The sequence below is a fragment of the Lygodium microphyllum genome, chromosome 24 (genome assembly GCF_053477565.2).
Source record: "Lygodium microphyllum isolate KBCC chromosome 24, Lygodium_microphyllum_v1.1.10, whole genome shotgun sequence".
Lineage (NCBI taxonomy): Eukaryota > Viridiplantae > Streptophyta > Polypodiopsida > Schizaeales > Lygodiaceae > Lygodium > Lygodium microphyllum.
Window position 1 is genome coordinate 53,801,910 of NC_141158.1, and position 72,089 is coordinate 53,873,998.

A 72,089-nucleotide genomic window follows, 5' to 3' on the forward strand; every position below is an offset into this window, starting at 1 on the left:
ACTTGTGCAACTTGGGGAAAGGGTAAAGTGGAGAAAAGAAAAGGGAAGTGTGGGCTGCATTTAGTGTAATGAAAAAAGGCACAAACTATCCATGGGGGCTGACTCAAGTTTGGAGCATCAAGGAATAGGTTGAGGCTTCTTTATTTTGAGTTGATCAATTGTCTCAACAAGGGTTGGAGTGATCTTGAATAGTTGTACTTGACAATAATACAAAGGGTTGGCTTCATATTCATTTAGTGTGTGACCTATTTCTTTTTTTTCCACTTATTCTCTTTAACCTCTACTTTGTGCACCCTTATTATTGAAACACCCATGGTTCTAGCCTTCATCTCTTTACTCCTTGGTATTTGGTGAACCTGACATGAAAGCTATCAAAAGGGTGTAAGATGGGAGACACATCAGAATTGGGTTCAAGTAATGTTATTCAATAGTTGATATAGAATATGAATATGACTTTGTAGACACAATAGCAATAGTAGCAACATATATATGCTTTTGCGAAATTAGAGTTTGTAGTGGTTAAGGCTTTGTAAGCTATGGGAGCTCATGCTCAACCACTAAGACCCATGGATTGCTTATTGTTTCAAGAATTTCAAACTAAGTGTAATGGCTACCTCTCACATAGCCATGTGCACTCTCCCACCTATGGATGTAGTGAGCTTACCTTCCTGATCAATCGAGTTGCCTCCTCCCACGAGATCTTCTGTAGCTCCACGAGCTAAGGTGTAAGCTAAAGCAAGCTCGATCCTCAAGCTTCGAGCTCTGATCTCCATTGTCATGAGACAAGAAGAGAATAAAAGAGAAGAAGAAGAGAGGAGAAGATGGAGAGCTTCTCCTCCAAGGTATCTAACCCTCCCACACTCAGTCCCTCACTCTCGCACACTCCCTCTCTTTAAGCACAAGCACAAGCAAGAAGAAGAAGAAGAAGAAGAAGAAGAACAAGAACAAGAAGAAGAAGAAGAAGAAGAAGAGAGCTAGTTTTGGCCACACACAAGAATGATATTCTTCATTCACTTTTTGCCTTTTATACATATCCTACCTCCTCCTTGGGTGCTCGCCCTTTTTTTACATGACTAGGCATTTTAGCCTAGGTCCTCTTTCCCTATTCCCTTCCTATTTACACTGTTCCTTCAACCATGTCCTACATTTACAAATTGCACAGGAGGGAACCTAGTGCTCTTTTACAAGGATTTAGGATGAGCTTTTATATTTAAGATATATCTTTCTCATTTTTCACTTGCCTTGGACTTTTAAACTTTCTCATTGCGCTTTTGGCCCTTTTCCTCTTGTTTTTCCATTGGGTTGCCTTCTTTTTCTTTTTGTGCGTCTTTTTTACTTTCTTTTTCTTTCGTTTTTTCTTTCTTTGCACATAGATTAACATTACCCCCCTCCTTAGTCGAGTGCTAGTCCCATGGCACTTGTTGGTGAGGGCTTAGGTGGTTGAAGGTTTGCCATGTGGATCAATGATGAGGCTTCAGGGAGATTGGCCATGGAGAAGAAGCATAACAAAATGGATGAGAGGTTGCACATGCCAAGGATAGATTGAGTGGGTGATGGGGGCCTCCAAGATCGGTGGTTGTACACAAGTTGTTGAATGTACCTTTGAAAAGGAAAAGGAAATGCACTACCTGGGGGTGTGTCTACCTCATTATATAGTGCATGGTGTCTATGCCAATGGAATTGGGAGTTGGGTCAAACCTCAAGCAATAAGCATGTGGTGTTATTCCACATCGGAGGACCTAGTTCGTATACAAGGGGAGAGGTTGTGGGTGTAACTTAGGGAGACAAGTCTAAACAAAGTGCAACTCCCTAGGTATATCGTACCCTCGATGTGCCCTAAGTGTGTGAAGTGGGGGAGCAGGAAGGGCTAGGGGGTTAGGCACAAAGTCACGGCGGCTAACTGAGGCCACCAAACACACATAACTTGAGAACCCCTAGGTGCAATGTTTGTGGCACTTTGATGGTACATGAGAATTCAATTTATTCCTTTTCTTGTGCTTCATCTTTTTCTTTTCTTTGCTTTCTTCATTTTTCTCTCCTTTTTTTTAAACATTAGGAGGAAGCACACTAAACATCATCCAGATGCTCTTCCGAGGCTACATCATGAGGAGGCCTAAGAGACTTGGTAAGGAAGGGTGTGCTCTACAAGTAGTCCTTTATGTAAATCCATACATTTAGGGGTACCAGTGATAGGAAGGGGCGGTTGCACTTGGTGAAGTGGCTATTGTTCATATCTTCAAGGACTGCTATACAAAAGGAAGGTAAGAGTGCGGCCCTCATCATTAGGCGAACCATAATGCAGCTATCAATTCCTACATTTATATTAAAAAAGAGTGGTAGCAGTTGGGCCTCTTCTGCTTGTGGACTTTTGCTTGAGAAAAATCCTAAGTACCCTAAGATAATTACAGGTAGTAATGAATGCGGGGTTGTCGGGCAGAATAAAAAATCATCGAGGAAGTGCATGATGGATGGGAATATGTCCTACTCATTGAAAAATAAGCACTCCTTTGAATTCCCTACATTCATATATTATAGATCCTTGAGAAATCATACATGCCTTGCACATCTAGGTTATAATCTATCCCTATTCTCCATAGATAGGGCATGTAGGTGGGATCATTGTGCTCCTATGGTATGGTGTTACAGAAGGCCATCCAAGCATCAAGGTTGGAGTCTCTCACACGTTGCCGCCATTTCGGTTGGGCTTCATATCTACTGACGGTCTTTGGGATCTCCCAAACCTTACCTTGCCAATAGTCTGCGAGCTCTCTCTGCCACCTTGTAGTGTTTCTTGCTCTTTTCTTTGTCCATGATGAAAGGTGAGAAGGATTGAAGCTTGCTTGGAAGAGCTATGGCAAGAGAGCAAGAGCAAGAAAGAGAGAGAGACCAAATGGGAACTCCAACATCACAATGTGTGATTGGGCCTTCCTTTATTCAAACTGTCACTAAAAGAATAAAGAATAAAGTGACGGTGATGGGTGCTCACCACCTGTAGTGTGCAATGGCAAGTGTTCTTAGTGTAGTAATACATTGGCAACTAGGCAGAGGTGCCTTTACCCCCAACAACCTCCCACTTAAAGGTGAATCTTCTCCAATGAGGAGTGAAAAGAAAAAGAAAAGATAGTACAATGTACACATGTACAACAGGATGAGAAAAAATGACATCTCATCCAATGCCCATCAATCTCCTAAGGAAGGCAAAGCGCTCAATAGTGAGGCTTTTCGTGAGCAGATCTGCAGCATTTTTATCAATGGAGATCTTGACAAGGTCAACAGACTTGTCCTCCACGACCCCACATATGAAGTGATACCTTAGCTCAATGTGTTTTGTCTTCGCATGGAAGATTGGATTCTTGGGTAGTTGAATAGCACTCATAGAATCCGAATGCATTGTAGGTATAGCATCAATCCCAAGGTCATGAACCAAACAGCCCAACCATATGGCCTCCTTGCAAGCCTTAGTGGATACAACATACTCGGACTCAGTGGTAGAGAGAACCGTATACTTCTGAACCCTGGACATCCAAGAGATAGCACCTCCGGCATAGGTGAATACATAGCCAGAAGTGGACTTCCTACTATCTGCATGTCCTACATAATTGGAGTCTATGTACCCCACAACTCCTGTTTCCTAGTTGCCATAGCAAATACACATATATGTGGTGCCCTTCAAGTATCTCATAATACCCTTCATGGCATCCCAATGTTTCTTACTAGGTGTAGCCATATAGTATGCCACAATACCAATTGCAAAGGCACTATATGGATGAGTAGCTATCATGGCATACATCAAATTGCCCATGGCTGATGCATAAGGGAACTTGGCCATCTCGGCCCTCTACTCATCTGTCTGTGGATAATCAACCTATGAGACCTTCATATAAGAAGGTAATGGTCAACTAATGGCTTCACATCCTGCATGTGAAAACACTCAAGGACTTTATGAATGTACCCCCTCTATGAGGTAGAGTAGTCCCTGATGCGTGTCGTGCTTAATGCGCATACCAAGAATGTGAAAGGCCTGTCCCAAATCCTTCATCTCAAAGCTCTTGTTTAGCTGAGATTTAAGAGCTCATCATGAACTTTCCCTACTATTAGCATATAATCTGTATAAAGTACCAAAATAAGTAATGAGCCATCATGAGCTTTCTTCGTGTAAAGACACTGATCCATAGCACTCCTGCTGTAGCCGTGCGACTGATAAAGGCATCAAACTTATGATACCACTCCCTAGGTGCTTACTTCAAGCCATAAAGACTTTTCTTCAATTTGCACATTAGGTGCTCCTTGCCAGGTTCTGCAAAGCCCTTAGGCTGCTCCATGTAAATCTCATCATGCAAATCCCCATGCAAAAATTGTAGTCTTGACATCCATATGATACATGTCTAAGTCAAGTTGCATGACTAAGGCCAAAACCAAGAGTAGGCTGGTCATCTTGACTACAAGGGAAAAGAATTCATCAAAATCAACTCCATGCTCCTGCTCAAATCCCTTGGCAACAAGTTTTGTCTTATAAGCCGGCTTGGGGTGTCCAGGGGTACTTTTCAGCTTGTACACCCATTTGCATGGCAAAGCCTTCTTGCTGTTAGGCAATGCAACCAAATCCCAAGTCATATTCTTATGCAGGGAGTCCATCTCAGACTACATAGCCCTCTCTTAGGAGTGACTGTCATCCCTGCACATAGCCTCATCATAGGTGAGAGGCTCTCCTGCATTTGTAACCAAGACATAATGCATTGAGGACTCAAATCGATCAAGTGGATGTCTAGCTCTAGTAGACCATCTCACTGTAGGCTCTGCTGCCTGTCCAACACCCTGGCCATGTGTACCAACTGCGGCTATAGGCTGACCATCTGGCTATGCAGGTTGTACTGGAGCATGAGGCTCCTCTTCGAATATAACCTTGCGTATCTCTACCATCTTCTCAGGTTGCCTATGCATCTTGTCTTCATGGAAAACTACATCATGGTTGCGGATGACTTTTCGTGCTCGCAGATCCCAGAGGTGGTAACCCATCTCACCTGCATCTCCATAGCCAAGGAAAATGCATTTGACACTCTTAGGATCTAGCTTACTACACTTGTCCTTGGGCACATGGCAGAATGTATCACATCCAAAGACATGTAGATACACATAAGACGGAGGTTTCCCAATCCATATCTCATCTGCAACTTGGAAATCCAAACCATTGGAAGGTTATCTATTTATGATATGCACAACTGTATTGATTGCCTTAGCCCAAAATCTCTGTGTGGTAGGCTTGCATGGCTAAGCATACTGCATACACGCTCCTGGATAGTTCTATTCATCCACTCAGCAAAACCATTCTAGGGTGGGGTATAGGGAGCAGTCAACTGACACGTAATGCCCCTCTCGTCACATAGCTACTCAAAGGCACATGACACATATTCTCCCCCATTGTCAGGGTCCTAAGGCATTCCTATGCCCATTCTGGTTCCCAACCAATGCAAGCCATCTCTAAAACACATCCAAGACATTTGACTTAAGCTTAATGGAATAAGCCCAGACTTCACGTGAAAAATCATCAATAAACATCACAAAATACTTTGCACCACCCATAGATTAACATGGCATGGACCCATAGACATCCAAATGTACTAATGCCAAGGGCTTACCCATGCGTGTCTGACCAAACTTCTTATGTGTATTCCTAGTTTGTATGCCATAAAGACAATGCTCACATGGATCAAAACATGAATAGTCAAGGGGCGGTAAGTACTGCAAACCAAAAAGTATTTTCATTCCCTTCGAAGACATATGGCCCAAATGGGCATGCCAAAGAGATACATGTGGGATGGAACTTGTTGACAAAACATGGTCAATAGAGGACCCATCAACTTCAAGAAGATAGAGACTACCAACCTTGGCACCTCTAGTAAGCACAAGTCTACCATGGGTGATCTTCCAAGTAAAATCCCCAAATGAAACATGAAATCCAGCATCATCAAGCTGCCCTGCAGACATAAGACTGCATGCGCAAGTACATGATGTACATCCTGTAACAAAAAAGTACTGCCAATAGAGAACTATAGTCATACATCCCCAATGCCAAAAAAGTACTACCAGTAGAGAACTACAGTCATACATCCCCAATGCCAACAATAGCAAGTGACATGTCATCACCCAAGCAAACTGAACCAAAGATAGTGCGATAGGAGTGAAACCATTCACAGCATGGTGTAACATGAAATGAAGCACTAGAATCCAAAAGGCAACACCGCGCATACGTAGAGTGAACCTCAGTCAATGACATAGCATCACAAGAACTAGCTACAAGTATGTACTCCCCATCAGAGTCATTAGTCTACATGACATTGATTTCCTCTATTTTCACACTGGATTTCACAGGTACCATGCTGCAATGAAAGGACTTTTCTTGTACTTTGTCTTTCCCCTTCTCTTTGTGCTTCTGATTGCGCAACTCATGACACTGTGGGTGTATGTGACCCTTCTTGCCGCAATGATGACATGTCGCATTAGCGTTTCTCCCACAAGACTTCCTGCGCGACTTAGACCTAGACTTTTGCGAGTCTCTGCACATTCATATCCATGGTCATTCTTTCCATTACAATGTCTGCCTCTCTAATAGTCAAAGCATGCGACACACGAGAGGCATCCAAGTTCTTACGGTTGATCTCTTCCTACAAAAGAGCACTCTCTACATCAGGCAAGTTCAGAGTAGTAGCAGGAGCACATAAGGTAGTGCGGAATACATCTCATGACTCACTCAAAGTCCCAAGCAAAAACAATGGAGTAACCTCATCATTAAAGGTAATGCCTTGCGAAGTCAAGTTCTTGAGAATAGCATGGAACCGGCTCAAATGAGCACATATTGTTATATTCTCCTTCATGTGCAGGTCCATAAGCTACTTCAATCAATACATCTGACTTGCCGGACTTTTCTTGTCATAGAGGTTCTTAATTTTATCCCAAAGCTGCCAAGCACTCTGTGCTTCCTCAACTACATTGTAATGCACCTATTCAGTGAGAGACAAGATGAGAGTGGACTTGCATAACTCATCAAGCTCATCCCATTCGCCATTAGTCATAGTTTTAGGCTGCTCGCCATGCATCCTAAGTGGCTTGATCTGAGATTTCTGCACCAATATCTATCAAACTTGGCTCTTCCAATAGGCATAATTTGTACCATCAAGCTTAATGATGTTGAAGATAGCACTGTTAGTGGAAGAAGATGCCATATTGCAGTTCAAAATGGTGCAAATACTTCAAAATTGCTTGCTATTTTCTGTTGTAAACAACCAAAATACCACTAGAACCAAGACAAAATGACCACGAACTGATAGCTAATGATGCTTCCCACCAAGTATCATCAAAAGTACATAAAAGCAAGATGATTTAGCATGAAAATTCTACGTCAGTCCATGCATAATTGCTTGCTATAATAAATTACAGCCAGGTACAATGAGAGCAAACTGTAGGCAAAATGAATGCACCAAGTCAACCACTAACTATCAAAGCATAACCAGCATCAAGCAGGCATAAATTAGCATGTGATAGTCGTACGGACACCAAGCAAACACCCAAGCATATCAAATGAATCCGTTAGTAAACTGGCACACCCCCTATATAGTAGGGCAAAATATACACAGTACTGGCAAGACCTGACACAAATAGGTGTAAGCTCAGGGAGTGCAAAGCCAAAATCAGCCCAAGTACATATGTGAGGACCACTCCGTATCAACTATGCAACATCCAAGTGAAGACCCCAGTCTCAAGTATCAGAATGCTCAAGTAGCACAAACCACCTGCTCAATGTCTGTCAAGCATCCAAAGATGCTCCCACTAGCACAAAAACCATAAATGTCAAGCAAGAAAGCTCAAACAAAGTATGTAAGAGTGCACCAGTGGCAAGTGTCCAAGATCAAGCATCAATGAGACATCCCGAGCATATAAACTCCGTAGCATCCATACATAGCATCCATAGACATCAAGTACATCCAAATTGTAACTTTAGCAAGCTAAGAAATGGCCAAAGTAAGCTCCTAGCAATCAAATGTCAAGCCAAAGCAAGGCTCAATAGCATCCAACTCCAGACAATGTAACGGGCATGTAGTAGTGGCATAGGCCAAGCATGTCAAGACCGGTCAGACATAAGTAAAGTACATGCCATAAGTACATTAAAGATGGAGATCCAAATTCTATGTGAATCAAGCTCAAGATCAATTAATGATTCGAGATCAAATCCAAGCTCTATGTTGATCCACGAGAGTCACTACATCAATGTGTATCTCCAAAGCATGTCCCGATTCCAAGAGGCATAAGCAAACATGAAGTAATAGGCTTCAGCCTACTGTTGTATAGCAATGATTTACTATTCAAAAGTAAGATTTTTTAGCCCAAAAATCAGTCCAAGATCATGGCAATACATATGTCTTGCATCCCCCAACAATCAGTCATCAATAGATATCAAACCGCTTAACTAGGAAGCACCAAACAAGCATAGGCATCAACTGCTAGTGTAGCATTGGCATTTAATGTTTGTGAGTTGCTGTAAATTGTTTCAAAACAGTGCTAGAAGACCTCAAATCAATGTCCAAGGCTTGGGAGGTGTTAAAACATGTCAAACATCAATGCCAAGGGTGCCATAATGATCTAGGAGCAAGGCATGACCTTCAACAAGCGAGGGAGATGAGCTATCCAAGGGGCCTGTAGATCATGCACAAATCACGTTGATCTACTGATGGCTTCTACTCTACTTTTGTTGTGCTGGTCAGGATAGTAAGGAAGCTCCAAGGGATGCCAAAGAAGGCACACAACAAGCCTCAAATAGCCCCAAGAGGTCTACGCCAAGATATGGAGCATCGAAGCTTCAATGTGTTGCCCCCTTTCTCGTCTTAGACCTGTAGACCTATAACCAGCATGAAACCCTAAAGAAAATGAAGAAATACCTCTAATGCAATGCCCTAAGGGTGCCCAAAGGGGCCGAGAAGGTGCTCGAGAAGCTGCGGAGTGACGGGAGCTCGAGAGAGTCAACTATGGCTGTCGAGAAGGAGACCCAATGAGTGTAGGTAATCAATAGGAAGTTGAAGACTCCACAAACCAAGCTCAAGTAGTCATGAATCCATGCTCTGATACTAGTTGAAGGGTGAGAAGGATCAAAGCTTTCTTGGAAGAGCTATGGCGGGAGTGCAAGAGCAAGAAAGAGAGAGAGACCAAATGGAAACTCCAACAGTCACAATGTGTGATCGGGCCTTCCTTTATTCAAACTGCCATTAAAAGAAAAAAGAATAAAGTGATGATGACGGCCGCCTGTCACCAGCAATGTGCAGTGGCGGGTACTGTTAGTGTAGTAATACATTAGCAGCTAGGCAGAGGCACCTTTACCTCCAACACAAGTTTCCTAGTCATTGGGCAAGCTTGATCACTTGCTCCACTACTCTTAGGGACAAGACCCTGTCTAAGGAGCGAAGTTAATGGAAGGAGAATTCAAAAATTCCTCCAACTCCTTTGTTGAGAGCCTAGCTTGCCTTAGTTATTGTCATTTTTTCTTTGTGCATAAGTGAGTGCTCTCTTTTGGTGCCTTTTCATAGAGACCATATCTCAAGGCTCTTCTTGTAATTTCCAACTTACTTCTTAGCCCTTCTATTATATCCTCACTCTCACATGGGTCACATGCAACAATGTATTTAAGAAGGCTTGCTGCTAAACTTCTATACCTACCTCCACTACTTTCGCCCTTGTTAGTGCTATGATTCGTTCACTTTCCACTAAGGCAAGGCATTCGACAAGGTCCTTGAGTCTTCCAGTAGTCTTTTCCTCCCAACAAGCCCTAGCCTTCTCCTCCATCCATTCTACACCCTAATTCTAGCATTGAGACAGCATCATTACCATCTATTATTGCTCCTTCCAAATCTCAGCATATTCTCTTTATGCTATTTGAGGTAGTTTATTTGCTCTTCTAGTCATTCTTGCTCTAGGAGGGCCACATGATTGGTTTTTCACCTTTGCTAGCCTTTTGGCCAACACCTCATCTTTCTGTATCTTAGCCTCGTCTAGTTCTTTAAGCAGTTGTTCCTTTTATTGTTTCACCTTACGGAACTCTGCATAGGCCTTGGTCCTTACTCTTTCTAGCTCTTCAATGCGCTCATCTCTGATTTTTCTTAATTGTTCGAGGTGCTCCTCCATATCTATTTTGTTGTAGAGGGCTGAGAAATCCATCTCCAGCCCTATCTCCTCCCCTACCTTTGCATCTTGGGGCTCTTTTGTGCTCTTTTCTCCCTTCTTCACTTTTACTCCTTCCTTAGGTCACTTATTTGCTTCTGCTAGGTAGTTATTTGTTGCTTCAGCTTCTCCAGTTGGTAAGCTAAGAACATCTCTTTCTATTTTCAACTCTGCCAACATAGATTTCCTCTCTTCTCTCACCTTTTTTAGTTGGCCTAGTAGCTCTTGGATGTATTCATCATACTTTGCCAACTGTGGCATGGCCAAGGGTATGGACATAGTTGAGGCTTCTCAACTATGGCCTTCTTCGAGTATTTTCTTGACTCTACATCTACAGCAGTAGGCCTCTTCATACCTAGCACTGGGGCTCCTCCACTTGGTGTTGGGGCCAAGTTGTTGCATCAAGCTTAGCAGGTACCACACCCACGCCACTACATTGCTTTGGTTAATCATTGCATCTGTGGTTTCTTGCGTCCGTGGTTTCTTGCGTGATGGTAGTGGTGGCAACCATGTCGAGCAATGGTGGGTCTAATGGAGCCTTCCCTTTGCCTGGCACTATAGGTCCTTGAGAGCTGCTTTTGCTACTATAGCACTCATGCCTGGTGCATCTTCTAGGATCATCCTTTCCAATTCTTCTGATCGGGAGGTTTGCTCCATTGACAATGTGAGGGAAAGAGCTATCTACTCATCATCTTCTCTCTTTAGTATTTCCTCCTCCTCTTGTTGCTTCTTTCTTCATTCTTCTTTCAACCTTCTAGACTCTTCTTCTGCCTTTTGTAGGTGTTCCTCCTCTAGCTTTCTTGATTTTTATTGTGCAACTTCTAAGGCTTTGTCCTCTTCTGTTGTAGTTTCCTTCTTCTTGCTTGGATTTTCAACATGATTTTTCCATTCTCTCCTTGGCTCGATGAGATAGAACCCTCCTCACCTCCCTCAATAATGGTCCTTTCACTTGAACCCTTCTATTGTTGCCAATTGTGCTTGGAGTTTAGCTTCTTTTTTCCTTGCAACTCACTCTACTTCTTCTTTCTATAGCTTAATAGCTTCTTCGTCTCCCAAATTTCCTATTTTTGGAGACATTGATGGGCTTTTTGTGACCAAGTAGTGCTACTCTTGAATGGGTAATCTCTTCGGTGTCTCTCCTACCGCTTCTTCCCTTTCCATCTCTCCCACAGCTTCTTGGATGATGGATGTTAGCACCCCTCCAAACCCTATCATGGATGCTTTTGATGCAAGCGTTTTTCCATCTGATTTGATTGTGGTACCTTCTACAGGTCTTTGACTTGATGACAATGCATTGGCTAACAATTCAATCATTGTACAAGTGTAGGCATTCGATACGATGCTTTCAAGCATCGGTACTTGTATTCGGTCATGAGTATGTTGTATCGATGTCTACTAAACTAATCCCATCATTGGTGTGTACCATTGTCTTTGATATCTTCAGCATGCTATAAACATCCCTCTTCGATCTCTTTCCCTGTGTGTTTGCCAAATCTAATGCCTTCTCCACTATTTCAGGGCTAAGTGCAACTTCTATCCTTTTGGGTGAGCCTCCTTGCCTGACGATTATTGTATCACTGTTATTTCTTGTATTGAAATATCTTAGGAACATAGTGCATTTGCTGTGGTCGATTTTTTGGCTAACCTTCTCCACATATTTGTGGAGATTGCATTGATCAACTATTTACTTCACCACATCTTCCTTAGTCACCAGCTCTTTCAAATTGTTGATGCTCAGATATTTTAGCTAGTTGTAGACTTGTGTCTCAGTGGTGGCCAATTGGTAGCTATTGTGCTCTTCCTCAGAGAACGGAAGTTGTCATGCCATCTTGTATTTCTATTATGGCACAACAGTTTATAATTAGTGCATTTGAGAGTATCTTTTGCATAAAGAGAAAAAGATTACAAACAAACACTATGGAATGGTGCGACGTTCTAGTATGGAATGGAGATTTTTTTAACTTCAAACAGTCCACACATTCCAAGTACAAATTCCATAAAAAATTTTCCTCAAGTATAAGTTCACTTTATCCATCCTTTTTTTGCTTTTGAAGTTTGGTTTGAAGTTCCTAAGTTCAAGTCATGTTTTCCAGTTATGTTTTCTTTTCCACCTTACCTCCTCCCCCCTGGGAATGATGAAGATCCTTCCTAGGATTGGAGGATGAACGGTTAAGGGCATTAAGCACCTACTTTTGTGCTTTATTTCCTCATGAGCCAAGCATAGAACTGTGGGTTACACTCTAAGTGGACGTGACAATCCATGTTTTGAGGCCTAATGCCTACGTGTGTAATGTAGGTCAAGACATTAGTTAGGAAGTCACCAAAGTCCATCCTGCATAGCGAAGTGTAGTTCTTCCTCAGTCATGAGTCAATCCAAATAGGGATGGGCTATAATATGCTCTTCTAAAGGTTGGATGCATGTGATGACCAATACTCTAAACAAGATAGAAGCCACATAGGTTGGATGGTACTTAGAGGTTTTGACTACATGTCTTTGCTTGGCATTGGTCATAATTTGGCAACCCTCTTGTTCCCATTGGAGACAAAGAGCATACCATTTTTGCAAAAAGGAAGAGTCAAAATCGACCAACTGTTTCAGCTCTTCCAGTTCCTAAGTTGTTGCAGAGACTTTGCTCTCACTATAGGAGGTGAGCAACTGATGATGAGAGCTTGCTCTTGAGAAATCTTGTTGGAAATCAAGTCCTCGGCCACCACAAGAATCTTGACAAACATGAATTCATATTCCTCCCAAGTGCATGGCAAGGAGGTATATCTGTTGTGCTAATGGCTCATCGAGGAGGCCTAAATCACAAACCGTTCGTAGCTTTTAGCAAACGTGGTGAAAGTGGTGTCCAAGCATCTAATGGAGATGACCAAGTCGTCCCCGTATTCACACGGCTAGGTCTAAGGCCAAAGTAAGGATATATCTCTACTCATAGGAGGGTCTAAGGCCTATGGGAGGTTGGGGTTGAATAACTTAACAACTGATGCCTACTTCATGGCCTGGTTAGTTGGGCGTCTGTTGAGGGCGTCTGTTGACCACTTGTGTGATGGGTTGGTCTTGCGGCTCAATTTATGTGCTGCTTTCTACTTATGGAGAATTTGGAACAGTAGAAGTGTTAGGTTGAGTTGGTTCAGATGCAGCCGGCTGTGGTTTTGGTTGATAGACCTATTGAGACTCTATGGATTTGGTTCCTTTTGAGTCAATTTGTTTCTCATAGCTAAATGGCTTACAGTCTCATGGAGATGGGCTGGAAGGTAGTGGCTAAGGGACACACGTGCCACTCATGGTCTTGGACAACCAAATCCAATTGTTGCCTTCATAGTAGCCTTGAGCACATAATAGGGCTTTGGGCACCCATCGCAGCTTGACTATTAGTCGGCTTCTATAGCACCAACTTTGTCTCCTAGGCCTAAGGCGTGAGGTTCTAGGATTATGACTTCATGCAGGTTGGCTCCTAAACATTGGTGATTGTCATTTGGATACCTATTTGAGTTGCAGGTTAGTAATGTTGGATGTGTTTACTGGGAGTTGTGGCTAGTTTGCTATGGTGGAGTGGAATAGATCACAACCCCCCTCCTTAGGCTTGGCACGAGGTTCTTCTATCGATGGTGCTGCAACCTTAGATGGAGCCATGTTGCCCTTACTGAAAGCCATTACTATCTAAACATTGCCAATGGTAAGGTGAATACACTATGAGTCATAGTCGACATTACAATGTGCTTATTTCTTAAATGTACGTCCTAGTAATGATTCCTTACCAGCGGCCTTGGTGTTATACAATACATAGAAGATCATTGGTAGGCTTTTAGTCTCAATAGAGACTGCTACCTTGCACTTTCCTAGCAATGAATAAGATTGCCCCCCAAATGGGCTAAGTTTATCATTAGTAGGTTGCAAGTGGGTCTGCCCAATGAGGATCTGATGATCACGTGTAAGGAAATTAAAGTCAACCCCCTCATTAATAAGCGCATCAAAGGTATGTGTCCTCTTGGCAGTGACTGATATGCACAGGTATGTAGGTGCCATTGCTTCCTCATCCTCATCCTCTATCTCAGTGATGGTGGCTACTCTTATGTTCATAGGCAGGTCTAGCATTAGAGGCTCTTGCAGTGGGTGCATCGGAGGGTAGTACTTCCTTAGGCAACTGCCATTAAAGAAGTCTATGCTCCCTCCCTCTAGAGTCTCAAGCTCTATGTTGCTAGTTTGACTAATGTTGCGGACCTTGAAAGGTCCCAATCCTCTGAACTTCATCTCTTGCTTATGGCCCTTCATAGAGTACATGAGTACTAGGTTGCCCTACTCGAAGTTGTTTGACATATTTGTCAAACTAGCTCTTGCATCTCGCCTTCTCGTAGATCAATGCATGGATTGCCAGGAGTTGGGTTTCAAAGAGGCATTCTAACTCCACCAAGCATTCCATCCATACTTCCTTTCCATCCCATCTCTCTTGTACTGCCACTCTCAAGCTTGGAACAAAGAACTCCACTGTGACAGGATTGCTTCGGTCCCATAGGTTAGCTTGAATACTGTCTACTGCCCTACCGCTATCTTACAAGTATAGGAGCACTAGGTCACCCTACTCGAAGTTGTGCTGTTTGAGACATGTTTGTCAAACCATCTCTTGCATCTCGTCTTCTTGTAGATTAGTGCATGGGTTGCCAAGAGTCGGGTTTTAGAGAGGCATTCTAACTCCACCAAGCATTTCGTCCATACTTCCTTTCCATCCCATCTTTCTTGTATTGCCACTCTCAAGCTTGGAACAGAGAACTCCATTCGCAGGATTGCTTCAATCCCATAGGTCAGCTTGAATGGTGACTGCTGCCCTATGGCCGTCTTATAAGCTCTCCTATACACACACAGCACTACCATGAGCTTATTGTCCCAATTAGTGCGCAAGGTGGAGACTATCTTAGTTATAACATTTACTAGGATCTTATTCATAGATTCTGCCTGACCATTAGCTTGAGGGTAAGAGGAGGGTAATAGGGTGAGGATTTCCTATGGATGATCAAGAAGGTGGGTAATCACTTCATTAATGAAGTGTGTGCCTTGATCACTAACTAGTTCAATGGGGCAGCCGAATCGCAAGATCACCTACTCCCAAATGAACTTAGCTATGGTCCTAGCGTCATTCTTCTTAGTGCGTGAGCTTCAACCCATTTTGTGAGATAATCCATCGTCACAATTATATACTTCACTTGTGAGTACTATGCTACAGGACTAATCAACCTAATGAAGTCGATTTTTGACTTTTCAAAAAGTTGCCATGCTATTACCAGGGTCAACTCCATCTTGTCCTTACAAACGGGAACGTTGGTTCTTTAGCACTCGTCACAATGCTTCATAAACTTAGCTGCATCGCGGAATAGGGTGGGCCACCACAGTTGAGATTATAGCACCTTGTGTAATGTAATGTTTGTGTTGAAGTGTTCTCTAGCAATTCCACCATGCGCTTCAGCAAGTACATCATGCATCTCGTGTTCACACACGCATCTTTGTAATAACCCATCATGTCCTAGTCTATAGAGTTGATAAGCTATTAACTGATAGAGCTAAGTCTTGAGGATAAGATGCTTTGGCCTAACTTTCTCTATAGGTATCTCAAGCAATCCATGCTCTAGGATTTGGAAGTCTATGTCATCTGTCCAATACAGTGTTAGATTAGCTGTGAACAAGTCTCTCTCATTGGATATGCTAAAAAGGTGTGCATCTAGTAAGTCATCTATGATGCCCTAGTTAGCAACTTCTACTATGGGTGTGTGAGACACATGGTCTACGATGTAGTGCTTGCTTACCCTTGCGTACAACCATGGAGAAGTCAAACTCTAGAAGTAGAAGTAACCATCTAGTTATGTGTCCTATAGTGCAAGGTTTGTTTGCTAAATAAAGCAAAGCCCGAGGGGCAACTAAGAAGGTGAAGGGTGTAGCTAAAAGATAATGACATAATTATTTATAGCGAACACCATAGCGAGGCCTTCCCTCTCTGTCATGGAGTAATTCATCTCCATATATGTGAGTTGTCTACTAGCAAAGCTCACAGCATAATCAATATTATATTCACCAGGATGGCACAAAATAGCTCCTACGAAAAACTTTGATGCATCAATGTGCATGTGGAATCTTATGTTCCAATATGGGGCTCATAGGATTGGTGTGGTCGTAAAAGCCTTCTTTAGTTCCTCTAAACGCATTGGCATTCCTCGGTCCACTGAAATAGAATCAACAATTTGTAAAGGGATTTAGAAATCAATGCATAGTTTAGAACAAATTGCCAATAGTACCCTATGTGTCCTAGGAACCAATGAACTCCCTTATAGTTCGTGGGTGGTGGTAAATCAACAATGCCCTTGACTTTGGAGAAGGTGGTGGCAATGCTGTTCTTAGATATCACTTGCCCTAGGATACATCCATGTTTTAGTTAGAATTGGCACTTCAGGGAGTTCAAGGAGAGATTATATAACCTACACTGCTCAAAGACCGAGTGAAGTTTATCTAGGTGTTCCCTCCAATTGGAGTGGACACGTAGATCATCAATGAATACCTCCAATTCTCACCTAAGCATGTCTTTGAAGATGGGGCACATGAGTCATTAAAAGGTAGCTGGTGCATTCATCAGTCTAAATGGCATGACTATGTAGGCAAATATGCTCCATTTGGTTGCAAATGTTGTCTTATGCATGTCATCAAGATGTACCTATTGTAGCCTGAGAAGCCATCTAGGAAATTGTAGGCTTCCTTCCCTGCTACTCTTTCAAGCATGTGCTCCATGTTGGATAGTGGATAGTTGTCTCTCTTAGTTGCAGCACTAATCTTTTTATAATTCATGCACACTTGAATCTTCCTGTTCTTCTTAAAGACAATCCCTATAGGTGACATCTAGTTCACATGCTTAATTTTATAGATGAATCCAACCTTCAACAGCTTATCGATCTCCTCCTTAACACCATGTGTATGCTCGAATTCATTGGGTATGGTTGCTTCTTAACTAGCGTTGCATTAGGAGTCATAGGGATGTTATGAGTCATGATCCTTGGATCTACTCCAAATACATCTATGTACTCTCCTCAATCGTCAGATCCTTGGCTATGAATATGGGTCAAGGCTTTCCACCTTCCCCTACTAAGTTGACCTCCTTGACCTTAGCAAGCCCTTCTATCGATTCACTTACCTGTCCTTGCCTCTTAGATCACTACCTTATCACCCTTTTTGAACTTCATGAAGCACTCCAATAGATCCTAGGGCTTCCTTTGCTCTTCGCTTCTGACCCCTTTGACTGCCTCTTCTTTTCCTCCTTCAACTGCCTACACCTTAGGTGGACTGGTAGGTCCCCTTTGGTGCATTTGGTCTTAATCTTTGGATCGTTCTGAAAGCTCACTTCCGATTCAGAGTTCAACTCACAACCCTCACTAAAAGGAGTCTTCCCTGGTGGTCGCAGCTCTGAGGCCGATTCGGTTCTAAAGAGTGGTGCAGTACTTGGTAGAACTAATCTAGCTTGCTCATAGTCTATTACACCTAGGTGGTCCAACCAAGTACGATTGCATTTCGTCTCGATGACTCCTCTCTCAATCCTAAAGACATTGGCTTTCCGTGGCTTGGAGTCTACTCATATCTGTTCGATAACTCCGTCATCCATATCATGATCTATTATATTAGTCTCTTTCTCACTTTCCTCATTCTTTGTAGAGTAGCAATCTTTGTACTCGTTATCTGAATTGTCATATTCTGACTATTCAACATCTCCTAGGCTTTTGCTCTCAGCCTTCTTTTTGTCGGTTGTTTAGTGCCCAATTATACAATAGATTCAAGTCATGCACTTTGGTTCATTGCCACTTTGGCTTGTCCATGAGGTCCTTGAGGTGTTTGAGATTGGCAACTAGGTTACCAACTAGCTCTCTTCTCAAGTATCCAAGAATCCCTTGGAGTTTGAGTCTGTTAAATGGGATGTGGAAGGGGACAATAGGTATTGGTCAATTGCTAGAGCGGGTAGCTCTCTCTCTCTCTCTCTCTCATTGTGGTGTTTTTTTCTTATGTATTAATATACTTTAATATTATAATTATATACTTATTATAATTTGGTCTCCTCTCTCTCTAATATTTATAAATATTTTAATATACTATTTTTATAAATACTTCACACACACACACACACACACTCACTCTCTCTCTCTCTCTCTATCTATCTCTCTCTCTCTCTCTCTCTCTCTCTCTCAATTGCAATGTTTAAAAAACTCAATATGCTTTAATATTAATATTGGTGTGAAGGACCTAAAACTGGTGCGACTAAGAGAATCTAGGTGTGGAATGCCTAGTCGGCAATTTATTTATAATACCCCATACACAAAGAACAAGGTGTTAGAGTTGGGTTGCATGAGTGTTAGTGGGGGGAGTTTGACACCATTCCTCCCACAAGCATTTGGTCACACCTAACATTAGTGGGGGGAAGTAGGGCTATTGAAACCTTGACCTCCTCCTCCTAGAACTAAGGAAATATGCCTTGCTATCGTAAAGTTAGCGGGGCTAACCAATTGGAAATGCAGACAAGCTTACAATGATGTTAAAGTCAACCATCCAACAAGCCCTCAATTTTGAAGGTTGCAACACCCTTCAAAGGGGGTTTTACCCTTCTCTAGAAGACTAATAACTTACTTAGCATTCAAAAGAAATGTTTTTCATAGAAATACCCTTCTACAATAGAAGTGTTAAAATTTTATTAACTTTCAAAAACAAAAATTAACCTTCACCATAGAAATGCTTAAAAATTTGTACCTTTCAAAAGAAGGGCAAAAAAAGTTTGTACCTTTCAAAAGAAAAGTTAAATAACTTTTTAGTCTAGACTCTGAGTCTCTCTTTCTTTTTTGTGGGGGAGGTGGGGGCTGCCACGTGGCACCCGCCCCCCACCTCTCCTTAACTAATAGACTTTAGACTGAAACTTCAATGACTTGCCATTGAATGCAATAAACTCCATGCTTGCACGTCTTTTGCTATCCTTGCTTGCACTGGTGCGACCCAGCCCTTAGTTCTATCACATAAAAAACCAAAAGCGCGAGATGTTATTAGAGACTCTCGTACCTCTTTATCAAAAACTTAAAGGGGCATTCCTTAAATGAGCACTAGGCGCTCCGTGCCTAGATCACTTGCCCCAGCGGGACGGGGGCGTGATTTTTGGGGGGGGGGGTGGATGCTGAACGCGTGGCACCCGCCCCTGCGTTCTCTTTTTTTTTGTGGGGAGGTGGGGGCTACCACGTGGCACCCGCCCCCCACCTCTCCTTAAGTAATAGTATAGATTTGAACGAGCAGTTAAACATCATGTTACAACGTTATCTAGTTTGGTCGCATTTGAGAGTAGGGCTACTGTGGACGTTACTCCAAGCATGGCAACATCCTTCGCCACCTTCATTTCTTCTCACAATCCATCGCCCCTCGCACAGCTTGCCTCTCCACATCCGCAAAAGTCTCTACGCCTCAACGGATTAGCGCCACCAAACTCTCAACAAAGCTTTACCGGCTTCCAAGGTTGTGCCTGTTCTACGTCAAGGCGGCAGATCACTGCCGCAGTGAAGACTGACGCCGCTGCTGATGACCTTCCTGAAACTGAAATTAGAGCAGGCTTGCCGGTCTACAAACCTTCTTCCTATGATGTCTTGATATCAGGTATTGTGAAATCTCAAACTATTACAGCTTTATGCTCATCAGCATGAGACAAAGCCACGAAATAGTCTTAGAATTTTTGTAAAACTTGGAATGCACTGCCGTTTGTATGGGACAAAGCTACCAAATACCCTTACAATCTGTTGAAATTGGAATGCATCCCCGTAACTCGTAGAATTTTGAGCCTCTGAATCAAAAAGTGACCAAGTTTACTTATGGTGTTCGGTCTTCTCTATACAAGTCTCGCTATGTGCATCGCCTTATTGTTCTGCTGACTGATGCAGATGCAACAAGGGCACTGATATCTGCACTTGATGAGAACAAGCTACGGCTGGAGATAGAGTTCCCGTATGTCTCCTGCTTGTTCTATGAGCGCATTGCCATGGAATATTTCAATTTTGTGCGAAAGTGTTTTCTGTTCGTCAATTGACATATTTATTTCACAGTAGCACTCAGTAAGGCTAATGTTTTCTTCCATGATTTCACTCACTTGGGCATATCGTGGTTGAAATGTGATATTCCTCTGATCTAGACCATTGCCTAGCAGCATCTCAGGGTATAAGGTGCGTGGCTTTCTTTTTCCCCTTCTAGGTTTAGATCATGGAAGGATCTTCATTCTTTTCCCCCTATCTCCAGGGTTCATCGGATGAATTTATTGATGCCAATATCCAACTGGTACTTGCTCTTACTCGGAGATTGTATGAGTGGCGTGGCATAACCTGTTGTGTGGTAAGACTATAGTTCAAATCTGATGCTTTCAGAGGAAAAAACTATTGTTCATTGACTTGAGTGGACAATGCAAGTGCATGCAATTGTTAGACTGTACTTGTTCCAAAGTGTCACAGAAATTCAAACTGTGCTTCAAAGCATGAACAAGTTGCGAACTCAAATGTTTATTTGTGACCTTGAAATTCGCTAAACTCTTGCTACCAGGTGTTTCCAGACAAACCGGAAAAACGAAGAGCACTGCGAGTTTTCAGGTCAGCACTTGAATTTGTAAGTGTTGTAAATAGTGGTATCTGCTCCATGCCTATTTAATTCATATTTGAGTGTGTGAATATGTTTGAGCTGTGTGATTGAGGCTATTAAGTAAAGGTATGATAAAATGTTTGCAATTGATAGATTAATATCCACCTATTTACAATAGAGTCCAAGATGGTCACAAATATGGCTGCACAAAAGTTACAGATAAGTTCTTCTCATAAGGTTGAGGGCATATGCTTATAGAAATGGATTCTAGAAAAGATGGTGTGACTGTTCAAGAGTGACCTATCATATGACTTGGTGCAGTTTTGGCTGTCCTGATCCTAGCTGCTGCAATCAGCTATAAGATTGGTCAACCTTCCAATTTCTAAAGTTTTACTCATGAACGGTGTTATATTTCCTCACATCACACTTTCTCTACAAAATTATCTGTAACAGTTTTACAAGTTTGTTACAAATTTTTGTAACAACTAGCAAGCCAAAACTATGATTGGGAAGAGAATTGACTGAAACCATTAAGATTGATAGACTACAAATATCTCTGTATCCAAGGATGGAGGAAGAAAGTATAAACAAAAGGCTGAAAATTTACTGATGTAACAAATGGCTAAAAGTCTATTATCATTTTAGAGGCAAGAAAGCCCGAGTGAAAGCTTTGCATGATAATAACAGTCAATCTCATCAGTTTTTTGCTCGTTTACACCAGAAATACGCTCGGGAAAATATTGTGCATTTGTTAGATGAGCAAGGTGTTATGGTGATTGATCCTGCTTCCATCATTCAAATGTGCATTGACTTTTATAAATATTTGTTGGGACCACAAGAGATTCTTTCTGATGCTGTTCACGTAGCTCGTCGATACATATGTGTTTTGGTTAGTAATCAAGTTAAGCCAGTATGGGTTGATTTGATAGAGGCTGATATTTCAGAGGATGAAGTGGAGGATGTGCTGTCCCATTTACCACGAAGGAAAAGCCTTGGATGGGATGGGCTTCCTAATGAGCTGTTTTTAGCCCATGTTGAGTAGCTTAAGGACCCATTAACTCGCTTGTGTTAGTAAGTGTTGAATTCTATAAGGATGCCTTTAGATTGGAAGATTGCTGTCATTTGGTTATTGCCAAGGTTCCCTTTCGACATCTTTGAAACAATGGAGACCCATTTCTGTTATGGGTTATTTGTATAAAATCTTGTCTAAAATCATTGCCAATAGATTGCAAAAAGTATTTCCGCACTTGGTTCATCCATATCAGGTTGTTATGCTTCAGCTTGATCTTGAAAAGGCATTTGATCATGTCAGCTAGTCTTTCTTACGGCAACTAATGTTCACCATAGGATTTGGTCCTCCCATGATTTCTCTTATTGATAGCATTAGTCGGGGTGTTCTGGCTTGTATTGCACTGAATGGAGGGATCACAGATGAAATTGGCTTGTCTCGGACTCTTCGGCAAGGCTACCCTCTCAACCCTTTGCTATTTGCTTTGGTCACTCACCCGATGCTCTCATTGTTGGATAAGTTGGTTGATCAAGGAGAGAATGTTGGTTTGTCTCTTCCGAGTGGTGCCCAACTTTTGGGTCAATCTTTGATTGATGATTCCTTTATGTTTCTTAAGGTTGATTGCACTAATATTAATCAGGCAATGATCCCATGGAATCTTTTTGCTTTAGCATCGGAACTTCATATTAATGCTCAGAAATCTACACTACTTTCTTGTACGGAGAATGATTTACAGGTTTTGGATTGGCATGGAGTTGTGATTTCTAAAGGAGATATAAACTGACACTTGGGTTATCCTATTGGTGTGGATGTAGCTCCCCGTGCCTTGCTTGATTGGATGTCATCCCGTATTCATGATCGGTTTATGTACTAGAAATCTCGAGGTTGGCCTCTTCATGTGAGACTTAAAGTTGCTCAATGCATCATGATTAGTATGATCTCATTTTTTATGCCATTGTTTCCTTGGACTAAGAAGTTTCTTTTGGAACTAGTTCAGCCTATCCGATTCATGTTGTGGAAAAAGAAAGGAAATCGTTTGGGCCAAGTGTGGATTTCTTGGCAACATGTGACTACTCCTAAAAGGATGGGAGGAGCAGCTTTATTGGATGTTAATTTGCATATGGCTGCTTTGAGACTAGCATTTTTGCAGACACTATGTGTAGAGAGTCATCCCTGGTCAGATATTGCAAAAATTTTCATAAAAAAGACTGGTATCTCTCATGGTAGCATGGTTATTCAAGTTTCTTGGTGACATGTGCTTAATTCCACGAGGCTTGTTAAGGTCTGCTAGTCCTTTTTTCTCTCTCATTTGATTGCATCCTGGCAGGAGATGTTACATTTTGTAGTTTGGCGCCCTCTTGATTTTCGTAAGGAGGAGAATTCACTACAAGGAGAAGTATTGGCTACCCCCAAGTTGTTGGATTGGCCTGGTAAAGATTTGCAGTGAGACAAGTTTAATCGGATGGCTCGTTTGGGGTTGCAGACAATTCATGATGGTGTCATTCCTGGGCAACTCCATTTTTATTCTTTCCGGCGTATTTGTCAATACTTTCGGGTGCCTCGAGGATATCATGACATTTGGTCATCCATTCAGGACATGCTTCTGAGGTTCTCTCCTTTGCCTGCTTTACAACCATCGTCTCCTTGGTGAGATTGGATGTTTGTGCTTCTTGATGATTTCGACAAAAGGTCAACCAACTAGATATATCATCAGATGGTTGAGGCTAAGAGATGGGTCACTGGAAAGGCTAATAAATTATAACATATTCGGGACAACAAAAAGAAGTGGCAAGAAAGATTCATCCAACTCTAGAAGTCAAAGGCTCCTTATCAGGGTAAAGTGTTTATGCAGAGGTTGCTTTTTGGGGGGTCTTCCAATTGGGGATGTGTTGCGTGCTCGCAAGATCTCTGGTTGTCGTTGTGTATTTTGCACTACATGTGATGAGACATTGCTTCATCTCTTTGTCTCTTGCCTTGTTGCTTGACAGATTTGGAGTTTTGTTTCTTGTATGTGGTCCTCGGCGACTTAGCAACGGATATTAGCTCGTTAGTGGATTATGGGAAGGATGACTTCTATGTCTAATTTGCATTCATATTATTCCTGCCTCTTCCATTTCCTTAGATGGACAGCTCTGTGGCATATTTGGCATACTCGCAATGCCTTTATTTTTTATTCAGCCTTGGGCATCCATGGTCATGTGGCCCGTGTTCGTGGTTTAGTGTTATGGCAGATCTCCTCTATGGTTTCACTTGATCTGGCTCTTCTTGACATTGCTGCTCCCTTGTTGGATATTGTTCACTCCACACTAGCTGTCCTTTCTGTGTGATATTTGTGTGTTAGAGTCTTGGTAGCCTTTCATTTGTGTTTGTTTTTTCTTAGCTGACCTGATGTTCTGATGTAAATATCGCTACTTAATTCAATTATCTTCACGAAAAAAAGAGATGGGAATCCAAGTGTGGGCATTTGCCTGCATTTCCATACCAAAGAAAATGCCCGACCAGAATGGGGCATGATTTTTTTAAAAAGCTAAGCTTGATCTATCCCTATTTACAAATACAATCAATGCATGCAACATATACCAACAATCTAAATGAGCCCATACATGATTAAAAGCATTATGATGAAAGGAAAGCTTGATTGATGCTGCCATATGTCCAAAGCATTAAAAAATGCAAGCATTTCAGCCCAATGATGCCTTTCTAGGGCCTACACATGTGAGTGTCCAGATGTGTTATTAGAGGACATCAAGGATTTTTGAGATCTCCACAAATAAAGGTATTATGCAGCCGAGGATAATGATGCAAAAGGCATGGAGGGAAGGATCATTAGACATAACTTGAGATGGAAGCTCATATACAAGGGATGAAGTTTGGTTATGTACAAGGTGCCAAATTTTAGTTGTCTTGCATGAATGAAATTAGAGACATCATGCAAAGCAAGAAATCATTGACAACATTTACAACATTAGTATATGTTGAAATTGGGCTTTGGATGAATCAAAGGGCAATGTATCTTAACTTTGCAAGCACTTAAACTTAAACAAAAAATTTTAGCAGCAGAAAAGCAAAACAAATGTTGGAGCTGGAGCTGGAATGCTTCTACATGAGAACACCAAGACAGATTGGCCCCAAAGCTTGGTGCCCCTTGCAGAGTTTCTTTATCCTCACTAAGAGATCAGTACAACAGTTTATGGATTTGCTGTGCCTTTTGCATCTATCTACAATTACTCTCATCAGCTGAGATGAAACGTGCTAGGTTTGAACCAAATTGGCTGAGGTTCAACAATGGCAAATAAAGGCCAACTTGCATGACATCGGACCTCGCTAGAAATACCTGATCTTATAAAATCTATCATGATAGATCCATCCAATAAGCTGTGAACTTTGGCAAAGTTGCTAGAAGCAGCTCAAAAAACTGCATAGACAGCTCCAGAACACCTTCACCTAGTAGTCAAGTGCCTTTACCCAGCAGCTAGATGCTTGTGTCTATCTTCACCCTGATCCAAACAACTTCACCAAGCTGGTTTCAGCTTTGTTGAGCTTGGACAGCTGTGCCCAGGCTAGCATTTATGTTACCATCATATTTCCACTAGCTGGAGCTGATGCAAATCACAAATCCATCATGTATACAAGCCTCTCAATGCGGTTTTGGGGGGATGGGAGCAAGAAGCCATGGAGGGGGGGTGTATCGCCATCTAGGGCTGCTCGCGTGCATCATGAAGAACAGGTCATGGCCACCCCAAGTGCGCAGAGACTCGCCCTGCACCTAGTCCCACCGGCCGTGGAGGGAGTGGATGATGGAGGTCCAAAGCTCTACCAAAGTCGCATATACTGAAAGGCAGTCCCTGCCAAAAACCACCTGACGGCATGCCTTTCAAATGTGCCACCCTGTAAGATTTTTTTTTTTCTCCCATACCTTTGAGCGCTCTACTGTGGGCTTCAATACTTGGCAGATGGGTAAAGCCTCCAAGCCGACCACTGCACAAGATGCAGCCTCGATGAGAAAAATATGAGAGGAAGTTAGGATCGAAGCTCAGCACAGAAATCAATAGACAGTATGACAGTGAAGCACGACTTGGCCATCTCCACGAGTGACAGATTCTTCCTCTCTACAACCCCATTCTGCTGTGGAGTATAAGTAGTAGCGTACTAATGGACAATGCCCTTTTGCTTCAAAAAAGAATTCAGCATAGAGGACATGTATTCCCCCCCTCGGGCCGAACGGAGAGTCTTAATTTTACAACTAGACTGGTTTTCAAAAAGTGCAACAAAAGCCAAGAATACATCATACACTTCTGAATTTTTGACCAAAGAGTAGAACCAACAAAATCAAGTAAAGTCATCAATAAAAGTCACAAAATAGTAGCATCCTCCCAATGACTTTGTCTGCATAGGCCCACATACATCTGAATGCACTAATTGCAACCTGGCTGTTGCTTTATTAAAAGCAACATCACGGGGAAACGAAAAACGATGCATTTTTTCCAAAATACATCCTTCGCACAAGTGTTCAGGAGGTCTCTCCAATAGTAGAGGTAATCCATCTAGCATCTGTGTACGCTGTAAGAGCATCAAGGTGCCAAAGTTCACATGTCCTATCCGAGCATGCCATAATTCTGCCTGTATCATAGCAGGAGTAAGAGTGGATGCCATGTACACTGACTGATCGTCTAAAAGAGCATCCAACTCGTATAACCCATGATATAAAGTGCCAGTCAAGACCAAAGTCATGTGTCGTTTGTCTCTCACCATGCATCTGTCATCATCAAATGTGACTTGCAATCCACAACGTGCCAAAGAAAAAATAGAGAGTAGATTCTTAATTATGTCTGGCACAAACAAAGCATCCTGTAGGCGGAGAAGAGAGCCATCAATGGGTGTGAGCACAATCTCCCCAATACCTCTAATAAGGTATGATGCATTGTTGGCACATTGTATAGACTTGCCAACTGGAGCCGCACCAACAGAAGCAAATAAATCTCTGCGAGATGTAATATGCCTAGAAGCACCACTGTCAAAAAACCAAGTGCCTGCATCCTTAGTAGAGCTAAATGCACGATCAGCCCAAGAAGTGTCGTAACTGCATTTGTAAAAGCAATAGTCCTTGTTTGCAACAAAGGACGCGGACTCAGTAGCAGTGGAAGGAGCATTAGAAACAGACATTCCTGATTGCTTCTTCTCCTTGGTGATTCACTTTTTGCATTCAGTGATGTAGTGGCCTAGCTTCTTGTAATAATGGCATTTGTCCTTTTTGGCTTGCGTGCCCCCTTGTTTTTTACTTGCTTGTGATGTGTCAGAAGTCCCAGAGCTCTGCGGAGCATTCTTTACTTGGCTGCCTTTGCCCTTCTGTCTAGCCATAAAAGCTTGCTCAGAGGCTATAGCATCTACACCACTATTTCTTCTTGTTTGCCCCTCCTCTAGGAGCAAACTGACTAACTGAAGAAAAGTAATCGACTGTGTGGCAATACTCATGGTGAGGTTTAAGGCTGTATGAAAAACCAAGTATGAAGGAGGTAATGAGTTCAATGTAGTAGATATCATCTGTGCATCCGAATAGTACTCATCAACATTCATGAGTTGCTCACGCAAGTCTTGAATTTTGTTCAAGTGATCCTGAATAGGATCACCCTCATCCATTTTCAATGTCTCTAGCTCTTTCTTGAAAGAGATGCGATCATTTTTTCCTGCAAACATTTGCTCCAAAGTTAGCCAAGCTTCTCGTGAAGAAGCTGCTAAATGAATAGGGGATGATGGACTGCTGAAGTGCCAATGCAATCAGCGACAAAGCTTGTGCATCCCGTGTATCCCATGCTTTTTGAGCTCTTGATCTTTGGGGAAGTGGCTGAAGTGAAGGAGGTTGAGGTGTCCATTGTGCACGTCCTCCTGGAGGAGTAGTTGGAGCCACAACTCCAGGTCTAGCTTCTTCTCCATTGACATAATCCCAAAGATTTTTCACCACAAGCACATTCTTCATCATGAAGGACCAAAGTGAATAGTTGTTTCCATCCAATTTGTCCTCCTTGGATACATAGGTAAAGACATCTCCTCCCTGATTTTCCATGATAATCAATTACCAAAAGAAGCAAAAGAGCAATGTCCAAGCGGGACCAAACTCAAAATCTGAAAATTTCCAAAAATTCCAAGAAGTAACTTTCTGCAATTAGTACATTGAGGTGCACTTTGTGAAAACTGTCTTTAATGCATGCAGTCCAAGGTGCATTCAGTGTTCAACAACATTGTATCAGCAAAATCCCCAAAATTTCTTGCCCAAGATTTGTTCAAAATAGTCTATCAGTGACTGAAAATGCAATACACGTGCCATTGTCCTTAAAAAACACAAAAGCCCCAAAATGTTTGATAAATGTGCCCAAAAATTTGTATCCACCGTGTTCCGGACATGTATCCACAGTTCTGTGTCTGCATGGGTAGAAACTCCCTCTTCCAGAAATTACTTTTGGAATAAAAAAGGAAAAAAGAAGAAGAAAAAATACCTCAGAAATGACGGGTTGACAAGCTAGTAGCCATGGGCACAGGTACAAGCGTAGGCACAGGTATAGGTACAGATACAGGTGAGCTGGCGAGAGGGCGCAGGACGGACAAGCGTCGCAGGGCAAGAAGTGGCGGGGCGGGGCGTGGCGGCGCTTAGCAAGCTGCACTTGAGATGGTAGAAGGCGACGCTTCAGATGGCAGCAAGCTGCGCTGTAGAGGCGGATGGGCGGGTAGCGCTTAGCTGGTGAGTTGCACTCTGACGACGGGGCATAGATGGGCGGTTCTCAGGCGATGGGCGTGCTTGGCCAGAGGCAGCGTGATTGATAGGGCGTGCAACAGTCTACCAGGTGTTCAATTTGACAGGTGGCGCTGTCAAGAAGTGGCCACAGTGGCCGAGGTGGTGCGTACAACAGACTGGCGTGACACCTGTTAGGTGCAGGACGAAGTGCTGCAGGACAGGGCCTAGATGTGGTGGTCTTGGGGCTGTGGCAATAGGGATCAGAACTGGACCTGAGCAGAAGACTCAGCTGAGCTAAACAGAGCCAATGCTCTGATACCAAATGTGAGAGAAAGTCAGGATCGAAGTTCAACACAGAAATCAGTAGACAATATGAGAGTGAAGCACGACACCCAATGGTCTAGACTGAAAGAGTATAAGCTGAAAGTACAAGGTACTTAGGGTTGTAGGGGGTGTTCACACCTGAATACGATAAGTGCCCGTAAGTGTGTGACATAAGTACATACGAAATAATACCATAAGTATAGGGGAAAAAACCTCTCCTACCGAGAGTAAAAAGTGCTCCAGTGTCCTACTGATCACTGACACTCCTATATAAGCGTAGGCATAAGTGAAATACCCAACAAAAATCACGTCTTGCATCTTGGCCTCATACAAGAGGTGACGGCCCTGGCTGACTGCCTACTAGCAAAAAGCCCCCCACGAGATACATCCAAGGCTGGGTGCCACATGGCGGAGAATACTATAGGCTCCTATCCACACGAGTTGTGCTGCCTCGCAAGACCACAGGCAGTACTTTGGAGTTTCCAAGTGCTGCTATGGGCAGTGCTTATAATCTCCATCCTGCTGCATCTAGGCCAATCAACTCCCAACAGCTAGACCCCCATGTGCTAAAAGCCAAAGGAAATATGACACCCTCCTCGACCTCCAGCTGTCCCACAAGCGACGCCAAAATGTTCGACGGAAGGCATCCGTGATGTTATGCTCCACCCAGTATCTGTTGCGCGAAGGCGCCCAATCCATGTCTTCCTGCATCAGTACATGTCTACCAATCCTAGCTGTGTACTCCAAGAACATCAAAAGCTTCTTGGTGACCGCAATGGCTGGCCATAGCCACTCTCCATGATCCCACTCCAACTCATCAAGTGGTGTGCTCTCCCATATCCAAAGGCGTCACTCTTGAAACTCCTCCCAAGGCACATAAGGGTCCAATCGTTAGGACTTCCCCTAGAGTCCGACCACACGGATCCTCCTCCAAGAAAGGACAACAATCCTCATCTTATTGTTCTGTGTAAAGAGCCAAATGCCCCCCATCCTGCACGGTAAAGAAAGTCCTGCAGGGGGCACCACCCACTAGGGATCGTTGAGTCAATCTCCCTCCTCAGCTTAGATGGAACCCTAGATATCGAACGATCTATCCCTTGCTTACCTATCTAAACCCTAGATGGACGCCCCACTTCGTGCTGGAGTCCAGATCTGTAAGAAGACCAACCAACTTTCGCAAGTTGATTTTCACTCCAGCTGCAGTGCAAAATACCTCCAAAGCTAGTCTCACTCTCTCCAACACTCCCTCACCGGAAGTTGCAGGCCACGTAGCCCACTCACTCTTGAGCAGAGGAAATAGGGCATCGCCTCCGCAAAGAGTAGGAACAGGTATGGGGCAAGAGGGCAGCCTTGTCGGTTAGATCTCTCTAGCTGAAACTCCTCCCCCCTCCTACCACCAATGAGAACCTTGCTAGTGGTCGATATGTAAAGTGCCAAAACCTTGTAGATCCATGCCTGGGGGAAACCTAGCCTCGCCATGGTGCCCTCTAAGAAGACCCAATCAACCTTGTCATAGGCCTTCTCAAAGTCTAGGAGAAGTACTGCCAACACTTGACCACTGTGTTGAGCCCACTCGGTCGCCTCGAAAAAAGTGAAGACATTGTCTAGGATGCTTCTATCCTGGACAAAACCTGATTGGGTGTCATGAATGATGTCTAGAAGCACGGGGCGGAGTCAACTCCTGATCATCTTGGCCACTACCTTATAGGCCACTGACAACAAGATGATCAGTCTCCACTAGGATAGCTCCAACCTATCTCCCCCTTTGGGAAGGAGACTAACAAGACCTGTTGATAAACTCCCTAGCATCCGTCCTGAGCTGAAAATCTCCTAAAAGGCTAGTAGTAGGGGGTCCTTCACCACCTCCTAGTAGGTAATGAAGAAGGCCTTAGAAAGACCATCCTCTCCTGGGCATTTCTACCCATCCTATGCATTGAAGGCCTCAGCTAGCTCCTTCTCTGTGAAGGGGTTTAGCAGGGAGCGTCCCATCTCCTCTGTGACCAAGGGTGGAATGCAATCCCAGACCTGCTGTCTACATCGTTGTACTCTAGCTGAGACTGCCTCTTGTTGAAAAAGCTATTTGTAGAAGTCAGTGGCAATCTCCAACACCTCATATGGGCTAGACCAAATCCTCCCGTGTTGATCACTGAGGCTGCGAATCCGGTCTCCTGAGGTGCGAGGTTGATGCACCTGAAAAAATTCCCTGCACATCGTGTCTCCCTTCCACGCTCAAAAAAGTTGCTGTGGTACGGAAGGAGAACTCAAAGCGCCTGTCCAAGGGCGGCGAGGGCTGCCGGTGCACGCACCTCTTGCGTGTGGAGAGTGGGATCCCCTGGAGCCTTCTGGAGTAGTCTTTGCATGGCTGCTAGGTCTCGTTGAAGTGCTCTCTCCTCCTCCCAACTTTGCTGCTTGACTTGGTAGGGCTGCCTCCTAGCAGATCGTGCTCGACTTGGCTAAGGCCTCTGCAACCTCCTCTGCGATTTGGTCTCCCCTGGCCTACTCTCTAGTCCAGAGCTGCTCAATTTGCCTCACCTCCTCCCTCCTGTAGATCGAGTCTGGGATCCGATAAGATTGCGTTCCATGGGCTGAAGTAGGAGCATCAAGAGTAATTAGAGTCGCGCAGTGATCAAACAAAGTGGTACCAGCCAACTAGCCTACCTGGTCTCCACGAGAGCACCCCCACTCTCCCACATAGAACCTGTCGAACCGCTCCACAAGAGCTCCGCCCAGCCGCCTGTATCCCCAAGAGAAGTCGAGCGACCTTTCCCTCCTGTGGAAAGCTAGATCTTGCCAAGCATCACATGCTCCTACTGTGAGGAGGAAGACCTCCCATGCCTCCTGCTCCTCCCCTGTCATACCTTGGTAATCTTTGCCTCTGCCATGCTAGTCCTCTAAGGCCTCTAGGTTGTTGAAGTCTCCTCCAACAATCCAAGAGTCCACCTTTGGGAGTCCTGCTGTGATCTTCACCCAGAACCTGCTGCGTGCCCTAACCTCAATAGGAGCATAAACATTGAGAAATCCAAGGCATGAGTCCCCTATATCCAGTCTGATCCATAGGATTTTCCTTGCCACAATTGTCTTGTGGTCTCGTACACAGGTGGTGAGGTTGGGGCCAATAGAGGTGCATACTCCTCCATTCCTGCCGTGGGCATCAATGGAGTACTCCTTGTAGGTGTCTGAGCTACCTAGAAGTACCTTCCCTACCCGATGGGCCTGGGAGGAGGTGAGCTTGTGCTCTTGAAGAAGTAAGATGTTGATCCATCTAGCAAGAGCAAGTTGTAGCTCCTACCGAATAATCGATTTCCTAGAACCACGTGCCTCACTGTAGTGGAGGTTGTTCACGTTCTAGGATGCTAGGTGTATACTCATGGGGGAACTTGTGACTGGCCGAACAAGCATCTGTTCTGTGTGAAAGCTGCTGATGAAGAGGAAGAGCTATGGGGCATGCGAACGCGCTTAGCCGAGGCTTGGAGGATGAACTCCATTCCCCCATGGTGGCTCTTGGGCGGACCATGGGGGTGATAGATGCTCCAAGCGGTACCACGAGAGCGTCTATTAGCCAGGCTGAGCGGCGTGACTCTGTACACTGGTAGAAGTGGGCAGCCTATGCGAGGGGCCACTCGATCACATCCATCAATGAACTCGACTGTGGATGGGCTCGAAAAATAATGCTCAGATGTGGGACCTCAGCTCCAGCCCATAGGCTCCAGCCCACCAATTAATGTCCATTGTGCACCCTGGCCACTGCTGGGAAAAGAGTGCTAGTCCTCCTTCTCCCATCCACTGGGAGATATGGTCTGCAACGTGGCCCCTCACCTCCTCCTGTATCTGTGTCATTGTCCAGTCTCGTGAATGAGAGGTCTAAAAGAAGAAAGCATAGTTTGGTCCATCCAGTGGTGCAAGTAAATGGACCTTGCCTCTCCTTGGCTTGTAAATCACGAAGATCCCCATCTCTAGAGGTAGTAGAAACTCTCTGCGCTCCGCAACTCTCAAATAAGACCACGGACCACTATGGAAAAACTCTTGGGGGGGCAATTGCGCCTATCAAGGGAAGGTGTGACGGGCGGCTGGACCAGATGAGTTGGTGGCTGTGTGGGGAGGGGGGCAGCTAGGCTGCTGGTGAGGAGAGGATGTGGGCGTGTGAAGCTAGTCACCCCCTGTGGGAAGGGGAGGAATCAATTGGGGGGGGGGGGGGGGACACATGTACTAGGTGAGGATCAGGCGGGACTGATTGGCGGGGGCGGCCTGAAAGAGTGTCTACCTGCCTTAATCTCAAGAAACTTGGGTATGTTCTTTGTCTTTTAAAACGATCCGTACCTTCGGGACTCGTGCGGCTGTCACTGCATCCGTGAAGGAGGGAGGAAGAACTGTGCCGAAAAGCCGTCCAAAGTCCTCCACTAATTGATCGTACTCTACTGCCAATTCAGGGAATAGAAGGGTGACCAGGTGTCTAGGAAACCTTTTGTGGAGCTTGAACTCCTCTACTATGAAGCCACTATACCAAGGAACCATGTAAATGACCCCCTTCGTGGAGGCATAGGTGAGCTATCCACTAGCTCGGGCTGCATCCACGGAGGTGAGTTGAACCATGAAGATCCCCTGACCCATGAGAACTTCCTCTACAATCTTCATTGTGCCAATGCGTAGCGTGGAGTGAAGCCAATCCCGAAGCTGGGCCCTGGATGGAGAGTGTCCTACGATCTGTCCATAGATTGCTGTTTCTTTCAGTTCCAGCTCTGTGGCATGGACAGAAAGAAGCTGTTCCTCAGAGAGGATGACACGCAAGGTGTTTGACTAGGGGGCACTCACAGAATGCTCCGGCGTTTGACCAAAGGTTTCCATTGCGCGTCACTACTGGGGGACTACCAATCTAGCTATTGTGATACCGGGGGGAATGTTGCTACAGGCGGAGGGAGCAACGAATGCTAGTGGTATGAACGTGCAGCATAGAATGGAGGCACCGGAGTAGGTCAACTCTGGGAGGTCTTTTGTGCGTGAGGCAGAGGGTGGAACCGCCACATCAGGTCAATAGCTACTTAGAATGGTCCCTTCTACAAGCCCAATTAGGACTGCCAATGCGTTACAAGGGCATCGATTCACATATCAATATCTTTTCTTGGAAGTCAAATGTGATGGAATGCAGAACCATCTCCCCTATGTCACTGATTCAAAATCAGGCAATTTCCCCATTCTAAAGATTGCAAACTTGGAAGAGGTGGAATATGTGTATGCCACTCCTTTGTCCTTCAAAAACTTCTCAAGTTGCTGCTGCACCGTCTCAGGATCAGTGGTCTCGCATTCAATCTCAAAATTTTCCAAAATCGAACTGCGTCTCATCGAGCTCCAACACCTAGCCTTCTCAATCGAAGATGTTCCGCTCATTCCTGAAGGCCCCCAGGCAAACAAAACTCTTCTGATAATGCAGAGCTCGGGCAGATCTGACGGACCTGGCGAGCTTGGGCTAAGGTGTTGGGTGCTGGTGGCATTCAGTAGGTGGCACCTGGGGCAGGGACAAGGAGCGTAGAGCTGGAGCGCACCTGTAGCACTGGCGGTGCCTCCAAAATAGGGCAGCGTTGGGGAGTTGATCATGCAGAGGGTGGCACAGGGGAGTTGGTTGTGCAATGGGCAGTGCTGACAGGGGTGCTGGAGGCGGAGGCGGACACGGCCAGGCGGCTGGCACATGTACGGGCGGCGGGTGACTACTCAACAGGCGCTGCTAGAGGCAGCATGGCTCTCCAAACGGGTCCTCCCACTAATAACGTCGCGCAAGAGGAAGATAAAGCACGAAACCTTTGCAACCTTGAAGATGAGGAAGAAGATGTTGGTCAGTTGCCACCTTGAAGATGAAGCACACCACCTTGAAGAGGAAGAAGATGTTGATCAGTCGCACATCGGGAAGATGAAGTACGAAACCTTGAAGACGAAGTTAGAGCCAAAACTCTTGCTGACATGAGGTTTTTATGTCTTTTGTGTTCTACGTTCAGTTGACAAATAACGTATTGTAGCTAATAAATGCTTTTTCTCATTAAAGCATTGTTTCTGGTTTTATGAGAGTTGTGTCTTCTTTAGGTGAAAGAGTTAACAAACTATCATGGTTTAAAAAATATTTCTATGCTTCTTTGTTAGATAGTTTAATTTTAAAAAGGATTGCTATCAATTCATTTCCCTTATCAAGGTTAGGTATGTTCATGTCTAGGAGAGGGTGTCAGTTAGGTATGTTTTTCAAGTTTGGATATGCTGTTCATGTATGGGGTATATTCATCATGTTTGGGGGACATGGTGTCAATTGGCTTTTGTAAAATTTCATAGGTGTGTCTCTAAGGTGGCCATGCTTTTGTTAGATTACCTGCACTTACTTTTGGCTGTTTATTGATTCCATAACACTTGAAAGGGTTGGGACTGATAAATTTTTGGTATCCGCAAAATGAACAGATGACTGGTGTTAGTTTTGGAACGTTGGATGATGTGCCAAGTGGAACAGGGGTCAGTTTCTTTAAAACTTTACGAAATGCGTTGGACTTTGATTTTGAAAATGATGATGAAGGTATGCTATCCTTTTGTCTTGAATTGTGCTGAGATGTGTAGAACCTGAGTTGAATGAGCAACACTTTGTAAAGTGATTTGATTAGTCTGTGTCAAAACTTCAGCATCAACTTTATGTTATGTTTTCAGAAGAACTTTTTCTTGAAGGCATAGTAGAACGCTCGTGTTTTGCTGCTATAGAATGAAAACCCATCCATGCTAGCTGATTTGGTCTTAAGGTTGAGTAGAAGGGCAACTTCCTTTTTCTTGGGTCATTGAGTGTACCATTGTTCTATTTCAAAAATCTGAAAATTCTTAGGTGTAAATACTGTGAGATAAAGTTGGAAAAGGTCGGCTGGTCTTGACTTTGGCTATGTTTTGGACTGGAGGTATTTAACAAAGCCCTACAAGGTAGGGTGGATGGAGTACTATATAGGCAGCCTATGAGATTTACTAAGACTTGCATCTAGGATTTTGTTGAAGTTTTCTCCCAATTTCTACCTTATTGGCCACATCTATGGGGTACATTCAAGCTTGAACTTCGTGAATTTTGGCAAGAACACATCCAATTAGTGTTGGCAATTGGCCAAGGAGCCTTTTAATGAGGCAGGTATTGCCAAGGCTGGGTAGGATGAGATGGCCTGATTAGTAAATGCCAAGAAAAAAGGAACTGGAGGGTGGAGTGATGTGAAGAAAAGCATGGTCTGGGTCTATCTAATGGAGCAGCGTTGTCCACCTTGAGCTGTACATCCAGGATAGGAACCCCTCTGAGGCCTGGAAGAACCAAACTTGGCCTCATCATCCATACATTGGTAGCAGTCTTTGTAGTGATAGCCTCTCCAACCACCATGGCTGCATGAAGGGGATTCCCTTCTGTGTGGGGACTTGGTACCCTCATCATCATCATTGTCATGACTACCAGTCTATTGCTTCTTGCTGCATCCTGGACCACAGTGTGAGGAGAAAAGGGCAAGCAATCAGAACAGACCCTGATCCTATCAGCCCCATAGTAGACCAGTAGAGAGCAACATGAAAGCAATCAACCCGGCCCAATGATACTGCCTATGTAAGCTTCCTAGGATCAAATCCCACACCTCAATTATCTCTTAACAACAAAACCAAAGAGAGAGGTCCCACAGATCTACTACAAAAGTTTATCACTTGTAGACTTTTTTGTCAGGTTTAAAACTTCATTCTCAGCATTCAACATTCAGAAGCATAATAGTGCTCACAAAGATAGGTCAGAGAAATTTAAGAAGTCTGCATTCTTCAAATAGCTAATTACATTGAAATTATTATCCGCTGACATTCTGAACTGATCTAATCATTGAAACGTGAAATTCTTGAAACAAGCATGCTTAACTGAAGGCAGGCTGCTTTGAGATGCTGTAATTAGTTCTTTCCACAATAGATGAAGACCTGGTCCTACAAAGATGGCAATCAGAGCAAGACTACAGACCATAAGATAATTTTCTTTTCATGTATTTGCTACCAATTGTCCCTGCTGTAATTCTGTTCTCATAGATCGATGATAGACCTGCAATTAGCTGAAAGACTTGGTCTGCAATTTCAGCTTTTTGCAGACTTGCTTCGTTCTAGACCATCTCAGATCTGCTATAAAAGGTCTGCATACTGCCTGCAATCTGATCTGAAAAGCCTTGAATAAAATATTGTTTGAGACATTGCTGCTGCTAGAGTTATAGACCTGCTACTATTTACAGTTCCAACACGAGTCTATTAAATTAATTTTAGAACTGAAAGTCTACCAATAACAGAGAAAGAGCAATGAATTTTTTTCTACCACAAAAAAGTCTTGCTATATATACAGAGATGAAACCTGGAGAATTGGAGTGGACGAACTGATGTATGCTCAGCATAAAGCAAATATCTCTGCTTGGAAAGTACACTTGAATTCACGGCATATACAAGAACTGATTGAGTATGGAAATTGCCCCTAGTGAATGGTTCTAATTTATGTTGGTGTGGTTGGAGAACTTTACAAGGCCATGAGGTATATTTCAAGATACAATGGACACTACTTAGACACTTGATGTTGAACATTGAGCAAATAATAATTAGGAATTTACTTTGGGTACTGCTTCAAGGCGTTGGAAATTTTGTGGAATAAAAACATACGAAATTCTAAGAAACAAATGGGACATTAAGGGCTACATGGAGAAATAAAGTTAGATATTGTTAAACCTACTAAGCCTTAGTCATATATTTTCATTAAAACAAGAGACAAAAACCTTGAATCTCTAACTGGTTTGATTTTTCACCACTCAATGGCCATAGAAGAACCAACAGCTCCTTCAAATTTCAAAGGGGTAGAAGCAACAATCTCTTTGTGCAAGATACTATGAAATTAATATAACTTGTATAATTTGTCTTGAACCTGATGGATGACTTGAATGCATGAAATGAATCAAGCAACATTTGCATCTGTACATAACATAATCATCATCCTGGAACTGTTGAAGATAGATGATACTAGGCATTCCATAGCTTACCAAGCATACTTAGGACATTGAATTGAAGTTATTTTCACAAAGCATGATTTTACATTTTACTTATTGTATACTTGAGCACAAGTTTTGAAGCTTGGAACCCTTCTAAGCTTATGGAATTTACAAACATCATATGGAGTGACAACAATGTTACGGATTTGTCTCAGTTAATCACTTGTTGTACATGCACTGTGAGATTAGGTTCTTCTAACCTTAAGTTGCCAAGCTACTCTTCCAGCTGGTAATGGCGAATGTTGTTTGTTCTCGCATACCTATACTTGCAAATAATATGAAAGAGACTGAGTGGTCTTATGTTTACTTGCTATAGCAAATACCCTTTTGGATATGAGAGAAATAAGAGCAACCAAAACCATATACCCAACTGCAATATGATCACACTCATCTGGGAGTGGAACGGTACCTTTAATGACATCCTAGAGTGAAAGCATCTTCAGGATTGACTTGATGGACCTCTTCCGTATCTCAAACTTGTTTCTAGTCATTTTGACAATGGGGAAGCCATGATAGTAGCAAAAAATGCCAAAGTCAGCAGGTGAGAAATCTGCATAAGGCAAATACTGATGGTTCCCTGGAATCAAGGCTGCAAAATGCAGCTGTAAATGCTGTCGCCAGGGGTAGAAAAGCTGAAAATGATGTCAAATTTACAATATGCAGATATGATGCTGACAATAGGAGTTGTAGGAGTGACACGTGCTGCCGCTTGGACTAATACTGCTTTTTGACTATGCTGGTTTGACTAGAGCTGCCATTTGACAGCAAATACACAGCCTCCCACTGATGGGAAGGCTGTTCAGCAGTAGAAAATTCAGGAAATGGTGAGGAAGTGCATTGAAACAGGGAAAGGCTGATGTTATCCTTTCCTGCCAGTGAAAAAGCATTTCTCTGCCTCAAACTGTGCATACACCATGTCAATTGTGCTGGGGTGGTCGTCAGCCGTGTTGAGAATGTTGCCCTGATAAGGGCGGTGTGAGAATACACATGTTCTGGGGACAAGTTGGTCAAAAAGAAAGTGAATAAAAGGCACTCGGAATTATGTGACTAGGTATCAGATAAGGTAAGTAGTATCTGTCAAAGGGGTGTGAGAATACACATGTTCTGGGGACAAGTTGGTAAAAAAGAAAGTGAATAAAAGGCACTCGGAATTATGTGACTAGGTATCAGATAAGGTAAGTAGTATCTGTCAAGAATACACATGTTCTGGGGACAAGTTGGTCAAAAGAAAGTGAATAAAAGGCACTCGGTATTATGTGACTAGGTATCAGGTAAGGTAAGTAATATCTGTCAAAGGGGTGTGAGAATACACGTCTGGGGACAAGTTGGTAAAAAAGAAAGTGAATAAAAGGCACTCAGAATTATGTGACTAGGTGTCAGATAAGGTAAGTAGTATCTGTCAAAGGGGTATCTAGCTTGTCATGCTCCATGTAGGTGTATTGTATATGGAACCAAGCTACTAGTTTTCCCTATTATGCCTGTTATTCGGTGTTTTCCTTGATCATTGTGCTGCTACAGGCAAAAAGTGTTTTCCCTATTATGCCTATTATTTGGTGTTTTCCTTGATCATTGATTGCTACAAGGCAAGGCTTGTTGCCAAAGGGTATGCCCAAAGGCATGGGATTGACTATGATGAGACCTTTGCCCCCACTTCACTTATGACAACCATTTGCAATGTCATTGCATTGGCTGCTCTCTTTGAGTGGCATGCACATCAGTTGGATTGAAGACTGCCTTTTGAAGGCAATCTACAGGAGGAGGTTTACGTCACACCACCTCTTCTCTTCTCTCTTGCTATTCATTGTTCATTGTGAGTGTGCGTGGGTGCAACTGAGCATCGATGGTACAATTGGCAGCTATGAGGATTTTGCATTTGCTCAAGAGCATACCAAATAGAGGTTTGTTCTTTAGAGTAGGTACATCTGATCCAGATCTTATGCTGCATGTCTTTAGCAATTCCAATTGGGCAGGAGATGATTGTTGGAGGTCAACTATAGGCTATTGTTTCATGTTGAGGTTGTGTACTGTTTCTTGGAGCAACAAGAAGCAACCAAAAATGGTCCTTTCCTCAACAGAAGCAGGGTGTTGAACAATATGTATTACGACATGTGAAGCACTGTGGCTGCATAAACTGCTAGGTGAGCTTGGTGGATCTCCTCAGAGCCATGTGGCAACCAGAGTTGCATAGCTTTTGCTTGGAACCTAGTGTTTCACACACACCAAGCACATAGAGATCTAGTATGATTACATCAGGGAGAAGATATTGGATGGTAGATTCATAGTGGAAGAAGTTATCAAATAGTACAGCCTTCCTCTATTGGAGCAGAGTATGGAGCAACATGTACTGCCACATGTGAAGTAGTGTTGAGTGCTAGGTGATGTTCTTAGAGCCATGCTACAACCATTCTATGTGACAATTAGAGTTGTATAGCTTATGCTTGGAATCCCGTGTTTCTCGCACATACCAAGCATGATGGATCTAGTATCATTACATTAGCAAGAAGATATTGGATGGCACAGTCAAAGTGGAGTATTGCAATATTGAAGACAATTTTGTAGACCTTATTACCAAAGCTCTTCCTCATGCCATGATAGATTTGCATTCCAGATCTCTTAGTTTCATGACCCATCCAGGATTTGAGAGGCAGAGGATCGACTCCTGCTCATGCCAGTTCATGCCCAGCTGGATAGCATTTTGGGCAGTTGGTCAGTATTCATGAGTAGTCAGCCAGTGTACAGCAGAGTAGAGAGTTTCATGCAGCATTTCTGATGATTGTTTTATTGTTTATGTCATCTATGACAGCCGGTTGGCCCATTCTCAAGTCTAACTTGGCTGTAGGATTGCTGTATATATTGCATATCTTTTTCAGTTAGCAAATCCATTAGCTTTAGGAAGTAAGCTTTAGGCATTAGAATCAACCTCAAGTTCAATGCCACATGTGGAACAATAAATATTACCATGGGAGAGAAAACATTTGGATCCACACAACGTATTTCAGCTGGCTAAAATGCAAATGCTTTCCCATGCCTAACGAAGATTTGCATAAAATAGTCTCTTTCAGTAGGCAAACGAAACCCTTCTGCACCAACTTTCGTTTCTTGTAATGTTTCAACTATAAATTGATGACCTATATCTTTAGGATCCTTTAAACTTGGCTGCCTGGACATTATCTCATTCAAATCCTCACTATTTGATGGAATTAGCAAAGCAATTGCTTTCTATCAATTGTCTTATATTTTATCTCTACAACTACCTCAGCCCATTGTAATCCTTCCTGTTGAGAAAACAATGCTATAACGTCATACATGTCCAAAGAACATACTAATAACACTTTAATTTGAGTCTCATTTTCTACATGTATGGTTGCTGAAATTTCAGCCATAGTGTCAGTAATATGCAGCCCATAAAAGAAGCCTAAAATACCTTCATTTTTATCTAACAACCCCAATGCTCTCAGTTCCTTAGCATCCCATTTCATCGATATTATAATGATAAGATAGTTTTTGTAACTAATAACAATAATCTATTGTTAGTATCCCAAGTATACAATAAACACCTTCTTTGTACATGCCATTTTGAAGGCCTTTTTAGAATCTGAGTATGTTTAATATTATAACAATAAGATAGTTTCTGTAACTAATTACAAGAATCTATTGTTAGTATCCCAAGTATACTTATAATTAGTGATAAAAAGTAGGTATGAAAAAAATGTAAGAAATGTTTTGCTACTAGTCCATCCTCATCCTGTGCTCTCCCATCTCGTAATCTATAAATTGCATCCCTAACCATTTTCCATATGAAGAAAGACCACTGTGTTGGCCTACAAGCTTGTGGGGGCTACATAGATGGCTGTCCTGGCAAGTCATACAGCTATCTCCCATAGTCAAGCCAAGCATCTGGTGATGTAATTTGTATGGGGGGCTGTCTTTCATGAAACATCTTCCATACGCTCTTGCTATCCCGCCCCAAAAATAGCTGATATATCTTTGCTTCTACTTTCGCTAAGTAGTCTCATTTCTTCTTCCGCACAAGGCATTTGAAGAATGTCTTTGCTTGGCGACCCTTCTTCGCAGGTTCAAATCGTGCCTCTCAATGCCATCTAGATGCTTTGCACTTCTTCTATAGAGATAAAGACGTCACAGTGAACCTTGGGAAGACCAAAACCATGGTTTTCAATACTTCAACAGCATGGGTGACTAGATCTATGTACTAGTTCACATTTGGGAGAGAGATACTAGAGCATGTGAGGGAATATGTCTATTTGGGAGTCACCTTCTCCGGCCCATGTTTTTCTTTGAGAGGGGCATTAGAGGCATGTTTGGCACGTGGATACGCAGCACTAGGGGCACTCGAGAGTCAATGTGCTCACATACAGTTCTAGGAGCCCCGTGTCAAACTCTGGTTGTTTGACACCCTAGTCACACCTGCATTACTATATGGAGCAGAGGTATGGGGTTGCAGTTTGTATCACATGCGTCTTATTCCACTCACTGATCAGATTGGAGTAGAGAGGGATTATTATGATGGTTGGGATAGCATGGAAAGGCCATTGACCATGATGATAGCACGCATGATTAGGAGTATGTCCTCCACTCCACATCCCATTGTCAGAGCAGAGCTAGGGACAACACCTATAGTTACGGCAACACTCTTCAGGCAGTGACCTTTTGGCACAGACTATGGGAACTTCCACGCCATAGATACTGTAGATTGGCACTAACCTCATCTAGACAACTAGCAGGAGGAGGCGAGAAGAACTGTTGGTTTTCACAGATGGCTATTTGGATGAGCCTACATGGTTTGGATATTAACCGTCTTCCACCTTTGGATTATAGCCTTGACTGCCCTACACTTTCTCTGAGCCGATCAGAGTTGAACCAGGTGATTAGAGCTAATATCTTGAGGATTGAGACAGCAAGGACATGGATCCATCCACCACTCTCTCTAGGATCGAGGATGGAGTTCTATAAGAGTCATTTCTTGTGTCTCTCTAATGATGGTTTCACTATTCGGCCAGCATATATGGACACCCATCTCTCCCATAGCGTACGGGTTGCTATCAAACAGATTTTCCCCTCCTCACATAGGCTTCAGATAGAGACATTCAAATAGACAAAAACCCTAGTAGAGGATAGGACTTGCCAACTTTGTGGTTGAGAGCTTGAGACGGAGGAACACTACATATGTAGATGCACAGTATACTATGACATACAAGGACAGTACCACTATCTCTTCTGTGATGGATTTGGACCTCTTCGCTGCGTCATGGAGTACGAGGACCAAAGATGTCTAGGTCTTTTCCTCTTGGAGCTCGAGAGGCACCGAACTGCACTACTACGAGACTGGAGGCCAACTCACCCAGAGGGACACACACAGAGAGCAGTGACAGACTTCTTCTACAGAGCCGACCCTACTGACACTCCCAGCCTAGCAAAGATAGAGCTACCCCGCCAAACACCTTACACGCCACACCATGGAGTCACATTGGATAGAGCCATTTCCCTTCGTCGAGCACGACGACCCTGTCTACCAAGACCACGTCTGAGGAGGCCAGACCACAGTCGGATTAGAGCCATTATCACGAGACACCAAAGACTCACCACCAGGCATATCAGTGAAGCAGCTAGGGACTGCATCATAGCTGAGATCATGTGTAGATCTTGAGATCAGCTACAGCCCATAGTCTCCACCACACTTTTGTACATGGTTCTATCAGATCTGGTTCTCCTTTCCTTTCCTTTTCTTTTCTATCGATGGAACAACACTACACATGGTTCAACCCTAGTATAGTCCCATCGTATAGTTATTTTCAGTATTGTTTCATAGGCCACCCACTTTTTTGTAATGTTATCTTTACCTTACTGATGAGATGACATTAGACATGGATGTACTCTGGATTTTGTCTCATAGGCCACATTGGCCTTATGTAGACGTTAATATACCATTCATTCATTCTTTCTCACACACACACAAAGCATTTGATGCACATAAACATCCACTAGTTGCTAGGTACACTCATGAGTTTAATATTTCAAAGCATTATGGCAATTGTGAAGTCCATATATAGTTGTTTCCTAGGCACAGAGAATGAGTATGGGGCAATGTCATCAAAAGCCTGTGTAGGCTGCTGTGCTTTTGTGTCAAAGATGGGAATCAAATGCTTGTGGGATATGCAGGCTGCCTGCCTTGTGTGTACGAGTGCTGTTATGTTGTGTCTGGGAGGTTATTGTGTTTCAGGTGTGTGAGGAGCTACTAAGAGGCTATAGCTTGCTCTGCGATGAAAACCTCACATTGCTGTTGAACATGCCCAAGCTGTACTATGATAGCATTCCATTCGCATCTTTCAGCTGTACTTAATGAAGGTTGTGCTTTCGTTCTCTAAACATCAGCTATATAAGACGAAAGTTATTCGGTGTATTTGTCTGACAGCATCTCCTGAGATGATGCTGTGAAGGAGTTAATTTAGAGTTCAGATTCTACTCTATAGACTCATTGAGCACAAGCAGACGATATGATTCCTACTGAAAGACATGCTTTTTTAGTGGCATTGCTTATTAGATGGTTATACAGCTTATTTGTATTCTTTGTTTGAGCTTACAATGAATTTAGAGTTAATGACCAAAATACTTTACGTGCTGGAGTACAGTTTATGTTTTCCTCCTTAATACACACTTCAAATGTACAATTTTTTACGTGAATGTGCAAAAGTTAATTGGTGAGACATTGATTCTGTAGAGATTTTTAAATCTTCAGGGAAATGGAAAAACAGTGAGGCTCCTTCTTTGTACATTTTTGTGAACTGCAGCACCAATGAGCTACCGGCGGTGGAAACTTACGTGGTAAGCTTCTGGCTCTTTTGGGATTCTGGTCTCATTCATGAGAACTGTCTGTCAATTTGACTGCAGAGGGAATGAACCTGTATGTGTGGTAAGTTCCTGGCTCCCTTGAGACTCTGGTTAGTGCATGTGCATCTTGGACTTCGTGCTAGTTTGGATCTTGCATCAAATATGTGTTATTGCTATAGTAGACCTTTTTAGGTCTTTCCCGTCCTTTGTGCTGTGGGGATGCCTCTTGTATGATGTTCAGTTTCTTTCAGAGCTCTGTTCAAACCCTCACTGTAATGTATTATTTTGGTTAAGTGATGGCTTCCAAGCTGTGTGAATTGATGCATGCAAATCCTTGAACTTAACATGGCTCCTCTCACTACAAGTTTAATTGTTTACAGTACAGTTTTCAGTCTCATCGAAATATATCATCACTAGCACCAACAGGAGTTTGTGATGCAGTTAGTCATTCTTGTTTCCTAGAGTATTTGCTGGACAGTGACTCGTGTTTGCTATTCTTCTCCTTAAAGAGATATGCATGTCAAAGACTTTGGTGGAAGCAAGTAGATTCTCTAAAGGTTCAAGACTATTTAAAGTCTCAAGGCTAATGGTGTGGTTAATTGGATAAATGGGGTTAGAGTACAAAAAGAAAATCTCACTCAAGTTTCTCTTCCTCATTTTCCAGAACACATTTGCAGGAACTACTCCAATTGTTCTATTCAATCTTGAACTCGATACATTAAGGTTGAGTTAATGCTTATTCTCACAATTCTTCTTACCATTGCATTTTCCTAGCCTCTTGAACATTAAGATGCACTTTCAATTGAAGTGTTGTTGTATAGCTAGAAGTTTGATAGTCTTATTCCATATGCAATCTCAAGTTGGTGTTGCATCTATTAGTAAAATTTAATAGAATGGATGTGTGATTACAGATTTTATTTCCTTTCATTTGTGTAGAGCTGATTTAGGACTGTTTGGCTTCCCAACAAAAGATTTGCATTACCGTTTCCTGTCCCAATTCCTTCCAGTATTCTACATCAGAACACGAGATTACTCCAAGGTGGACTTCTTGTAAATCATGGTGTTTACTTGCTTTTTGTTAGAACTGTACTTACCCTAGTCTAGCTTTTTAATCCTTTGTTCTTTGATGAACTTCATTATCCAAAGTGTTCTTTTGGGGGTGGGAGAGGTGTAATGTTTTTTTGTGATTCAAGTTATAGAAATCACAATTATATCAAAAGAACATTCATTAGCACGTGCAGGATCAATGCCTATTTCACAAGAGTAGAAGAAACTATATTGCATGAGTGGGTTTTCTACATGTTTTGGTAGAGTTTCAAATGGGTTCAGAGCGTGGACATTTTTCTAAAGAAAGAACAAACTTCTGATAAAAGAAAAGATCCAAACCAAAGAGGGACATTGTAATACCTTACCAACCTAGTGAGGAAATGAAAATAATGTGTTTGATTCCAAATCTTGTCAAAGATCTATTCCTTACTTGTGCAGCTGTAAGGTGTTCCATCTTATGTGATTGTAATACATGCAAACAAACTAATTTGACAGGATATAAAGTGCTGACAAAGGAGCACACTTGATACATATTTGCTTGAAAATTTGCAAGAAATTCTTTACCTGCCATGGTGTATTGCACTCTTCAATCATTGCAACTGCCTAATTTTATGGTGCAGATAAAGGATAATGTGTGAGCTCTGCATATGCACTAGGGTTTACTGCATATGGAATAGGGTTTGTAATACATGTTAGTACATTGATAAAAAGTCCTAACTCTACATCAGAACTAGAAACTGTAATGCGAATTATGTGGTTACAAAGAAAACAACTTGAAAGCATAATTGCAAAGAACACAAGTTGCATGGAACAGAATCCACTGCATGACAAGGTATAGTAATCATCACCTTACGAATGAGCAAAGTTAGAAGCCTCCCATCCACATTAGGTTGGCTGGTAGGCGTGTTGGTGGTGTGAGGAAGCTACCTTCTCGATCTTCATCTGGACCTTGTGAGTGGTTACGACACTTTGGGGAGCCTCTCATCACTCCCTTGACCTCGTCGGTCTATTCCAATACCTCTTGTATCCCTGCTATTGGTTATTTTTTGTGTACTTTGCTACCGCTCAACTCAGTCGTTACCGATTCCTCCTCCTCAGTATTCACCTTTCAAACAACTGCGAATTCCACCTCCACCCATAGGCATCAGCATTCAGCAAGCGTTCTGAAGAGGCAAACGCAGTAGATGCAAATTTTTGTATTTGAAGCCAGTTGAGAACTGGCATAAGCCACTTCTTTGTAGCATCGCCCATTAATGAACCTATTTTCCTTCTAGTAATGGCATTATCTTATGAAGATTCGTTGACCCTGCTCTCATCCATCTTCTATGTACACAGAAAACTTTCATCATGAGTTGTTTGCATCTTCAAGCAGTGCCCTACAAATACTGTTTCTTCCCAACTTACAAGACACTCAAAAGTTGGATGGTACCAAGTATTCTCTCTAAAAGCTGAAGGCTGAGGCCATCCTCAACATCCATGTCATGTGGGCCTTTGTCACCAAGCCTTCAATAGGGTTTGCTACCAAAACATAGTCCTACTTAGAATGTTTATGGGACCTTCAAAGCTAATATTTTCACAATGAAAAAGCTACACCTTAGTTGCAACAAGGTTTATGTATTACATGCATTTTTAAACCTTAGTACTAATATAGCTTCTTCTTTTGCAGAGTATTGCAGCTGCCCCTTTCGTGCTTGATTATAGTGGGGCACTCTTTCGGTTATATCCAGGTTCCAATACCGCCTTGCTAGTTTTAAGATAACACTTGTGTGCCTTGCTAGTTTTAAGATAACACTTGTGTTTTTTAATAGCTTTGTGTTGTGTCTTCCTGTGCTTGTCAGTCACATGGATTTGGCATACATAATAGACCCATTTGGAGGAAAGTAAGGATGTTACTAGAGTCTATTCAGCTTGTCCCTTCTCTCAGCAAAACTGACAGGCTTATGGATTGGAAACTTAAAAGTAACATTCTAGGATGTGGTGTTTTTTCTCTACAAGCAATACAATCCATAATCTTTATAGGTATGATTTATCTTTAGGTAGGATAGGTAAGCATGTTAATGCTCTTCGGCATTTGGATATACCACTCAAATGGTGGAGATCCAGTCTTGGTGAAGTTTGGCTAAACAGATTGCCAATGAAATATAGGCTATTCCTTTGGAGGTATATGATTGGATTGCTGCATGTGAGGTACAAATTGGCAAAACACTACATTTTCTCACCCCAATGTTTGATATGCTTGTGTGCCACAGACACTATCGCACATCCCTCAGCATTGCTCAACCACTAGAATTTTGGTGGATGGATTTCCTCAAGCTTTGAGAAATTTGTTTTGGTTATTTGGCAGATTACCATCATGACTATCAACATATTCAATATTAGATTTTGGGCTTTATGGACAATCTGATCTCCAAGGAACCATGCATGCTTGGGATTTTAGTCATCCCACACCTACAGCTACTCCTGACGCTTGCTGTAGCAATTAGATGATATCTGTCATGTTGGTGATTTAGACACTCATCATTTGGATGTGTTTTACCACTACTTTTCATTTTTCTTTATTAAACTTTGTCATGAAGTCTATTCTCCTTTTGCATTAATGAGATAATGAACAGTTGTTTCACAAAAAAAGAGTCTGTGTGTGGACCTTAGGATACCCCTGGTCAGCTACTGTGTGTTGCAGAGTTGTGGCTATACGGAGACCTATATCTTTCTCGTTGAGCATGCCTATCATTTGTTAGATGTAAACTTGAGATCACATAAACACCTTTTTGTTTGTCATAAGGGTTGCTTTATGTCAAAATTGTTCCAGGGTGGTAGAGTTGCATGAACTTGTTTGGTAGCCTTCCACAAAACTCAAAAGCTATTTACAGCCTTTCACCAATTCAAGAACTATTGATCGAAACTTGGGCCTGCTGTTGGTGTTGCTTGTAAGCTGTCTGCATTCTGGCACACACCACCTAACGTGAACTTCAGAAAGTATCATGTGCTTTTGATCGACAGTCTTGGTATGCAAATTCAAGAGCTTTAGAAAATGGTTAGGGTGCTTAAGTTTTATTATTTCAGCACACACCCAAGATGAAATTCGTGCGTATGATGGTGAACTTGGTCTCTCTGGATTTGCTCTTACCGCACACACTAGCTTAAGGGAATGGGTTGAGAGCCAATTTAAATTATAGGACCACCTTGCTTCTGGCAAAGATGTTTGTATGGAACCAAGTTTAAAGGCTTACAATAAATGGCTGAAAACAGGAACATCGATCACTAAGTTCTTGAATCTTCCCCTGCGTGCTGCTTGAGGCCGTGAATGCAATTGTTATTGAACATGCAAAAGTTACAAACCTCTTTATAGCTGTAGATTCATGGGTAGACTGCAGACAACAGCTACACAGCAACACAGGTTGAGACTGGTGGCCATTGACTGAGTTGCATGTTTTGAACCAGTTACAAGTTTGGCTGATGCAAAATGATTTGAACGAGTTACAAGTTTGGCTATACAATGTAAAGCATGAAAATGACAGAAATTAATACACCCTAAATCCTAAACTCAAATAATAAATGTGAATTGACACTAATGCAAGTAAGCATACTTCTCGGGCTGCTGAATCGAGAGTATGAAAACCTTCTTTTAGTCAATAAAGAAGCTCTTGTGTGACATCTCAAATTTCAATAATGTTGCTCTTAGGATGCTCTCAGTATTATCTTTAAAGGATTTCAGTTTTACCTTTAAGGGATTTCAATTTCAGCTTTAAATTGCAGCTGTTTGACATTACCTCGTTCCTGTTTGGTAATGTGATAGCCAGCTAGTGCACCAAAGAGATCTCTCTTTGAAATTTTTCTGACTTGCTTGGTGGTAATGATAGGTCCTTGGCAAGTTATGCTGAAGCAAGGTGATGGATCATATGTATGTGTGGCTGAAAGCCCTGAGAGATTCACTCTAGGCCAGGTATAGCCACAAGCTTTTGAAATCAAGGAACTTAAGTTTACAGTGTTGTAATTGAAGCTCATTGCATTTCAATCATGTTATTGTGTGCTGGTCTCTCTAACACTTCGTGAGAACTTTGGACATTAACTTCATAAATTTGTCAGACTAAGGAGGAGCTTTTGACAGCTCTTGGACTTCAAGAGCAGGAAGGAAGCACGATGGCCTTTCTAAGAAGAGGCTACAAGGTATATAGCGTATGTTGCATTAAAGGAAGAGAAATTGGGGTTTGAATTGGTCTAGATAAGAAGGTTATTACTGGTAGTTGTTTCTCAATGTTCAAGTTTCTTATGGTACCCAGAATTCAACATGGTGGGAAGATGATGTGGAGATCGAAGAGTCTGCCAGTTGGAGGAGCTGATAGAACATTTTGTGGAGGCTCATCTTTCCTTTCTCCTGCACTTTTTGTCTTTAGGTTTCTCCCTTCATGTTGATTCCAATGTAGACGTACAAGACTTGTGAAATATTGTTTTCATTTTTTGGTTCAATAGATTCTGGTAATTGGTAAGATAAATATATATATTTAAGAGCAGCACATCTTCGGAGAGGATTGCATCCACCTGACATATTGTGCCGAACTTTTTGAGTCGTTGCATTTTGGTAATTTTCAACATTTAAGTGCAATGCACATTGTAATGGAAGTTACATCCCACATAGATCTTCTGAGATTCTTTCCTAATGGGATCAACAAATTTTGATAATGGCTAACATAAACTTTGGTTAGTAAAAAGTGAACTGTGCCAGTTCATATCCAGGGATTGAAGTTGCAAAAGGTTAATCCTCACCTGGATCTATGAGAGTTCACCTAAGTGCCATTACAAAGCCTCTCAAGGCAGTCTGCAGGGAATGTGAAAGAAGCCAAAGCATGCAGTTTGAAAGTGGAGGAAGTAAGACTAGGTCTCTTAAGAAAGGTAGAAAGAGTTTGAGCGTGAGTGAACAGCCCTGCCTGAGTGATATCTCTGGTTGAGACTCCTACGCCTGCCTCCAACCAATGATCATGGAGCGATGGGCAAACTGACAAAACACAAATCAGACACTTTACTTATCTACTTCTGTGGAAAAGCCTAGTGTAGTCATGATTTGCCATAGTCCTACTTGGCTCTATTGGGGCTTTATCGAAATCTAGGAGATGGAGAAATACCCACATATCCACACTGTCTTCGGGCAGGCAAGGCCCTCAAGCATTTGATGACTTGGCAACTCACAAAGAGAGTCATATCCATGCGTCCTAAGCAAAAATGCCAGAGACACTTAGTGTTCATAGGCTCCCATGCAATGGCTAAAGCGTAGAAGCGGTGGAACTCAGAGCCCTCGGTTGTTGGCTCTTGGGTCATGTGGTACAGGCCAATAGGCTATGCTTCTCTGCGAGCAATCCCTAAACCAATGTGAGAGTCAAGGACCTCAACTATGGTTCCTATAAAGAAGATTGTTCATCCCAATTGGTAAAGTTGTTGAACAGATAACAAGTTCACTCCAAGCTAGGGGACATAGTATACATCATCTAACATAAGGAGATCTGGGTCTTGGTCAGTGGCAAAACTAACACAACTATGAGCTTGATCGAGTTGTTCTCGTGATGGACTATCTCGCCGGCTGCAGGGGCTCCGAAGATGAAAATGTCCGAGATGATGGTTATATGATGAGTAGCCCCACTATCCACAATCCAAGGAGTAGTTAAATCACTTCGTCACTCTGCATTCACCTCGTCAGGAGGTAGCTCGCAGATGTAGACAAGACTCTCGCATCCTCAAGTGTCTATAGAGATGATGTGGGCCTATGTAGATCAGTTTGACATGTCCTTTGGCATTGAGAACAATGTAGACTATGATGGCTGAATCATGGGAATGTGGGTCTAGCCTTGCCACTACCCCTGTTCGTGGTTGTCACCGCTCTGTCCCCCCTACTAGGGATTGCTCGATTGGGGAGCAAGGCTGCGAGTCTTGAAATTTGGTGTTGTGCCTCTTGCCTTCGATTGACACTCATCATCAAAGTGGCTAGCCTTTTGACAATGCTAACAATGCCCTTTTTTTAGGTACATTTTGCCACTCCAGTTTAAGAGAAGATTGGGTGTTACCTTGGGTCCCACTAGCTTGGTTTTTATTGTGATTTTGATTTCAACTTTGGCTTTGTTTGCCCTTCCCTTACTGGCGCTTTTGAGAAGAAGCAATGAGAGCTCTCTTATTAGAGGTCATACTATGAAGTTGATCAAATAGCCGAGCATAACATGGTAGCTAATTGGGCATGGTAGGCTATGAGATCACATGCTACACAAAATGGAAGTATTTCTATGGCAACTTATTAAGGAACAATGTGTCTTAATTGTACGAGAACTTAGGAGCTCCCATGGTAGAGAACTCCATGGGAAGTCATCAATACTCAACCAACTTGACTTTCAACTCATCTTAATCAATGATTTTAAAGTCTTAAAGCTCATGGTCCAGATTTATGTGACAGGTCCTATCTCAAGTCACATGGCGGTAAGTAAAGTATACACAAAGCTTGGACGTTAAATCAAAATGCTGAAGCTGAGAATAAAACCCAAGCAATAAGTTGTACATCAGCTTGACAATAGCAAAGGCATTAATAGCCTTCCATGAGTAGAAACCTCATATGAAACAAATGTGAGATCAGGTTAGGGTTCCAACCCTTGCACAATATCCCATAGGTTTTCGGAGTCAAGGGCATGTCTCATTAGATTGACCAGGTAGTGAAGTTCGACGCCTTAAAATGAGTCTTGTTATTTAAGACATATTTGATTGATGAGGAAAAAGAACCATGAGGTGTTTGATAGATGAAATAAGATGGATAATATGGATACGAAGGAGGTGGAGGGAAATAAGTAGGAGGAAGAGAAGGTGGATAGGTCGAAATAGGCTAGAAATATCCAATGGGTGCCAATTGATATAGATACATTGGAATATGAATGTTTCCATAGGGTGTTGGTGGAGGCACCAAGGCACATGAGCCTTATCCAAATGTCGGCTTGGGCACATTAAAATGACCAAAAGACCACTAGGTATGTTATGGAAGCAAACTGTGGAACCAATTAATCCACGCAGTAATGGTTAGGTGACCTTCCCAAACCATGAAAATCTCAAAAGTATGGGCCTTGAGGAAGGAAAGACGAGCCTCCATCATAGGTGCACCCTCGATTGAGGAAAAGACGAGGTTCTAAAGACTGTGCTTAAGAATGAAGAATCCACAAGTGTGATGTAAGAGGACATATAAGGTGTACTTAATGAAGACGGAAAAGGAAGGTGCAATGGAAGTAGAGGGAGGGATGGGCGGGAGATCAAATATATTGGTTGATGTAGTTGTTGGAGATGGTTTTGGTTCCTTTTGTCTAGTAAATGCATTGATAATGAAGATGGTTTACCTACTTCAAATTACCTTGAGAAGAAAACTGAATTGGCAATGACATCAATTGTTGTACTTCAATAGTTGAAGGTTGAAAGATTTTCTTTTTCTATTGGCAAGAATTGGATTTTTGGTCTCTTTTTTGTCTAGGTTAGGTAAGCAAGTCCAAAGCCCAATCGTGACAATCATGATACATAGGAGTGTAGGATAATCATGACCCAAAGGGGGTTGCACTAGATGCCTTGCATGTAGGACAATCATGATACATAGGAGTGATTTCTCACTCAATTCATCTTAGGCCAACCTTTGTGAATATTTTTGTCTCCATTTGACTTGCTAGTCTTGGATTTGGTTCTTGGCATGCTAACTTTGTCATTGTGTCAATGAGTTACTAGTCGGGAGTGCTCTTATGTCAAGTCTTGACTCTTTAGGACCTATAGACTTTGGAGTCTAGTCCATTGTGTAAGTGCATCAACAAAGTGAAAATCTTTAAATAGTTGGATGACATTCTTTGACTCTTCCTATGAGATTTAGCCCTTTGTGTCTCCTAAGTTTCCTTTTGTTCTTGCCCTTGCAAGGAGTTTCACTCTTGTTGGACTTGCTGTGCAATCTTACATGTGTGCTTTGTTTCTTAAAGCTCGTGGGTTTGTCAATTTCTCCTTGATCTGTCTCAACTTGTGCTTTTTTAATGATTGTCCCTATGAGGTTTTTCTCTGTCTAAACCTTCTTGCAATCCAAACTTCTCCATTGCATCCCACCATTGCTTCGCTACTAGTATTAGAGCATTGTTCGATGTTCATGGAAGCTCATACTTAGAGTGAGGAGTTCAAGGAATAAGGCTTTGTCACAAAGGTTGAGGATTAAAAGTTTCTTCTTCATTGATATTTACTGCTTGCACATTGATAGGGGTACTATTCTCATTGCCAAGATTTGGATCAAAATCAAGCAAGTGCTTGAGCCATGGAGGCCATTTAGGCTACAATAATCCATTTGAGCATCGATTTGGGCACTCATTAATGGCTAGATATAAAGCAAAATAGTTTGTCTTTGAATAATAAAAAAGAGATATTGATGCATCATTTTGATATATGCAAGCGTAAGGCTTGCTAAGCAAGGGGGAAACTTGTCTCTTGTAGCAAGGGGTGTGCTTATTTGCAAGCAGAGGGTTTAAGGAAAGGGCTTAAGCTGGGGCCTTAAGTAGAGGCTATGCTTATGTCTATAACACACACACACACACACACACACACACACACACACACACACACACACACACACACACAGAGAGAGAGAGAGAGAGAGAGAGAGAGAGAGAGAGAGAGAGAGAGAGAGAGAGAGAGAGAGAGAGAGAGAGAGAGAGAGAGAGAGAGAGTTGATTATTTTCCAAGATAGCCATATCTGTAGGATGTACTATTGATCCAAATACTCCAAGAGGTTATTTATGATAAAACAACATGTGTTGATGCTTTTTAGTGACTCAGAATATTCACTATAGTTTCGTGCATTTTAACATTATTTGGAAGCTACAAGGTATCCATTTAATCACAAAAGCATTTTTGTAAGGTTTAAATAATAGTGCATAGTAGTGAGTAGTTTATACTCGAAGACTCTCAGATTACTCCTAGCTTTTGATTGCACACAGATTTTGATTATTTGTCAACTTGGAGGATTTTCCATTTTGATTTATGCTTGCTTTGCAAAGATTATGTGGGTTGAAATTGATGTGTGAAGATAGTTTACATGTACTTGGTCTCCAACGGTTGTTTTATGTCAAAAGATAATCGAAATATAGTGCACTGATGGTGAAAAGAATATCAAATGCAAGGGAGAACTGTTGTGAGAGAGGCAAGTCAAGAAGCAAGTCATGTAGCAAAAAGAATGTAAAGAATGCTACTTTGTTAAGAAGTAGGGACACATTTAAAAAACTAATTTAAATGGAAGAATGAGCAAAGAGTAAAAGGCAAGTGAGGATGATAGAGAAAAAAGCAAGGTAAATATTGAGGAGATTATTTTATTCTGGTGATACATTCTTGGTTGCCATGGATAATGTTATATCTCACAATGGGCTTATGGATTTTAGCCCTATCATTATATGTTACCCAACAAAGGGAGTGGTTCTCTACTTATTATGCTAGAAAGAGAGGATGTGTTCACCATGGAAACAACTATGCATGTAGCATTGTTGGCATTGGGGATATACATTTCATTACCAAAATGGTGGAAAAGTTTAATCAATCAAGGAAACTTGATGATTATTTTTATAGAGTGATCTTTGATAATCATAAATGAAATATTTTCAAGGGATCTCTTGTTGTGGCCAAAGGACTAAGATCCAGTACTTTGTATCCTTTGCATGTTTCTAGTGTTAAATATCATGTTGTAAGTGTCATTAATAAACAACAATTTATTTCTTTATGGCATTGATCTTTGGGACATATCTCAGTCATGGGAATGAAAGCTTTGTGTCATTTGAACTATCTTCCTTGTCTAAACTTCTCTAATGGCTTTTATGAGCATTGTCTCTTTGGAAAGCAAACAAAAATGTTTCATAAGAGAGGTAGTGGGAGTAGAAGATCACAATGTCTTAATTTGGTTCATAGTGAATGATGTGGGCCAATGCCCATGGTTTCATTGAGCATCGAATTTTGTCACATTTATAGATGATGCCACAAGGAAGGTTTGGGCTTATCCTCTTTGCAAGAAGAGTGATGTATTAGATGCATTTCAAAGGTTATTGACATTTGAAGAGATTAGTCATGCAAGAGGCTTAAGTGCTTGAGAACTAATAATGGTGGAGAGTATTACCTTGCATGCCTTTATAAACGTTTTTGAAAGCCATGGTAAAAAAGAGAGTTGATAGCTCCTAAGAATCTTGCTCAAAATGGGGTGGCTGTGACAAGATGAACATGACCATTTAGGAAAGGGTCTCTAGTATGTTCTGTAATGCTAGTCTCACTAATGGATTTTGGATTGAAGCTGCAATGATAATAGTGCATTGATCAATAAGTCTCCTAGCAAGCCATTTGATGGCAAGAGACCAAAGGAGTTATAGTCTAGTAGGAGGCCTAGTTATGATTACTTATGTTTTTTGGTTGTGAGGCATTTATACATATTCCTAGGGACAAGCCTAGTAAGATTGATCTTATGTATAATAAATACTTTTTTCTTGGCTATGGAGAATTAAGTGAAATGGAATATCACTTGTGGAATCCTAAATCTAAAAGGGTAGTATGTAGCCATGATATCATATTTAATGAGAATAAGATGTATAAGCAACCTATCAAAATTGTTGAGATCCATAGGTGGTATTTTAGGAGAATGGAGAGCTAGCATCCGAGCAGATTCTACGACTTGTTCCACATAATGTAGGGCTTGGAAAACCTACTAATACTAAGCTAGGAGTGTGATGCTAGGAGTTTTGTGCACCCAATTGGTCTCTTGTTCATGTCATGCATACTTTTTACCTTGAGTTTTGTGCAAAAAGTAGAGTTCTTTTGTTCTTGGGGACCTTCCGACATTCACTACGCAAGCATACGGCATCCGACCTGCGCACCAGTGGTATCAGAGCGAAGCTGAGATCGAGAGCTTCCAATCGCTACCCATCTTGTGCGAAGGCGGAGCTCCTGGAACGATCGAGCTCTACGGTCAATCTCATCGCGAACGGTCGATACGGGTGGATTCCTGGCGGTCAAGAACCTCTGTTTCCAACCTCTGATCGCGAAGGACCGGCCTGCAATGGCGGAGGACCACTCCTACATCCTCTTCTACAAGTCGTGGATAAACAGAGATAAGCCATATCTTTTCTTAAGCTTCAAAGCTTAAGTTTTAAAGTTTTAAAGCTTAGCTTAACTTGAAGCTTTAAAAAAGCTTCAAATCATTGATCAACGGCGGCGGCAAGACGTTCAGGGCGCCGAAAATTCCGCCGAGGACATATTCATGTCCTAAAAGTCGACGATTTGCTGAGAAGCTTAAAGCTTCTTAATACTCTAAGTCTACTAAGGCTTCCCAACTAGTCAAGTTCAAAGTTACTTATCCTGCAAGTTTTGTTAGTCAACAGTCACGTAAATCTACCAAGTTGATCAAGTTTCATAAGTCTACAACTTTGCAAGTCTGTCAAGTAACCTGAAGTCAGAACTAACTTGTGCCCAAAACTCCTATAAGGACTGTTCCTGCGCAGAAGTACCGAACTGCAAAGTTGTTCTCTGGAAGGTATTGTTCGCATACGCAGACTTGGTGAACCAGTTTCAGCATACGCAGAAGGTCAAAATGCAGATTTTTCAAAGATTACAAATTTCGCAATAGCCAAAGACAAAGATTGTGAAAGCCACACACAAAAATATATAAGCCTTGTACACCCGAACTTGAGCTACGCTCATCCCGCTAATTGGATTTTGAGAGTGTGAGGTCTTTTGAAGTTTTGCAGGATGAGGGAACCACATATGGATGATTTAATGGCTGAAGGCGATCTTCCTGAACCTACGATGGAGCAAAAGCTGGATTTAATTATGATGCAGTTGGATGAAGAACGACGAGCCCGGCAAGCATTGTAAGTTCAATTGGCTAATTTACAAAGATCGACTACTGACAAAGGGGAACCACAATCTGAAGATCTTATCCGATGTACCATCAATGCGACTATATAAAATCAAGTGTGTCACTAATCATTTAGTGGATAGAGCATCTCTTTGGTGGACCGTGGTTCGTAAGAGTATAGATTGTCCCACTATTTGGAAGAGTTTCAAGAAGAAGTTTATGCAGAATTTCCTTCCTCCACAATTCCATAAAAAAGCCATAAAGCAATGAGACCTTCTTCAGCAAAGAGATCATGAGCCTATTCCTCAGTACACCGAACGCTTTTGGGATGCATTACTCCAGTTACGCATGCTTGAAGACGTACTTGAAGCGACACACGAGCACAAGTATATGTTTGGATTACTTAGGCATTACTACGCTGAAGTCAATATGTTCAAGCCTGTAACTCTTGAAGACGCAATTTCTTTAGCTCATGACACTGAAGACAAGCTTCGAGGAAGAGACAAGCGTCCACAGCAATTTCAAGCCAATGATAACTATGGATCTAAGCAATTCAATTCAAATTTTAGAAGATTTAATCAAGGTCGATTTCCTTCATCATCTTTTCGTAAGTCTTGGGCAAAACCACATGCTTTACCATCGAATACCAATCAAAACACCAAGCCAACTTCACAGCCAAATCCTAATATTCCTAGACTTCCTGCCATTGAAAATAATGTATCTAAAGCCAAACCTATAGTGTGTTACAAATGCCACCAACCTAGACATTTAGCAGCCAATTGCCAATCGAAGAAGCTACCTGTCTATATCAACTATCTTGGAGCAATGGAAGACGACATGAAGAAATGTCTGATTTCATGGAGGATGAAGACGGCATTACCACTCCTTCGCATACTTTGCCAGGTATGCCAACTCCACATTCTTTATTGACAATGAAATGTTTAGTACATGGAAAAGAAAAGATTATTTTACATGATGATGGTAGTACTCATGATTTTATTTCTGCAAAGTTAGTGAAAGAATTGAAATTACAAACTATTCCTATGCATTATCGCATTAAAGCAGTATTCTTAGGCACAAGGTATAATGGAACACAAGAAGTGCATGATCTAGAAATTCAAATTGGTGAATATATTGAAAGAAGGAATTTTCTACTTGTACCATTACAGTCCAGTGATATTATTTTAGGTATGCATTGGCGTCATCAGCATAACCCTGATATAGATTATTCCACGCATTCAATTAATATTCATTTTCAAGGAAAACATATTACATTGTATGGTATGCATGCATCTAATGCTTTTCCACTGCTTTCTCATACCCAAGCTAAATGTGCATTACGCAAAAGTAGTAAATCTTATCTAATTTGGGTGAATGAATTGCAAGTTAAAGAAAAACATATGCACCCTAGGCATAAAGAATTTCTTGCACAATTTAAAGACTGTTTTGCAGAAGATCTACCACCTGGTTTACCTCCTTCACGTCCTGAAGACCACAAAATAGATTTGATTCCTGGTACACAACCACCTTGTAAAGCACCATATAGGCATAACCAGATAGAGCAAAAAAAATAATCAAAATCAAGTTGAGGAATTACTAAATAGAGGATTGATTAGACCTAGTAGTTCTCCATTTGGTGCACCTGTTTTGTTGGTAAAGAAGAAGAATAATACTTATTATATGTGCATTGACTATCGTGCTTTAAATAAGATCATTGTAAAGAATAGATATCCAATTCTTAGAGTCGATGACCTTATGGATAAACTGCAAGGTTCTGCCATATTTAGTAAAATAGATCTTAAATTTGGTTATCATCAGGTGAGATTAGATAAGTCTGACATATTCAAGACTGCATTTAGAACACAATTTGGTTATTATGAATTTTTAGTGATGCCTTTTTGATTGACTAATGCACCTGCTATATTTAGTAGAATGATGAATCGTATATTTTTGAAATATCAGCATTGTGTTATTGTATTCTTTGATGATATCTTGGTGTTTAGTCAAAATGAGAAAGATCATTATGAACATCTATCCTTGGTTTTCAAGTTGTTGAAAGATAATCAACTGTATACTAATTCAGAAAAGAGTGAGTTTTTTCAAACAGAAATTGAATATTTAGGTCATATTGTATCATCAGATGGTATTAAGGTTGACCCTACGAAGATAGAAGCAATATTGAACTAGCCTATACCTACAAATGTGCATGAGTTACGATCTTTCCTAGGTCTTGCTAGTTTTTACAGGAAATTTGTGCGAAATTTTTTATTACTTGCTTTGCTTTTGACTAAACTTTTAAAGAAATGTATTGTTTATCATTGGTCTGATAATCAACAAAAATCCTTTAATTTATTGAAACATGCATTAACCCATGCTCCTGTATTACAACTACCTGATTTTAATAGACCGTTCTTTTTAGTAGTTACTGATGCTAGCGGATCTGGAATAGGAGCCGTACTTATGCAAGATAATCATCTCATAGCCTATTCTAGTTGTAAACTGAAACCCTCTGAACTTAAATATTTCACATATGATAAAGAATTATTAGCTGTGGTACAAGCTTTAAGACAATGGAAACGTTACTTAATGGGTTCCGAGTTTATGATTAAGACTGATCAACAAAGTATTAGACATTTACTTAGCCAACCCTAAATATCTGACCGACATATCAAATGGGCAGCCTTTATTCAGAGTTTTCATCCGATTATTCAATATCAACCAGGTAAAGAAAATGTAGTGGCCAATGCATTAAGTAGAAGACCCACCATTCATAATATCTCTGTTATATCATTTGATTCTCTAACTCCTATGAAAGATACTTATCATTAGGACATTACTTTTCATGCTGATTGGAATAAATTAGTTGAAAATAACTGGATTCCTATTGATTCACTGTCTTATAATGATGGATTCATGTTATATGAAAAGAGATTATGTGTTACAGTTCCATTTAGACCTTTTGTTTTAAATGAGATTCATTGTCCTCCATATCAAGGTCATAGAGGTATCATATCTACTTTACGTACATTACCTGAAGATTTTTATTGGCCACATATAGACACTGATGTATCTAACTTTATTTCTGAATGTTTGATTTGTCAAAGAGTTAAGAGATATCATGGTAAACAGTATGGATTACTTATGCCTTTATCTATTCCATCAAGACCATGGGAACAGATTTCTATGGATTTTATTACTGGTTTATCTAATACTAAATCTAACCATGACATGATTTGGATTGTAGTAGACAGGTTTAGTAAACAAGTATATTTCATTCCATGTAAGAAAACTTTAATAGCATCTCAGGCAGCACAATTGTTTTTAAAAACTATTTTCACTAATCATGGATTACCAAAAGTTATTATTTCTGATCGTGATTCTAGATTTTGTAACAAATTTTGGATTACTTTGTTTGCTAACCTAGGAACAAAAATTGATTTCTCATTTGCATTTCATCCTGAAACTAATGGACAAACAGAAGCCACTAACAGTACTATTTTAGATCTTTTATGTGCTTACACTATTTCTAAACCACAGACATGAGACACACATTTGCATTTACTGCAGTTTGCATATAACAATACACCTTACACATCTACAAAGAAAGCACTGTTTGAAGTGATTTATGGTTATAGATTGTCTATACCTGTTGTATTTTTATCAAATAGAATTCAGAGTGCTGATGATATTGCTACTATGCATGCTACTATTTTTTATGAGGTTAAAGACATGATTGCCAAAGCCCAGCAATCATATACCAAACAAGCCAATAAGAAAAGACAAGCAATGAATTTCAAAGTTGATGACTATGTTTGGTTGAGAATAGAAAAACGTAGATTACAAAGTGTAGATAAACACCTAGTTGTGAAATTAGCACCTAGATTCTATGGACCAATTAAGATTATTCATAAAATCAATGACAATGCATTCAAGTTAGAATTACCGCCTCACTGGAAAATTCATAACACAATTCACATTAGTTTATTAAGAACCTTTAGAGGCTAATTACCTGTACACCCTGTTTACGAAAACCCATCTTTGTTAGATGAAGAGACTGAAATACTTGAACCTGAAGCTATTATAGATACTGACTCTATGACCACTAGAACTGACCGAAGATATTCTAGATATTTAGTCAGATTTAAGAATCATCCTGTAGAGGAAGCCCAATGGATGCACGCTAGAGACTTAAATGCTTTCCCCACTCTGTTAGCTCCACATTGAGCTAATAGCAATTGAGGTCAATTGCTATCCCACCCCGGGGATATGATGCCAGGAGGCATATTCCATGGTGGATTCCGTGAGGTTTTACAGTGGATTCCGTAAAATTTATTGACCGGGGCTCATACACAAAGTGGATTCTTTGTGCGAGAAGTTAATGGGGATGCCTATCCTTTTCGGGCGTTTCATTAATTTAGTGTGTACATGGGTGATTCCATAGCGGGTGATTCCGCAAAATACATATTAAATTAATAAACGTTTATGAGTTTAGAGTGCGCACTCGTAATAAATTAAGGTTAGGATTGATTTCTAACCAGTTGATTTATTTATGTAGTTGAAGACTGCTAGGTATTCACTTTTTTCGGTTTAATTGTATTATTTTACTAACGATTGTGAATGCTTCAGTTGATGTGTAGAGATAGCAGCAGTGGCGGAGGAAAGCATTGGAGGATAGCGAGTATTCGAGTTATCACTTATATTTTGATGGGTGCATATCTTAGGCATGGCACCTATATTTTGTCGCGTCTATTTATTGAGGCGTTGGATATTTATTTATTATTTTGTATGCGCATGGGCGTACGATTATGATATTTGTATTTGGACATTGTATTGGGTATGCCTGACTCTTTGGGCGCCCGCCCATTAGCTTTATTTCTAGTTTGTGCTAAAGCAAACTCAAAAGCCAAAAGCGTGCTATTTTGTAATTTGGACTATTATTTGAGCTTGAAGATGATTAATACATAAAATACATGCTTTGTGGAGCGCTCACACAAGTCATGGGGAGAGATTGCACCCAATTGGTCTCTTGTTCATGTCATGCATGCTTTTTACCTTGAGTTTTGTACAAAAAGTAGAGTTCTTTTGTTCTTGGGGATGTTTCGACATTCACTACGCAAGTATACGGCATCCGACCTGTGCACCAGAGTGCCACCAGATGATGGATAGCCGCATGTCTTTTAGGATAGGTAGAAGGGACAATTGGAGGCTCCTATTGAGCTAACTTTACATAGGCCTACGAGGGATTCAAGGCCACTAAGTAGATATACTTTATCTCTAAACTATGACATAGTCATGGATTGTGGTGAGCTTCTTATTATGCAAATGCTATGACTAGGAATGATAGCCATAAGTGTGAAAGAGGGCTCGTAGTTAGAGATGAATTCTTTGGAAAAGAATACTACCTAGGAGTTAGTTTCTTTGATGAAGAAAAAACATGCACTACCATTATGTGGCTCTATAAGTTGAAGACTTTGACAAGATATTTTCACACGAGTAGTCAAGTTGACCACCCTTTGTATGATCCTTGATTTGGTTGCTAGAGAGGATATGAAGTTCATTCAAATGGATGTAAAGATCGGTTTCTTGCATGGATATGTATATACAATAGCCAGAGGGGTTTATTACGGAAGCAAGGATCAATTGGTGTGTAGGTTGCATAAGAGCTTGAAACGTGCTCCCATGAAATGGTATCATAAGTTTGGTACCTTTTTTATCTTAGGGGTACACTAGGAGTGATACTACTTATTATTGCCTATACACAAGAAAAGGGATGGTAGGCTTATGATCTTGATTCTTAATGTGAATGGCATGTTGATTACTAGGGAGTCAGTTATGGATGTGGATGCTTTAAAGAAAAGGTTACATGAAACCTTTGACATGAAGAACTTGGGGAATGCTAGTCATATTCTTGGTGTGCTTTCAATATGGAGAAGGGGAATTCTAATGAATGTTTCATTGCCTCCATTTTTAAAACTTAGCCAAGAGGACAATCTCATGTTCAATAAGCAAAATACTAAAATAGCCAACATTCCTAATGCATTTGCAGTTGGTAGCTTGATATACTCCATGGTTGTTACACATCCAAGCATTGCCTATGAAGTGGGAGTGGCTAGCAAGTATATGGAAAATCCTGGCAAGAAGCATTGGGAGGCAATAAAGAGTATGATGAGATACTTGAACCGCATAAGATCTATGTGCATATGCTTCAAAAGATAGGATACATCTCTTCTTGGATATATAGATGTTGATTTTGCATGGAGTGTAGACTCTAAGAGATCTTCACTTTCACAATTGGTATAGTCTCTTCGGTCTATCAATTGTATCTATGTATGGCTTTATCTACCAATGAGAAAAAGTATGTTGCAACAATTGAGGCCTGCAAGGAAAGCTATATAGCTTACTCATCTAGTGGAAGACTTGGTCATTACAAGAGAGGTGCCTACATTACAATATGATAGTCAAAGTGTCATTTAGTTACCATGAAACCCTATACTTCATGCAAAGACAAAGCACATCGACATGAAGTATTTCTTCATTAGGGAGATTCTTGACAACATGTGCATTGAGCTTGTCAAGATCCATATGAATGAAAGCATACATATCTTTTCATGAAGAGTTTACCTTTTGAGAACTTTGTACATTATAGAGTGCTAATAGGCATTGGATAGTATCTTCACTTTCTTCTTATACTCCCATAAGGCGTATAGGCCTTTAAGTGGGAGATTGTCAGAGTAAATGCCCATGGCCCATAGTTGGGTGGGCACCCCTTGTATATGTACACATTGCACAGTCATATACTTCATAGCTTTTATCTTGCATTGGTGCGCAAATTGGATACTTTATGCGTGTGTAGTGAATGCCGGAAGGTCCCCAAGAACAAAGAACTCTACCAAAAGCTTCATAAAAGCAAGAAGAGAGTTTGCACGACATGAGACAAAAAGACCAATTGGGTGCAATCTCCCCCCATGCCTTGTGTGAGCGCTTCACAAGGCATGTATTTATAGATTTATTAACCTACAAGTACATAGACACATACAGCATGAAAAGACAGGTACGCATAAAGGAGAGACATCACTTGGATAGGGCCACAAGAAGCTTTAGCGTGACAAAAGGCTCCCTCAAAGCTCTTCTTTGAATCTGTCTAGCACAAGACTAAAATATAAAACTATTAACTGCACCCACACTAGATAGACAAATGCCCCTCTTGGCCTAAAGAAATAGCACAGTTCACTCCTAACAAAACTGGCCCTCTTGGCCTAAAGAAATAAGACATTAAAACCCAATAAAAAATTGGCCCTCTTAGCCTAAAGAAATGAAGCATACTAGCTCGTATATATCCCACCTTGTAAGATCTTATTAATATACAACAAGATGCTTCATCCCAAGAAGGAAATAGGGCTCCTACCCTAAACTAAATGCATCAAATTGTGACCCATACCTCCTACATAAATAGCAAGAGGGGTACACATAACATGTCATCTAACCAACCTAAATAGCAAAGACAAATGGGTCTTGGCCACTCTTTGCATTACCCATACTAACCAGCGCCTGCCATATAACGCGTGGTTTGATAAAATTTTCCACAAGCAACCAGGTCCTATCTCATTATCAATAGCAACATCCAGACTAGGACCACAGTTGAAGAAAATGTCCACTTTATAAGCAAAGTTCGCTAATGAATCCGCAAACTGATTCCAATAACGTGGAATCAGCTGAAGAGATACTCTCTCAAATTCATCAAGTAGGGTCATAGCAGTTCGATGATACATAGAAAGAATAGGATTTCTAATTGAGTATGTCCCATTTAGTTGGTTCAAGACTAGCTATGGGAATCCCCTGTTACTAACAAGTGACAGATACTGCCTTTCTTAGCAATATTTAACCCCAAGATTAAAGCTTTGTATTCCACCATGTTATCGGTGAATCCAATCCCGAGATAAACAACCAATTTTATCATAATTCTACATCGGGGATCTTGAATAACTACCCCTATACTCCCTTTCTTGGTGGGACCCTTGGACACTCCATCAAACTACATTGTGTATGTCCACAATGGGTTCACACAGCCTGCCATCGTCACCTCTACTTGTACTATTGATAGTCAAAATTTAGCATATTTAGAGGATGTACTGAAGGCTCCATCCCACCTCTTCATTGAATATAACAGGGATGCTTGTTAGAATTTGTAAGCAGTGATGACAAAATACTTTTATTTTCTAAAAAATGATCTATTCTCTTGCTCAATCACTTTATATCCTTTACTCCACCAGATAAGCTCCCCGTGATGATATCTCTACTCCAAGTATGGGTGTTTCAAATAAGAAATCAACCACCCCATCAATCTCTTTCATCTCTTGCAGGTTCTTGATCAGCCCAATTGACCTACAAGGCATTTATTTCGTTAGTGCATTTAGAGATAATAAGGTTTAATCTTATTAAGATTAACCTTATTTTTAAACTCCACTCCTCGAGGAAGTTACTATATGTATATCCTCTACATCACGTGCATTCAAGGTCTATTTATAAATATCCTTATCTATGAATTTTTCCTAAATAAAACATAACCCTTTTCTACTCAATTCGTAAATAACCTCTTTATGTTACATCTTTTTTTTTGTATGTAAAAAAGTATAAAAATGGTATTTTAAAAATACATTATTTTGAACCCACATGATGCATATATAATTCATGAATAACTTACTGGAGCTCCGCTTCCTCAAGATCAGCCAATAATGCCATGGATTTATTCTTTCCTATTCTTACGATCTTGTAGGGACCGTCCCATTTGGGCTCAAGTTTTCTTGGAAACAGTTCTCTACGTACATCATAATATAGAACTAACTATTCCTTCTTAAAGGAATATTTCTTCGCTTTTAAATCATGTAACTACTTCATGCGATGCTTATCCACTTCTTGGTGCAACAAACTTTGCAATTTGAGCTCATCCAAGTGGACCAGAGTCGTAAAGCACTCGAAAAGTGCATCCTCATAACCCAAAGAATGATTGATTGTAAATCTTATGGTCAGCAACTCAATCTCTAAGGGCAAGACACACTCCTCTCCATAAACTAATTTGAATGGGATGTGGCAAGTGACTCCTTTAAACATTGTGTTATATGCCCACACTGCCACATTCAAATTTTTGTCTCAGTCGCGTTTCTTCTTGGATACTATTTTTGATAGAATATCCACAAGCTACTTGTTAGTACTTTCAACTTGCCCATTTTCTTGCAGGTTATAAGGAGTCATCTTGTTATGCTTAATTTTCCATGCTCCAGTTAAAAGCTTTTAATCACCTTGTTTAGAAAATGGGTTCCACGGTCTGATACTAATTCTTTTGATGGACCAAATCAGCATATAATTTGCTCTAATAGGAAACTGGCAATCTCTTTTGCATCGTCCTTCCTCGTTGCTCGTGCTTTTGACCACTTTGTAAAGTAGTCAGTCGCCATGATAATATATCACTTTTGCGTAGTGGACAACAGAGTAATAAGACCCATAAAGTTGATGCCCTACTTTTCAAATGGAAGTATAGCCATAATTGGAGTAAGTGGTCGCTTCCTATTCTCCCTACTGTCATGCCGTTGATAAGTTTCACATCTCTTAACATACTTGAATGCATCTTGGAAAATGGACGGCCACCAATATCCGGCTCTTAAAGATTTTTGGGCCATCAACCATCCCGCAAAATGCCCTCTGCAAAAGCGGAGTCATGGCACTCTTTCAAAATGAATGGAACCCTATCAGGAATCACACATCGACGATAGATATCATCAACACCCTGCCAATATAGTATTCCTAGGATCAAAGAAAATTTCAACGCTTGCTGTCTAATTTTTCTCTTTTCTGATTTCGATAAACCAGCTCTAGCCTCTCCTGTCGAGAGGTAATGCGTGATAGCAGCATGCCAAGAGGGAATAGATGATGTATCAATTTTAAATGATATCACTTCATTCGACTAAAGTTTCTTTCGGCTCCCCGAAATCCACAAGGCATTCCACAATACCCTATAGCTTCGATGACTTACTTCTAATCTCATAGTCAAATTCCTTCAAAGTGATTAACCACTTTGCTAAACGATCAAGCGGTTGTAGCTTGTTCATCAACAATCTAAGACCTTCTTCCTTTGTATAAAATATAACCTTCTCATAGAGAATGTAGTGCCTGAACTTTTTGGTGGCAAATACCATCGAAATGCACAGTTTCTCCATGTAGGTGTAGTTGATTTTTGATAAGTCCAAGCAAAATCAATCGGATGGTACCACTTTTTCTCCCAGATTTGGGATAAGCAGCAGGAGCTGATACTATGGATGGTGGCTGTTGAAAATTTATAGAATACTTTGGCCCTTTTAGGTGCTCTTAAAACTGGTGCTTTTACTAGCTCCTGTTTCACATCATTAAAAGCTACTTTACAAGGGTCACTCCATTCAAATAGACAGCTAAAGGACAACAGATTCATTAATGGAAAGGTTCTTTCTGCCAAGACATTTATGAACCTTCGATAATACCCTACCAATGATAGAAAGCTATGCACTTCTTTCGGAGTGCGTGGCAGACTCATGGCGGCTATGACCTTGATCTTTTCAATGTCAGTCACGATTCCTATTGAACTGACCACATGACCTAACAATAGCCCATAAGGCACCCCAAAGATGCACTTCTATAGGTTAAGAACTATGCAAAATTGTCTGCATTTCTCAAAACACTTTTGCAAAATAATCAACTACCTTTCTCTTATGGTGGCTACCCCTAGGTCATCGATAAATACTTTCAACTCCTCTGGGGAGATGTCACCAAAGGTTTTATCTGTTGTTCGTTGCCATGAACCAAGTGCATTGCATAAACCAAATGCCATCACATGGTACACAAATGTATCGAAGAAAGTAATAAACATCATTTGAAGCTTGTCTTCTTTTGCAATTTCTATCTGGTTATACCTTGCAAAGCAATCCATGAATGAATATATTTCCCTACCTGCTAATTGATCCAAAATTTGGTTAATAAATAGCAACGGGTAGTAATCCTTAACAGTCTAGTTATTCAGCTCTCTAAAGTCTATGCAAAGCCAATTTTGATTATTTTTCTTCTTCTTGATCACTATTGGTGAACACCATTCTGTATGCTGAATAGGGAAGATCAAACCAACTTGTCGGAATTTTTGTAACTCCTTGAACAACCCATCCCTCAGTTCGAAAGGCATATGACTTACTTTTTGACGCACAGGATGACTACATTCCTTTAGAGGAATGGTATGAATAGTTAGCAAGCTAGGGGCAATACCTCTCAGCTCATCATAAGTCTAGGCAAAGATGTTATAGAACTCTTGGATAAGGGACACATAGTCCTCCCTTTTTTCCACACTGAGCATGGACCCTAATTTAATTGGCCGCAGATCATTTAGCATACTAAGGTCCAACAACTCAATCACGTCTGTGTCTCTTATTTAGTCTTGAGGCTCTATTGGCTTGTTTAGAGTTATTTGATAGATTTCTTTGGTAGTGGACCCTTCTTTGGATTCATCACTCGATGACATCTCACTAGGAGATACATCTTCCAATGTCTCTAATTCCATAGAGGATAGAGGAGATCTCTTGCTTTGAGGAGACTCAGATAAGCATCAACTAGTACACGCCAAGTAGCTCTACCAAATATCAGTCGACCGGTTGGTATATCCACTTGACAGTCTACTTGCAAGATCCAGGGTCTTCCTAGAAATACTTGATAGCTAGGATGGCCTACGAATCTAATCACCCTAAAGTCCAAAAGGCATTCTACATTTGCAATAGTGACATGGACCTTAGTGATGCAACCTTTAGGCTGCCTAAGACTATCGTTAGTCATTCTAAGAATCGTCGAGGCGTCTTTTTGAATTGCAAGACCTAGCCTCTCCACCATCAATTCTGAACTCATGATATTTACAGAGGATCTCATATCTACGATAGCATGATCCACTAGTATTCCATCAATGTAGGCCGCAACCCTTGGGCAATGCTTTTAAGCATGCTCAAACCAATAATCTCCTGGTCATGCTACACCCAAAGGTTCTATGATATACCTAGTACATAAGATCTTTTTGAACTCCTTGCGTACTCCCAGAGATAGCTTAATCAGCTATAAGAGATTCACATTTGGTCTAACTTCACAAAGAGAGCCTGCCAAATCGAATTCGCAATAATTTTCTAGAGCTCTCTTCTCACGCCAGACCATTCTCTCCTTTGGTCATTCAACCGGCTTTGGGGCTTCCTTAGCTTTTTCCTTTCTCCTTGGAAACTCTTTATCATTCTTGGCATTGGCTTTACTCCCTTTGGGTTTTAAAGGTCCCCCTTCCATGTCAGGGTTAAGGGCTTGCATCCCTTTATCATCTTGCTTAGGGCTTCTGTCGATAGGATTTACATTGTCCTTGTCACCTTCTCTACCTTTTGGATCTCTTGTGATAGCTCGCAGAATTGAGGCTTCAGTCCTATTGACCCGCACAGCCTCAATGAGGCTAACTCCATTGCCACTAGGTAGCTCCTCTACAGTAGCCTTGCCTCTTTGGAGGATTTCTTTGGTCCATCATCCTATTGGAGATTGTTCCCTTGCACGCGATGGTTAACAAGACCTGGCTGTCTGCTACCTTGTTTGACTTCCTACAAATATCACATTTGATGTTTAGACAATTCCAAGGGTAGTGGTGGCCACCACACCATTTATAACAAAATCTCGAGGGTGCACCCTCGTCATGGAATCGACTCCCTATCAGATTCTATTTTTTTTAAAGGACATTTATACCAACGGCTATTTGTCTATATTGTTTGAAAATCGTGTAAGTGTAATGGTTCATTATATCCTTAACTTCGCTAAGGAAATTCGAGGCACTTGACTCATAGCCTTGATTGTCTATCCATTGTTCCATTGGCCTAACAATTTGATTGGGCATTGGTTGTTGTTGAATCATAGGAACAACGTTAGGATTTGATAATTGGCCTCCAATATTTGGCAAAGCCATTTGAGTAGCCATAGGCAAAGTCACACTAGGAGAAGCTCGCAATAAAGGCATGCTTTGAGCCATGCTTCCTCTCATATTCAGGTTAGTCATTGCTATTCCTTGAGTTCCATTGCCATTGGTCAATGCCAAATTATTTTCCAAAACTAAACCCATATTAAGATTGGTTTGAGAGGCATAAGCCGCTTGTAGTTGGTTGTAGTCGGGATTCTACTTCTTGTGCGGTGTCTACATCTGACAAAGTGACACTATTCAACTGCACCTGAATGTTGAAATCTAGACCATGTGAGAAATATTGCAGTTGGGCAGCTTCTGGGGTAGGGAAAGAGGCTTGCAATTTGCGAAAGACCTCTTTTAACGTCTTGGCATATGCTCAGATATCCTCATGTGGCTCTTGTCATGTCATATTTAATACACGTAGCCAATATTGACCACCCCTTTTAGGGGAAAACTCCCTTCGAAAGGCTTCGAAAAATAAATCAATGGTACTTATGGTTCCCCCCTCTAGGCCATGATACTATATGGCAGCTCTTCCTTTGAGAGTCATATTAAAGAGCATCATGTTGAGAAATAACAAATGATGTATGCTCCAAGAAGAGATGTCCTGGATCCCATATGCACAATGAGGAGAGTGAAACAATCCAAATTCTATAAAGCATTGTACTTGACTATGGAATGAATGCAATATCATGATGCTTTGTACTTTCACTTAGTGCCTTGTCAGTGTCAGTCCATTACACAAGATTGTCTTTATGAGTCCAAGCTAATCTATCTTGGAACCTAATTCACTTGTGCAACAGTTGGTCTCTCTTTGCCTATGTCAACATGAGTCTTGTCTTCATCTTTCATCCTCCATAGCTCATGCCATGCTCTAGATCCATGTTTTTTAACACATCATTAGATGTGCTTCATCTTGGATGTGACAGTTGAACATCAACTTTTGAAACTCATTAATGTGCAGTTTTGCATCCTTCACTAACCCATTGAAGATAGGTAGGGGAAAACCTAAAGCTGGCAAATCTGTCGTTCTAGTAGGTATAGCAATGAGTTGTGCCGCCATAGTAACAACTGGATTTGCTACTACTACAGGGGTTCAAACAATCAAAACTAGAGGTCCACTTGAAGTGGAGGGAGTGCTTAGAGGGGGGGAAGAACTAGAGCTTCCTCCTCCTAATGGACTATGTGTTGAGCTAGGGTTATTAAGCTATCGGGCACTCCTTTGTAGAGAGTATCTTCTATTTATCTTAGCTCGTTCAAACATCTCTTGCTTTTGGGGCTCCGCTTGATGGTATTGTGAGTCTAGCTCACTAGTTTCTAGCATACACCAAAAGGTAGGTCCCAATTGACCAAGGCACAAAAACTACCACTTGTAGGTAGCTCATGGAAAACGCACAACCTGTCGAGACCTAAAATGGGCCCG

The 72,089-nt window shown here is 41.5% G+C and overlaps 1 protein-coding gene across 2 annotated transcripts; it reads left to right on the top strand.

Annotated features, from left to right (window-relative positions):
* Positions 1 to 19,521: 19,521 nt before the first annotated feature.
* On the top strand, positions 19,522 to 50,344 carry LPA3 (Low PSII Accumulation 3). 2 transcript variants are annotated; one of them, XM_087665678.1, is made up of 13 exons: positions 19,522 to 19,858; positions 20,140 to 20,203; positions 20,388 to 20,418; positions 20,492 to 20,584; positions 20,789 to 20,851; positions 35,317 to 35,428; positions 44,680 to 44,765; positions 45,436 to 45,494; positions 45,708 to 45,810; positions 47,485 to 47,545; positions 49,679 to 49,761; positions 49,905 to 49,985; positions 50,099 to 50,344. In XM_087665678.1, the coding sequence occupies exons 1-13, from the start codon at positions 19,579 to 19,581 to the stop codon at positions 50,156 to 50,158; spliced, it is 1,176 nt and encodes a 391-aa protein (XP_087521804.1). In that variant the 5' UTR covers positions 19,522 to 19,578; the 3' UTR covers positions 50,159 to 50,344. The 2 variants fall into 2 exon arrangements, with proteins under 2 accessions (XP_087521804.1, XP_087521805.1); XM_087665679.1 differs by having other exon boundaries at positions 49,927 to 49,985.
* The last annotated feature ends 21,745 nt before the right edge of the window (positions 50,345 to 72,089 follow it).

Bases quoted from the DNA above. Each gene is read 5' to 3' on its own strand.
- LPA3 (XM_087665678.1), top strand. From the start codon at position 19,579: ATGGCAACATCCTTCGCCACCTTCATTTCTTCTCACAATCCATCGCCC. The intron at 20,204-20,387 runs GTATGTCTCCTG...CCTCTGATCTAG, and splicing joins CGGCTGGAGATAGAGTTCCC to ACCATTGCCTAGCAGCATCT. The intron at 20,585-20,788 runs GTAAGACTATAG...TCTTGCTACCAG, and splicing joins GTGGCATAACCTGTTGTGTG to GTGTTTCCAGACAAACCGGA.